Source organism: Malania oleifera, chromosome 3, assembly GCF_029873635.1.
Source record: "Malania oleifera isolate guangnan ecotype guangnan chromosome 3, ASM2987363v1, whole genome shotgun sequence".
Lineage (NCBI taxonomy): Eukaryota > Viridiplantae > Streptophyta > Magnoliopsida > Santalales > Ximeniaceae > Malania > Malania oleifera.
Genome location: NC_080419.1, coordinates 10,412,984 through 10,482,241, shown reverse-complemented (window position 1 = coordinate 10,482,241; position 69,258 = coordinate 10,412,984). Strand labels below are relative to the sequence as shown.

Sequence of the window (69,258 nt, the reverse complement as noted above, 5' to 3'; positions counted from 1 at the left end):
TTATGGTAATAGGAAAAACATAGCATGTTATAACACTGTATATATGTATATACCGTTCTGTAATAAACTGCAATATAAATCTATCTCTGTATAATCTCATATACTGGAAAACCATATCAAATATATATATACTATCTCTATATCTTTGTAGTTAGTATAGTATGATGTTTCATAACAACTGTATAAATTCATTCTTCACATGAAAAGTCCCACCCAAACATTTATGCTCATTTTCTATACAAATAGTATAATAAACTAACATAAAAATATGCTTATGAAATCTCTATTAAAACTCCTAGCATAGCATATTTCCCTTACATCAACTTTGAAAAGCCCCTATAAAAATATGGCTCTATGCCCACAGGATTCCTAACCCAATATCCTGAAAACACAATGTCCCAGAACAAAACTTCAGTATTTCTTAGTCTACATCATTTTCTATAACTGCTGGAAAATCAAAAACTCAATAAAAGACCTTACCCAGAATTTGGGATGAAATCCAACTTCGTTTTCTCGACGATCCGCTCCAGCAAACTTGTAGGGAATTTCACCAGGAGCGTCGTGGTAGCCTCGGATCGTCGATCCGACGACTGGTGGGGCCGGAAACGAAGAGAGAAGGGAAAGAAAGTCGTAGGGAGAGAGAGAAGAGAGAGAGACTTTTTAAAATGAAATGAATCCCGAATTCCGAATATATATATATATATATATATATATATATATATATAACAGGGGATTTCGTCGACGAGACCCTGTATTCGTCGGCGAGTCCTTCACAAATTTCGTCGACGAGGCCCTATATTCGTCAACGAAATTCAGGCTGCCTCACAACCCCTCTCGGTATTTTCTCATCGAAGAAGTCTTGTGTTCGTCAACGAAATTATGGAGGCCTTCGTCGACAAGACCCTGTGTTCATCGACGAAGTTTGGCAATTTTTTTGAGATTATTTTATTTAATATTATCTTCAAAATGCAATGTCGTCGACGAAGTCTACAGCCTCCTTCTGTTTCTGTATCTATTTTCCTCTCTCTTTAATATTTGAAAATGGATATTTTCTAGGTCGTTACAATAATTTCGTGACCTTAGCACACAAAACTAAAGTTTAGTAGTATTTAAATTTTTAGTTGGAATTTTGATGATTGCGAGTGCATTTTATCTTTGTTTATATTATTATAACCATATCAAATGCATAAGTTAGTATTCATTGCCATCACTAAGCAAGAATATAAAAATGATAATATTTTCAAAAAACTTTTACATAATATTTTCATATTCCATCATCTTAATAAATTAAGATCGAAGTTTAATGATGAATACTTGTCAATATATTATAAATAACTATTACTTGTCAGCACAAATGTTGCTCATGTAAAGATCAATGTTCTATACTTTGCTTTAATTAAACACCTATTTTTCCAATATGCCCACTACACAGCATGCAATGACCTACTATCATCATAAGAGTAACTTGAGCAAACTACTGACAATTGACAATTTTTGGAATAGGGCTCATGTCCAACCCTTAGAACCAATAATTTGTTGGATTTTGTATGTATGTGTACATGACTTTTCATGATCATATGAGAGTGTATGTGTAACGATCCAGAGAATTTTAATTATTTAAAATAGTAAGAAAGATAATAAAAAGAAAAAGGGGAGATAGAAGAAAGGAAAAAGAAACTATAAAAGGATATTAAACAGGTGTTCGTCGACGAGCAGGATTTTCTCATCAATGAGAGATCTTCAAGAACTCGTCGCCAAGTATGTATGTCTCGTCGATGAGGATTAACCGAGAGGGTTTGGGCTATTCTAAAACTCGTCAACAAGCTCACGACCTTATCGACGAGTGTTCTTTAGTGGTTTGTCGACGAGTCCTATCTTCTTGTCGATGAGTCCACGTGGCGAAGACGGGTATATAAAGGAATAGGGAAGCTTCTTGGCGAAGAAATTTAGTTTTTCTCTGTTTTTCTCTCTCCATTCTCTCTAAGAATAAGGTCCAGATTCAGCCCAAATCAATGATTGGAGCTCGCTATGGTGTTTTAGGGAAGATTCTTTACACATCTAGCGGATCAGTTTCTTAAACTGAGCCTTTCGGGAAACGCTCCTATTGACCTGATAGGTCATGCCTAGTTTTGATCATGACAAATATTATTGGTACCGATGGCTGTACTAAGACTTGCTTGCAAGTTCACTGTGCACGCGTACTCGGACTGAAAGACATACTATGATAGCGTACAGTGTTTATGCCAAAGAATGAAGTTTTCTGTGTTATATTTGTATTTATCTTTCATTTTTTTCATTATGGGATGTAATATTTATTATGGACTGTACACTTTATGGCCTGTAATATTTTGCATCATGCATAATAGGTAGGTATGCTCATATTGCCCCTAGTTGGACTTTAGGTACCTACATAGACCATAGAAAGACCTTAGGGGTCACCTTTCGGTCAACCGACGCCGAATATTTCCCGTAGGATAGAAAGTCCTTAGATCCCTAAACAAATGCACAAACAGCCCCCATATCACTTACATAATCATAAGAATTAAATAAGACAAAATTGGACTTTAATTGTAAATCTTAAGAGAGCTCGGGCGACCAATCCCATTGCGTTTAAAATGCTTCAAGCGACCGAACCCTAGTCAAGTCAACTTGTTGACTTTTGTTTGGGCACCCGAACCTTTTTGAACGTATCTTCCTCGGGCACCCGAATGTGTGTCAGAATTCTTTTCAACTACCCAGGCACCCGAACCTTCACGTTCATTATGGTCTCGGATGACCGAATTGGTCAGTTCGATTAACCGAATTTGGAACCGGGCACTCGAACCTCAAACATTAGCTACTAACTTTGGTTTAGCCAACCGATCCTCAATTCGGGCACCCAAACGATTAAATAATGGTTTTGTGACTGAGTCAGTTCGGGCACCCAAACCTCACGCCGGGCATCCGAACCTCTCGAGTTAAAACATTTTTACTGATTATTTTAAAGGGGAAAATGGTGTTAATTTTTGTAAACTTGTTTTAAACTTTTTTAATTATTCTCATTTAGTCCCTAACGGTCAAAAAATTCTCCTTGCCTATAAATACATGTTCATTTGTAATAATTAGTAAGGATTAGCAATTTGATTAAGGCCAAAATTCTCTCAATTTTAAAAATCTCTTTTTTAGCCTATACTACTCCCAAACACTCATACACTTCATTTTTCTTAATCTTTTAAGTGTTGTGAGTATTTCTAAAGTGATTGTGCTTAATCTTCCTAGTTAGTACTCTCATTTGCTATACTGTTTGGCTGATTTTATTTAAGAGTATAGCATTGAGTTCTTCCACCGATTTTATTTGATAAATCTTGTGTGGAAAGACTTAGAAGGTTGTGGTTCTTGCATCGTCATTGCAAGACACCTAAACCTATATTTTTTGTGTGCAAAAATCATTTTCAATATTTGCATTCAAACACTCCTTGTGCTTAGTACATTAAAATTATCTTGTTAAATTTGTTTAAATCAACTAGTTAGCATATTTGAAACTTTGATCTGATATTGTGATATTCAAATATAGTGTTTCAAATCTTGCTTAGATACACACTCTAGATCTTGATTGATTATCATATTTGATTTAGTGTTTAGCACGCATTAGAGCACTGGGCATATTTACATATCATTCGTGCTTGCAATATTGCTTGAATTATACTGGTGTACATATCTGCTTGTGAAGAAGCGCATTTGCGTGCACAAAAATTTTATACCATTTGTTGTATTCCAAGTGTGGACCTGAAGAGGGAGAATAGCCTTGTGGAATAGTTCCGGACTAGCTTAGACCCGATTAGGAAAGTTAGGTGCGCCACCCTGGTAAAGCGTGTTGTATTAGGTATCGCTCCACCCGTTTAAGTGAGTCATAGTGGAATCCTTGTGTTGGTGTAGCCAAGGCAGGGACGTAGGCAATTTGGTCGAACCTCATTAACATATTGCATGTACTGTTTACCTTTTCGCACTTTTTATTACTGCACGTGTATGCTTATTTATTTATTGCATAAATTGACCCTAGGCTTATGTAACACTAATGTTAGTGGATTTACCTAGGGGATAAAATTTTTGAATACCAATTCACCCCCCTATTGGGATTGCACCAAAGGTAACAGCTCCTAAGTTGAGGTAAGGGTTTGGATTCTCAGTTTTGGGTTTTAAAAGGTTATTTGAGGTTTATAGTTTGAGAAATTGCTGAAATAGTAGGTTATTTGGGGTTTATCTCATCTAACTAGGGTTTTTGAATCAGGTCCGGGTTGAGCATCACAGGCATCAGTTTGGGATACCTGTTGGTATAATTCAAGGATTCAGGTAAAGGGAAATTATATATTAAATTAGGTTTTCATGAATTAAATGAAAATGTAATATGTTATATGTATATATGTTTTCATGTGGGTCTAAAATGCCAACTATATAAATCATGTTTTCGGAACATAGGGCTGCTTATTTAGTTATGTATATGTGAAAATTAACTGATGAAAGTGGAGAATATATTTTTAGGATAAATATGTTAGAAATGGAAAGTATATTTTTCAGTATATAAAAGCAATGTATGAATTTTACTACAAAATTGTGTGGCATGAGTAGATGGTAATGCAGTGAAAACACATGTTATATGTATAAGATGCAGGTTATGTAAGAAATGCATTGATAATGAAATGTTATAAGGATTACGTTGTTTGTGTATGATAATGCAACCATGTATACAATGACAGCTAAAAGGAGCTGTAGACTAATTGATGACAGTTAAAAGGAGTTGTGTTAGCAAATTCTACTGCATATCTATGTTGACTAACTGATGTACAGCTAAAAGGAGCTGTTGTGTGAATGAATGAAATGAAAATGAAATGAAAAGGAAATGTGAATGAAATGGATGTGAAATGTGAAATGTGAACAATGTAAAATGTGAAAGGTTACATAAAGTGAAATGATATGAAATGCAAAAGTTATAAACATGAACAGTTATGGATGGTTGAATAACAACAGATAGAATAATGTATTATGGTATTATCAAGTATTTATGTTAGTAGAACATGTTACATTAGGCCGGGGCAAACTCTTTGCTTGAGGGCTTGTTGAGAAGGGTGAATGCACTAGTAATATTAGATGTGTCAGTAGGCCGCATAACGTGCTAGGGCAGAGGGAACCTACTTGTATGGGCGGGTAAATTTCTCTATTCTTGGGGGCCTTTGCTGGTAAACTTTTGTATGAATTATGTGAGTATGGGACTAATCTATCACTTGAGGGCATACTGAGGAAGGTGAGTGCCTTGGTATGCTTCAGTTGTGACCTTTGGGTTACCTAATGTGTCAGAGCAGAGGGGTGCTACTTGTATGGGCGGATAATCACCCCTATCCTTGGGTAATCTCGTGGGTGAATATTTTGCATGTGTTTGATTAGGTTCAGAATATGATTTCAGAATTATGTAAATGATTTTGAAAATAATATTAAAATGTTATTTATGATTCTCATGTTGACCACACGTTGTTTTAATATATATTATTTATTCCCTTACTAAGATGTGTCTTACCCGATTACAAATTTATCTTTTAAGGACCACCACCTAAACGAGCTTAGAGAAGCTCGAGGTCGATAGCATTTTTGGGGTTATAGAAAGAGAAAAGGGTATAAACATTTTGATGATATTTTGGGATGTATATAAGTTATGTTTTACGTTTTATGTCTTAAAATCTTCTGAGGTACGAATGGTTGTGGAGCATTCTGGTGTTTGTGAATACTGAATTATTTTTGGAGATATGTATATATATGATATTACAGGTGATGAATGGTTATTATGGATTATGGATAGAAATAGTAAACTCTGGTATATTGGTATGATTGAGGATCATAATTATGTTTTCCGCTACGTATGTATTTATTTATGGATTTAATCGGGTTTAACACACCGGACCGGGTTAAGGGTTCGGGGCGTTACAGTATGTGCATATATAAATAGTCACACTAACCAAAGTCAAGTTATACAATATACAATGACCAAAGTCATGCATCCTTAATGATTAGTAATTAATCTCTCAACAAACATTCAAAATAATAGAGATAGTCAAAGTCATGAATCTCCTCAATCAAGTATCATCAAGGATGTATGACATTAAATCAAATAAAAGGTACGTTCACCTTAGAGGAAAGAAAATGTCATGTGTACATATTTATAACTTTTTAATGGATTGAATCACGTGTGAAACTATAAAAAAGACTTTTGTTTCCTCTCACTACCCAACCGACTTAAATAAAATTTCTATCATAGAATCAAACATTAAATTGAATAAGGAGAGAGAAGATCAAATAATTTCCACACTATTGTTGCTTGATAAAAAAAGAAACAAAGGAAAATAAAAAGGAACTTGCATCAAAGTTCAATTGTTAGGGTGAAAATGGCGCAAGGTGTAACGACTCAAAAATTACACCATTTTTTTTATAAAATAAATTATTCTGATACCCCTGCTATAGCATCTCAGACCTCAAATGGGCACCGAGGTATCCTTGTACATAATAGACACACCTATGCAGCGGAAAACATGAAGTCATACATCTATATATATATATATATATATATATATATATATATATATACAATACCAAAATTCAGTGTTTCTAAACCATAGATACATTTTTACACCTCTCAATAGTACCATCTACTCAAAAACAAAAACCTCTTAATACACTTACCCTATAAACAGGGCAAACAAAAGGTCATTATATCTGCAAGCCTGATCTGCTCGCCTAATTGGTTCACCTGAAAAATGTTAGATTAATGGGATGAGACGACGCTCAGTAAGTGAAAATATACTATTACTAGTGTATGGCAACTAAGTTGCATAAATACTATAATAATATATGAAACGGTATAAGCTAGTAAATCAGTATAAAGTATAATTTACATTCATCGTAATTTAAAACATAACTGTATCACCTGAGTTTTCTACTCTTCATACTTCTAATATCATACTATACTTACTCTTCATACTTCTAATATCATACTATACTTATTAAATTTTGTAAATCTGTATACAATATACAAAACTAAGATTTTTCCCTGAAAAACTTTATGTCATGATTTAACTCCTCATAACAGGGTTGTGCGGCTCGTAGGCTGGACTTAACTCTGGTTGGCCTACCAAGTAAGTCAACTATACTCTACTCTTCCTCAATCCGGCCAAACTGCGTCCTCTCCTAAGCACAAAACTGGAAAACTACCTCGTCAAACTAGACCACCTCAACCTAGAGTTATGGGGAGATTGTAAGCTCTCCGAGCGCGGTTGACGGAATCTATATACTATCTGAGATATGTGGTTGCACTCTGATATGAAAATAGCAACGATACAGTGCTCTACTAACTAAATATGTTTAAAATATTTCATCAGGGATCTGATACTGTATATATATACTATTACTATAATTACCCTACTATTTTCATAATGTTCCCAAAATAACCATAACACTATAAATCTGCACTGAAATACTGTAACATCTGAATAACATAATTGTAGTATTTGACTATTATAATTGTATGTCTGATTGTAATATCTACCTATATAATCTCTAAAATCTGAGTGTTATGGTTTTAGGAAACATGACATTCTGTAATTACTGTAACATACTGGTTTGAAAAATATATATAATGCTTGTCTGATAAGTACCTGTCTGGTAAATATCTATCCATATCTGTATATACTGTAAATCATGATATTCTAGAAAAACTATATAAATTCTATATCAGGCAAATATCTTCTCAGACCACACAAATATTAAAACTCATATTCTGGAAAAACTAAATAATGAACTGATATTCTGGTAACCTTACTAAAATTCCTAACATAACATATTTCCCTTACTTGGATTCTAAAAACCCCCCCACAAAGTCTAGCCTTGCACCCGTAGGGTTCCACGTTCAATATCCTGAAAACAACATCTCCCTAAACAAGACTTCATTATTTCTTTAACTACTACATTTTCTACAATCATGAGAAAGGCAAATACTAAATAAAAAACATTACCCTGAATTTGGGATGAAGTTCAAGTCAGCCTCTCCAATGATCCACTTCGGCAGACTTGAAAAGAATTTTCTCGGGTGTGTAGTGGTGGCCTCAGATCGTCGAACCGGCAAGATACAGAGCCAGAATCGAAGAGAGAAGGGGAGAGGGTTGGTTTTTAGAGAGAGAAAGGGTTCCTGCGCAATTTTCTGTGAAAATTCCAGTTTTTGGCCTACTTATAGACCCAGATTGATCGACGAGACACGTCATCTCGTCGACGAGTTCATGAAGGAAATTCGTCGCCGAACATGAACCCCTTGTCGATGAATTTCAGACTGCCAAACCCCCCTCTCGGTATCTTCTTGTCGATGAGACACGTGTCTACGTTGACGATCCCTAGTAGAATACTCGTCGACGAAGTCCTACATTCGTCGACGAGACCCCCTTTTAAGCCCTTTTGAAAATTTCCTTTCCTTCTTCTTTTATTATTTAATTCCAATAATTTTTTGGGTTATTACACAAAGTATATCATGAATTACTTTGTTCGTATATTATTACTTGGTCATGATTTATAGAGTAAGCTAAAGTTCCTTTGTTATGGAAATTTCCTAAAACCTTCTTCTTCTTCTTTTTACGTGGTTACAAGTTTAGTGTTGTGACTTCCCATTGCCTTCATTGTTCCATCGATTGAAGGTTTTTTGCTTGGAGAATTGATGCAATTATGAATATGATTGGCATGGAAGGCACTCATCATTCGGATTTTAGAGTTGTCGAGGCCATAGTGGATACAACTTGAGATGTGATGCTATTGATTGAAAAATTACATTTTTTTATAAAAAAAATTTTATGGGGCAAAAGACATTGATCTTTCTTCTTGATGTTTGGTAAAAATAAGTAAACTTTCTTTAAGTTTTTAAAAATTCATATACATTCTATTGTGAGATAAAAATGGTTGGAACCTGCGACGTTGCTCTCCAACTTCCGATGACCTAAAAAGGGTGAAAACATAGTAAGTTTAGAGGACCCGGGATGTACTTCGAAGGATCACTTTGATGCCTAAGTAAGGGAACGTTTCAAAGAGGTTGAATGCAACAATAAAGTGAGTTAATAATGGCTTAACTTGGCCTCTCGCCCAAGTCCCTATTTATAGTGGCAAAAGTTGACCCGAGAGTGTCTGGCCATTTATTGGCGAGTTATGGTGCGAGCGTGAATCGCTCTGGCCATTATGGGGCAAACCACAGCTGTCTATGGTGCGGGCATGGATTGCTCTAGTTTATATGGGGTTGACCCCTTCAGGGCAGTTGTCCTTGAGCGATGGTGACCTTGATTATGGATGTGCTTTAATGCTGCAAATTGAATGTTTGACCCTGATATATTTAGGGTATACCACATTCCATGAGATTTGAAAAAAAAATAAAAAATATGCAAACCCTTCTCAAGGTTTAAACAATCTCACATATTGTCATCGTCATTTGATTTTTGCAACAATTATTATTATTATTATTATTATTGTAAAAAATATCATGTAGAGTTGGCATTTTTTACTAATTCTCAGGAGAGAAGCATCAGATTTTTGAAAACCTCTAGGTGGTCCACCTTTTTTTGCCAAACTTTTATTATGATAACCCCAAAAATGTATATAAGAGTAGAACATGATAATAAAAATAAAATAATAAAAATGGACATTTAGTTAGTGTCAATATGAAAATGTTTATCCGTTAGGATCCTTGATTCCATGTTTGATGCCTAAAAAAGACCTTGTGTTAAGCGAGTGCTCAGACATCATTGCGGCTCAATCGCTCCCTAGTGGTTGGCCTGGTCAAAATGAAATTTCATAGGATAAATGGAGTAGACGCGAAAGATGTAAAGATTTCAAAAAAAAATTTTAATTAATTAAAAACCAATTAAATGGGAGTGTCGGCAATCACTCCCAATTTTTTTTTCTCTCCCACACATATCCTCATCCCTATCCCATACCTAGCCCATCACATGCTCATTCCTTTATTTAAAAAAAAATTATAATTTCACCCCTCTCCCCACACTTTTATAAATTTCATTTTTTTCTCCAAAATTTTCTTATAAATAGGACGTTCTCAACCTTCATTTTTCACAAAAAATTTTCAAAGGAAGATAATGATTAGTGAGTGAAAAAATTAGTGGTGGAGGGAAAATTTTTATTATAATTAAAATTCTCACTTATCCACTATTTTCAATCTCATTTTCAGAGATATTCGTGGTGACCATTTCATAAGGTTAATAAATGGTAAGTAAATTTGATTATTTTAGATTTTTATTAAAATTTATACCCGAATTTATTTGTAAGTAAAATTGATTATGTTATATTTTTATTAAAATTTACACCCAAGTTTATTGGTGTCATGCCCCAAACCTCGAAATGGGACCCAAAGGTGAAAATGTAACTAACATGTCCCTGTATCTGATAAAACATCCAAAGATACAGTACAATGGATGAGGGTCTGACCCCGTGGGGTTCCCAGGCACCCTAAACACATCTAACCACAATCATATACGCAGCGAAAAAACCATACATATATATGCAGTACCATACCAGAGTCTATACAAGAGCAGACACAATGCTTTATCAAAACGTACAAACGGGTGCCTAACACATCCCAAAATGGCAACCCACCAAAATTACAGTCCTAGCACTTACCTAGCGCTAAACGCGGTACACCGGCCACTACGCTCCCTACACCAGGACGCTAGTTCTGGTTACCCAAACGACCTGTAAAACGTACAGCAGGAGTGAGACACCTCTCAGTAAGGAAGAACATAAGTTATATCGGTGTGTGGCATTTGAGTGTTATCATGATACAACATACACGCAGTTAAATGCAATCCAGTACTAGTTTCCACAGTGCATACACACACACATACACATACACATGATCAGCAATCCCGATGTCGTCACACCCTTCGGCCCAAAGCCGGCCCGTGACATACGACATTGGCTCGTAGCCAACCCGTGAACACGGCGCCACCGGCACATGGCTAGTCCTCGACTCCTATGGCATCGTACCAGCGCTAAACTGATGGATCCACACCCTTCGGCCTGATCTGCCGAAATAGGCTCACGCCCTCGGATATAAAGCCGGACACTCTCAGTACCTGAAACAATTTCAGAACCGTGTTCCTACTAGCATTTCAACATATCACACACACATGCATGCTCATATAACCAAACAAACCGTACCATTTGGTAATCAAAATCAAGGTTTTCCAAAAAAATACTATTTAAACAAGGTCAAGGCACGATCATCCCAATATCACAGTATAAATCAAACGTATACTCGATTTTCAACAAAACCCAGGATTCAGCCCGTCGCCCCCCTTTTTCTCAAAACTGTAAAATGAAAAACTCATAGTTTTCCCCGTTAGATCCCCCTAAATGAGTAGCCAAAACACACACAGGACCGTGGACCACAGTTCCACCGAGTCCGATTTCAAAAATAACCAATATAAACATAGTTCCCTTTACCTTTTCCCCGAATAACAAATCCTAAATTCCAAGGCCCTTAATCAGCGAACCGAGTTCCAAAACCTACAAATCACAGTACAGAATATACTCACAAGATTGATACTTACAAAACTACCGGATCATAATTGAAAACCGAGCCTTACCTCGATTTTTCACCAAAACCCAAAAATCTCTAAAACGAGATTCCGATCCGTAGAAATTGTAGAGAATCCTTCCACGATCCTCGTGGTAACTTCCAATTTTCAATTTCGTCAATGATCGGCGAAGAAATCTAGAGAGAGAGAGAGAATAGGGAGAGGTTTAGAGAGAGAGAGACAGATATTCTAAGTTTCTTAATGAAGAAGTAATGAAAATTTCCTTTTGTAGCCCCTTGACCCAACCCAATTTCATCGACGAAATGGTGCCTTCGTCGACGAATCTTCCACTATTTTCGTCGACGAATCGGTGGCCTCGTTGCCGAATCTCAGATCACCGGTTTTTCCGAGACTCCTCAGCTTCTCCTCGTTGATGAGTCTCTGAATTTCGTCAACGAGAAGAACAAAGGCTTCGTCGACAAAATCTGGCTTCGTCGACGAAATTTTCCAAATTCCATTTTGTCCCTCTCTTATTTATTTAACCCATTTATCACGGTTTGGGTTCTTACAATTGGTAAGTAAATTTTGATTATGATAGCTATTTTTCATAAAATTTTACCAAATTTATTTTTATGCATATTTAGTTATACCATTTTTATCTTTAATATACTTGTATTATTTTTTATTTAAGAAATGTTCTAAACCTCTCGCGTATTTTACAACATTAATTTTTATTCAAAAAAATATTTTTAATACGAAAATCGTGTGACATAAGTTTATTTTTACGTTACATATTTCACAAGAATATGAGTAAAAATGACATTAGTTTATTTTTACATTGCGTATTTCATTAATATATGAGTAAAAAATGAAATCTTCATGATATTATTTTAATTGCATAAATTATATAATAAAATATTTTCAAAACCTCTTATGACTTAGAGGATACAAAAAATTATGAATGCTCAGTACTGTAGCCTAAAGTTTAAATGGATTAGAGTGCACCCACACTGTTTACAGAGTGGTTACATATGGTAGTGGATTTCTCCTGAGTGCACACCTGATTCCGAGTCAAGACTTATTAGAGAAAATCTCACTTAATGATGATATACGTTGATTTAGTTTGGCCGGCCAGTCGGTTAAGTTCAGTTTTCAGACCGCACAACCCAGTTATGGGAGTAAACATGACTTACGATTAACAGACCTAAGGGTGGTTTTTATAAAATACGTATGTACATATATAATTACGTGTATAGGACTATTGATGATTTGAAGGAAAAGTATACGTTAATGTAAACATGACCATTTTTGTGTCTAAATGATGATCTGAAGGAAACGTATAAGGAAAAGTATACCTATATATAATTAAGTATTATAGTTAAATTTTTAAAGTTAAACAAGTTCGATTTAACAGTTGCAGTGTATATTTATTAAATCTTGACTGCTATAGTTTTACATAGAAGTTTTAAAATTTACATTTATTTTAAATGTAGTCTCGAAGTTTTAATATTAAATATTATTTGATAAAATTATAATATAATGAAAGCTCATTTTGGCCACACACTAATAATAATCTTATTTACTTATTGAGCGTCGTCTCACCCCAATCATTATTTTACATTTCAGATCACTTTGAGGAGTATACTAGCAATCAGGAGTAGCAAATGCATGGGCGGGGATTAGAAAGAGTTGTTAGAATAAATATTGATGTAATATTAAGTTTTAAATGTTTTTTTATTGATACCGAAGATATTTATGTAATGGGATCAATTAGTGTTTTGGTAATATTAAATAATAGTTAAGTTCTATTTGCTTCCGCTGAAAATTTATAATTAGGAACTCATTCGGGTTCAGGTCCTTACAATTGGTATTAGAGCATAGGTTATAGGTTCTGTAAACTTTAGGAAATAATTTTACCAGAGCATAGGCATAAACCATGATGTGGGTTGGATCGGGTAAACTATGATATTTTTCTTTTGCCTATGATTTTGATTAAACTTTAAAGATAAGGTTATGGTTATAAAATAACTTTGGTCATTTCCTTCATAATGGACCTGAAGAACAATAGCGTGAATGTTGAAGGAAATGAGAATAATATGGGGACTTGCAATGGAGAAGACATCAATGCTACTATGGTGTTGCATGATATGGCACAAGTCATGGCAAAAATTCTACGGAACTCCAGGGAATGGAATGGTCCACCAACCTATGAAGGGTTGTACTGTTGAACAGTTCAATCGAATGAACCCTTCGACTTTTGAGGGAAAAGATTATCCAATTATTGTAGAAAATTGGATCCAAGAAATGGAAGAAATACTATGAGTCCTTCACTGCACAGACGAACAAAATGTGCTATATTCTGCCTATAAAATGACTAAAGAGGCCAAATGCTGGTGGTACTCAAAGAAGTTACTCCAAGAGGAAGGACCAAATCCAACAATCCTTACGTGGGAATGTTTTAAGGAAGTTTTCTTTGAACGATTTTCCCCTACAACCACCAGAGATGCTAAAGCCATGGAGTTTGTGGAGTTAAAACAAAGAAATATGGATGTCCAAAAATATGCGGTAAAATTCATTGAATTATCCAGGTTTGCATCATATTTGGTTCTAGATGAATCAGAGAATACCTGAAAGTTTGAACGAGGCTTTAACTCAATGATTTATGAACTGGTAGCAATACTCCAGGTCAAAGATTTCTCCGAATTGGTAAACAAAGCAACAGTGGCAGAAGAAAGTCTACAAATGAGTGCAGGAATATTCAACTAGAGAAAGAGGCTCATGCCATAAGGGTTTCGAAAATTAGGGACCTTGGAAGAGAAACAACAACAATAATTTGGGGCAAAGGAAAATAATGAGAAATCCAAATAATGCACAAAGCACCCCTTGTCTAAAATGCAATAAAATGCATTGGGGTGAGTGTCGAGCCGGATATCGATGCGGCAAAGCTGGTCATTTGAAACAAGAATGCACATGAAACAACCCCTACAACCCAAATCAACAAATGGGAGGCAACTAGGCACCTCAAAACAATAAGCAACAGAACACCGCTCAAGTGCGTGTCTATGCCCTCATTCCAGGAGATGCAGAAAATACTAATGATGCGGTGACAAGTATTATTCTCATATTCTCCAAGAAAGTAGTAGTATTATTTGATTCTGGAGCCACACACTCCTTTATATCTACGGCTTATATTAAAATGTGTGGGGTAGAGACTCAGCCATTAGAAACTGAGTTATCTGTGGTTACACCAATGAGAACCTCGGTAGTATGTAGAAAAATACTTAAAGGTTACCCAATTTGTGTTGAAGAAAGAATACTACCGTGTAATGCCCCAAACCCGCCAAGTGGAGCCCAGGGTGTTATGTGTTTCATTCACCTATCTTTGATACCTTAATCATTAAACACGCGGCGGAATTAATAATACATCCTCAATTATAATATCAGAGTACTATACTATACAACCAAAAATGGCATATATATTCCACCATATTTACTTAACTAGAACTATAAAACATAACCAGAATACATCTGAGTTTCTACAGCCACTCATGCTATCTTATATTATCAACCCTGCTCTAGAGCTTTCTAAGATCGACCACTATAAGGTCCTGAAAAAAATGAGTTGTATATTGGGGTAAGATACTTCTCATAGGATGGAATAAATTAACGTCAGTGTGTAACCAATGAGTTTAGTGTATACAAAATATAACCATTTGTTAATCAACAACAATTGTAAAACCATTTATAGACCATACTTACACATACATCATTGTTATAAGCGAGAGTTCCCAAGGATTGGGGAGATTACACACCCATACATGTAATGCTCCTTTGCTTTGATACCTTATGTAACCTTACCCATTTAGTTTGGGCGTGACTTCAATTGATACCTATCAGGGCACTCGCCTTACTCAGTAAGCCCTCGGGCGGAGATTTTACCTCGCTTCAATCACATGTAATGTCATAGTATAAAATACATTTAATACTTTGTTATAAATAACTTTCACATGCAAACTATAACTCACACCTATATAAATACTATAAACTGTAAGCTGTTAATACTTTTGCAACCATAAGTTGTGTACTGTAAATACTTTGCAACTATACTCTGTTTTTATATGCTCTATTTTCATATACTTTAGTCTCGTCGACGAACGCCTATTCCACGTCGACGAGATTTAGGCCCTGAAAACGGTCCTCTCTGTAACTTCTCGTTGACGAGCCCATGAAGGATGCTCGTTGACGAGCACCCTGTGTTCATTGACGAGACCTTGCAGAAATCCTTTAGAATTTCCTTTTCTCTTATTATTTAATCACCAAAATTCTTCAGGTCTCTACATTCTCCCCTCCTTATAAAATTTCGCCCTCAAAATTTGCTATATGAATTGAACACTATTCTTTGCATAAAATGGGCTACTTATTTAATTACTAACCCTCACTTATGGCAGAGAAATACCGTGGTTAGGGGTGTACAAAAATTACCAAAAAATTGAAAGTCGTACCGAAACTGAATTGAAACCATAAACAGTTCGATTTTTTGGTTTTCAGTTTCGGTTGCGGTTTTCAAAAATAAAAATGTTCAATTTTGATTTTGGTTTCAGTTTTATGTTGAAATCGAACAAAAAAAACCAAAAAACTGATTTATATAAGATATATATATATATATATATATATATATATATATATATATATTGTAATAACCCCAAAAAGGGTTATAGAAGATTAGCAAAGTGATTTTCAAAAAAAATTAAAAATTAAAAATTAAAAATTAATTAATTAATTAATTAATAGGATTTAAAAAAATAATAATAATAATTAAAATTTATTATTATTTTTATTAATAAAATGTATTATTATTTTTATTAATTAAATATTATTATTATTATTATTATTATATCCTCCTGAACCTTGAAGCTTCGGGAGGCTTCTTCTTCTTCTTCTTTCTTTTCTTTTCTTTTCTTTTCTTTCCTTTACTTTACGCAGCACTAAATACTCTCTCTCTCTCTCTCTCTCTCTCTCTCTCTCTCTCCTCTCATTCTTTCTCCCTCTTTTATCGATTTCGTGACGGATTTTCGCCTGATCGAAATTCAAAGATACCACTGGACTCCATTCGCCGCTGCCGTCATTTCTATCGTAGCGGATCAATGGTAAGAGCGGCGTAGGCGTATTCCCTGAGGTAGGCCATTTTCCCTTTTTTCTTTAATTTCTTGCAAATTATAAGCCTAATTGAAGAACAAACACCACCACGAGAATCTAGGGATGATTCTCTACAAGTCTAGCGAGACGAAATTCTCATGGGGGTGTTGGGCCAAAACCCCAAATTTGGGGTGCGGGGGTATTTAAGGGGCTTATTTTTAATTAATTAGCATTAATTTAGAAATATTAAAATATTAAGCATCTGGGGCTGAAATAGGATTTTTGAAATTTAGGGCCCCGGTGAGCGCCGCTGGTGTAATTTTGGGACCCGTAGGTAAAATTCAGAAAATTAAGTGGGGTTCTTAAATATTAGTTTAAATATTAATTTGAGATATATGGAGCCTAGGGAAGGTTAGATGGGTATTATTTTGGAGAAATAGATTAATTAACCTGGGAAAAATGTAAATTGCAGGAGTTGAATTTCGAGCGCCAAGGGCGTAGAATTTGGGATTCTAGCGACTCTCAGTAAGCCAGGTAAGAGGAATAAATTATAACAGTATTTTTATGAAAATTATGGATTGAGAAATATGTGAAAATGGCGTATGTTATTTTATCTAAAATTTATTATGATATAAATATCAGATGAAATTTGTGTGGTATATGATTTATATTGAGAAATGTTTGAACTGAGTTAGATGATTTATTCAGTGAAATATGTGATATTAAAATGTGTTTTAATATGAGAATTGTAATGTGGGAAAATGATGAAATTGAAATGTGCAAAAAATGTATTTTCAGAGAAAATGAAGAAAGGTGAAATATGGAAATATGTTTTGAAAAATATTGAGTAATTGTGAAATAATATATGTATATGATAGTATGAGATAAGATGAATTATGAACTGAGAAAATATCATTTAAATGATGAAATGTGTTGAGAATATTGATATTGAAATGTGAATATGTGAAATGAAAATATTGCAATGTTAATTCTGCAATATGAAAATAAGAAATGTGGAAATACGTGAAATATGAATGATAAAATGTCAATACCGTATAATGATTGTAGGTATGTGGTGGTAAACCCTGTTGGATTGTTATGATATTGAGCGCGGTATCGTTGCTAGTGGTGTTAGTGCAACCACATAGACTCTTGGAGCGTGTGGCGTGATAGTCAATTGTGCCATTGTGTAGGGTTGTTGGGCCCCCTGAGTTTGGATCAGGGTTATAGGCCAGCCAGTTGTACTACAGACGCGATATGTGATTTGATATTTGATCTAACCGGGTCGGCCAACCGCGGTTAGATCCAGCTTTCGGGCCATACAACATTGACTATGGGGGGAAGCATGGCGTGTATAGAAAGATCCTCAGGGTGGCCATGAGTTATAGACACGATGTTGGTATTTGATACCAAGGATACTCATGAGCCGGAAAGTAAAGTGGAAATAAAAAGTAAAAAAATGATAAAATTGGATAAAATGAGAAATGAAATAAAGAATGGAAATTGAGAAATAAAGAATGATAAAATTGAGAAATGGAACCGTGTGAGTTAATAATATAAATAATTAAGGTGAAGTGAAACTCTCCGCCAGAGGGCTTACTGAGTAAGGTGGGTGCCCTGATAGGTATCAGATGTGGTCATACTCGACTGCATAACGTGTTAGGGCAGAGGGAAGCTACTTGTATGAGCGGGTAATCTTCCTTATTCTCAGGAACTTCGCAGATAATTATGTGTTGGATATCAGTGAATTTGATAAATGGTTTTAAAGCTTATAAAAGCTTGTGTTGTATATCTATATGATTATAAGACTATGTATATCAGTGTATTTTCTCAGATGAAATGGTGATTTGAAAAGTAAAGTGTATTATAATTGAACTCATATGGCAACACACTGTAAATAATTTATTCCTTCTTACTGAGATGTGTCTCACCCAAATTATCTAAATTTTTCAGGGGACAGAGATAGGCCAAGTGGTAGAGCTCCGTGATCATAGGGAGCTGGGACCCTGAAATACAGGGTGAGTTTGGACTAAGGAGGTGTGATTCCCTAGGGTTGTATTATTTTTGGGTACGAGATAGTATGGTGTATTTATGTGTATATTGATACTCTGGGTATTATATTGTAACTGATATGTATATACTATCTTCCGCTGTTAGGTTGTGTAATAAAATAAATTTTCACCTGGTACCTAATGTGGTCAGGTCGTATGAATGATAGTAGGATTATTGACGTGGCCGATTTGTAGGTGTTGTGGATGACGTGTAATTATTTATTATAAAAGAAAAAATGTATGAAAAATCGGGGTGTCACATATATATAATATGGCTAGTAAAAATATAGCATGCAATATAGCCATATAGTCACTATAGAAAATTAAAATCCTCAATAAATTTTTAAGAACTTTATGAAAAATAAATGTTATTTTTGTTAAAAGTGCCCAATAGATTTTATTTTGTTAAAATTATGAGTCCCTATAAAAAAAATGCTCAATAAATTTGTAACAACTTTATGAAAAATAAAGGTTATTTTCTTTTTTAAAAAAATCAGTTTAAAAATGAAAAACCGCAATCGAATCGCCACATTTTCGATTTTCAATTAAAGCATAATTTCGGTTCGGTTTCGATTTTGGTTCGAAAATCCCAAAACTGAAAATTTCGATTCGATTTTCAGTTATTGGCAAAACCGAACCGCACCGAAGCATGTACAGTCCTAACAGTGGTTACATAAGCAATTCTGAGATATTACAAATATACTCATAAAAGAAAATTCTCCCAAAACCAAAAACACTACCTATCCTATATTCTAAATTACAATTACATATTTGTCACTCTGTACTAAACAAAATAAAACTGTCATTATTTGAATGTACAGATCACTACCATACCCCACTAAACAGGTGTGGATATTTCTATTTTATTTTTTCCTTAAGCTCCCATGAAGCTTCTTCCATGGCATGATTTCTCCACGAGACTTTTACTAACTGAATTTTCTTACTGCGCAATTCCTATTCCTTTCTATCTAAGATCTGTACTGGAATTTTCTCATAAGCTAAAGCATCACTGAGTTCCAATTCTACATAACTGATGACATGAGAGAGATCTGTGACGTATTTCCTTAACATAGAAACGTGAAATACGTCATGTATTCTGAACAAAACTAGTGGTAAAGTTAGCAGATAGGCTACTGACCCAACCTTCTCAAGTATCTCAAACGGGCCAATAAACCTAGGGCTTAACTTACCCTTCCTCCCAAACCTCATGAATCCCTTCAGTGGCATTATTTTCAAAAACACATTGTCACCGACTTCAAATTCCAATTCTCGACGGTGATTATCTGCGTAGCTTTTTTGCCGACTCTGAGCTACACTGATTCTCTCTCGAATAAGTTGGACTTCATCGTACGCCTACTGCACTATTTTTGGTCCCAAAACATGCCTTTCACCTAACTCAGCCTAGTAAAGAGGAGAACGACACCTCCTACCATAAGGCACCTCATAAGGTGTCATGTCAATGCTGATCTGATAACTGTTATTGTAAGCAAATTCAACCAGTGGCAAATACTGAGTCTAACTACCCCCGAAATCTAATACACACGCTCGCAGCATATCCTTAAGTACCTAGATTTTCCTTTCTATCTTACCATCTGTCTGATGATGAAAAGCGGTGCTGAATACTAACTGAGACCCCAAAGCCTCCTACAAGCTCTTCCAAAATCGTGATGTAAAACGTGCACAGTCTGAGACTATAGATACCGACACTCCATGGGGTCGAACAATCTCCTGAATGTAGATCTCTGTCAATCTATTCATAGGGTAGCTAACTTTAATAGGTAGAAAGTGGGCTGTTTTCATCATTCGATCAATAACTACCTAGATGGCATTTTGACCATGCGACGTTGGCGATAGCCCAGTGACAAAATCCATGGATATGTGGTCCCACTTCCACTCCGGAATGAAAAGTGGTTGCAACTGACCCACTGGTCTCTAGTGTTCAGCCTTAACATATTGGCATATCAAGCACTGTGCTACAAACTCGGTAATCTCCCTCTTCATGCCACTCCACTAGAAATACTTTCGCAGATCCCTATACATTTTAGTACTGTCAGGATGAACCGTGTATAGAGATCTGTAAGCCTCCTCTAAAATTGTCCTCCTAATATCATCATCTGCAGGCACACACAATCTGGTGCGAAACCTCAGAACTCCATCATCTGAAATACTGAACTCCTCTCCCTGACCATCCTGTACTCTAACTATTACCTTTGCTAATTCTGGGTCCTCTTTCTGAGTAGCTTTAATTATTTCCTGTAATGTAGGCTGCACCACTAAGTTGGCAATAAATGTCTGATGATCACTCTCTACCAACTCTACATCGAGTCCCTCCAAATCCATTAGGATCAAATGTTGAACTTCCATAGCTGCTAGTGCAGGTCCCATTTATTTTCTGCTCAGAGCATCTGCTACCACGTTTGCTTTCCTTGGGTGGTAACTTATAGTGCAGTCATAATCTTTAAAAAGTTCCAACCACCACCTCTGTCTCATGTTCAGTTCCTTTTGAGTGAAAAAGTATTTCAAACTTTTGTGATCAGAGAATATCTCGCATCTCTCACCGTACAAGTAATGCTTCCAAATCTTTAATGCATGTACCATTGCAGCCAATTCTAGATCGTGGGTAAGGTATTTCTTTTCGTACTCTTTCAACTGTCCGGAGACATAAGCTACGATCCTACCATACTGCATCAACACACAACCAAACCCTTTCAAAGACGCGTCACTGTAAATTACATAGCAATCACCTCCAAATGGAATTGTCAGTATTGGTGCAATGACGAGCTGCTACTTTAATTCCTTGAAGCTCGGCTTACATATATCATACCATGCAAATATGACATTCTTCCTGGTCAGTTGTGTCAAAGGCCCTGACAGTCTTGAGAATCCCTCTACAAACCGACGGTAATATCCTTCCAGTCCCAAGAAACTCCTAATCTTTTGAACGTTCCTCGGCCTTTCTTGATTTACCACTGCCTCTATCTTACTGGGATCCACTGAAATTCCATCCGCTGATATAAAATGCCCCAAAAACGTAACTTTTTCTAGCTAGAATTCACATTTGCTAAACTTGGCATACAATTTCTTTTCCTTGAGCATCTGAAGTACCAGTCGTCATGCAAGTAAAAAATCCTCGAGTAGACTAGTATATCATCAATGAAAACCACAATGAACTGGTCTAGATATTGATGAAACACCCGATTCATTAAATCCGTAAATACTACTGGTGCATTAGTCAACCTGAATGGGATCACCAAAAACTCGTAGTGCCCGTATCTATTTCGAAATGTTGTCTTTATTATGTCCTTTGCCTTGACTTTTACCTGGTGATAACCTAATCTAAGATTGATCTTGGAATAGACTCTCATACCCTAAAGCTGATCAAATAAATATTCTATACGGGGTAGAGGATATTTGTTCTTAACAGTTACCTTGTTTATTTCTCTGTAATCTATGCACATCCTTATATACTTGTCTTTCTTTTTTATGAATAGCACTGGCACTCCACAGGGCGATACGCTAGGTCTGATAAACCTTTTATTCAATAGATCCTGCAATTGGTCCTTTAATTCTCCCAATTTAGCTGAAACCATACGGTAAAAAGCCCTAGAGATCGACGCTATCCTTGGAGGTAAATCTATAGCAAAATCTACTTTGCGATTGGGGGGCAACCCAGGTAGCTCTTATGGGAAAACATTTGAAAATTCCTTTACCACTAGTGTACTGTCAAGTTTCAATTCATTTTCTGACACCTCATTTACAAAGGCCACAAACCCCTGAAATCCATCTAGGAGCAGTCTTCTCGCTTGCATGGCTGACACTAACTGAGGTGGGGAACGTACCTGCGATCCCACAAATTTAAATTCTTGTTTACCTAGTAGTCTGAATATCACCTCTTTCAGTCGACGGTCAATATTAGCATAATTAGCTGCCAACCAATCCATACCCATTATTACATCGAATTCATACATATCTAGTATAATCAGGTCAGCTGGCAACACCCTCCTTTGAATCTCTATTGGATAACCCTTGAGCACTCTACGACACTTCATCACTGATCCTGACAGTGTAGCTACTGACAATTCCACATCTAATAACTGGGTATTGTTTCTAGACAATTTAACATAGGTCGCAGACACAAAGGAATGAGTAACACCTAAATCAAATAAAACAATAACTTGATATTGTAAAATAGTAAAGGTACCTGTCACTACATCTGCGATAGTCTTAACGTCTCCCGGAGTCAAAGCATAAACCCTCGTCAGGGCTACATTCCTCTACTAGCCTCCCTAGGGCGCCTGATAACCTACCCGATAGGGTCTGGAAGCTGGGACGTGGATCGGTGGTCCTGAGCATGCTCGTGCCATGTGGCCAGGTCTCCCACAATGATAGCAGACGTCTCTCTTTGCCTGACACTCTCCCAAATGTCTCCCCTTATGCACGTTTGACACACAAGGTAGGTATGCACACCCTAATTCTCACGAGGTCTCGTTATTTGCCTCTGACCTCCACTGTAACGATCTCCTCTCTATGGGCCCCGACTGGAACCCACCTGAAAACCCTGAGGGGTGGGCCTCTTTCTCTGACTCTGAGCTGCGATGCCTCTCTGTATGCCACTCTCAATAACCGCAGTTATGTCCACAACCTCCGCGAATGTTTGAGCTTCAAAACCAATAACCTACTCAAAAAAATTCTACCTTAGGCCTTCTTCAAACTTCCTTGTCTTCTTCTCCTCGTTCGGTGCAAAATATGGGGAAAATCGAGATAACTCAATAAATCGAGTTGCGTACTGTGATACTGTCATCTGCCCCTGAGTTAAGTGCATGAACTCTACTGCCTTTGCGCTCCGAACGATAGCAAGGAAATATCGCTCGAAGAATAGTTCTTTTAATTGACTCCACGTCACTGGCACAAGATTTGGTCTCTGCTCCTCAATCAACTTCGCTGATCTCCACCAGCGTTTTGCCTCTTCTATCAGTTTGAACGTCGTAAATACTACGTTCTATTCGTATGTACATGGAAGCACTACCAATGTTTTCTCAATTTCCTGGACCCAATTTTCAGCCACAATCGGGTCAGCTCCTCTAGCAAAAAATGGGGGCTTCATTCGCATAAACTGCTCGATCGTGCAGCTACGCTCCCTCGAGCTCCTGGACATCTCAGCCATCAGTTGCTGGGTGACGCTGTGCAATACCGCCTCAGTATCTCAACCTCCCATATTGGAAGGTCCTGCTCTATCACCCCCAGCATTCGTACCACTGCTCCCTGGGTCCATCCTGAAAAGACAAAGAAAATAATTTAAGGACCCTATCTCTCAATCAGATCTAATTTGTTTCATTCAACTGAAATCTAATATTCACTATTTACCATCCTCTCTGATTCAAATTCAAAATCCAATCCTGTAACCTAGACACATGACCGAACTATAGTTTGATATGACCGTCTTGACATCATCATCCCAGAAAAGACACAAAAACCACCACGGAAACCCTGTACCCATACCACAAAACAAACTTCAAATCCTTTCCTATACTTTGGAATTGCTTCCACTGCACTCTAAAGTCTACAGAACCTAGCAACCTAGGCTCTGATACCAAATTGTAATGACATGATTTTTCATGTCATTTTTTTCTACATAAATATAAAAACTATAAAATTTTACTGCTATGATACCTTCTAATAAAAACCAAACCATTATCATGGACCAGATAGGGACCATGGAATCTGGAACTCAATAAACTACCTATGTAGTGGAGAGCAAAATACATACAACCACATTAACATATATACAATACTAGAGTGTCAGAATTCTTCCCAAAATATGCATATATAACTATTCCCAAAATACCCTCATCTGAACATAGTGACTACTAAAAAATGACTTAACAAAATACTCACCCTATAGACAAGACAATATTGTAATCCCCTCTATCTGCGAGCCTGATCTGCTCGCCTAGTTGGATCACCTAAAAAATGTTAAATCACTGGGATGAGACAATGCTCAGTAAGATGAAATATGCTATTACCAGTGTGTGGCGGATGAGTTTACATAATTGTAAAATCTATTTTAAAAGTACCATAAATAACTGAGTCTGAGAAAACAAGTATAATTAATACACAGTATAACTTATACCTATGTTGCTTAACCTAAACTGTTTTTCTGAATATTTTATTCATAATACTTCTAATATTCATAGGTATGTCTATGGTTTTTGTAAATCTGGATACATATATAATAATTGAGAAAACTTCCTTGGATGGATAACTGAAAGTCATGATTTAACCCCTTATGACAGGATTGTGCGGCCCGCTGGCGGGACCTATCACTGGCTGGCTGACCAGGATAAGTCAACTAAACTCCAAAAGTCAGATTGGCCTCCTCAACCCTAATTGACGGGGAGCCTGTCCACAACATAGGCATGATCGACTACTGAAAATCCACATACTATCTGAGTTATGTGGTTGCACTCTGAATTAAAAATAGCTACGGTACCGTGCTCTACTGACTGAATCTAGTTCATTAGGGTCCGATACTATATATATATGTAATTGATATTTCTATATTACTGTTTTACCATGATTTTGAAATAACCATAACACTGTAAAACTGATCTAAATAATCTGAAAATCTGGATAGCTAACTGAATATTTAATTTCTGTATATCTGAATATCTGAGAATCTAGGTGTTATGGTTTGAAATCATGGTATTCTGAAAATGCTGAAAATATATGTTTTTGTACGTATACTGTAAATCATGGAATCTTGGAAATACTATAAATCATGTTTCTGAATATTCTGTAAAATTTATATTTGTATATATACTGAAAATTCATCATTCTATAGAATATGTATATTCCACGATATTATCTGTTAATATACTGTAAAACATGGTATTTGTAAACTATATAAATATTGTACTAATCTGTTACGAGCTTATGTCACACAATTAAATAATTAGATTTACATGCTCTAAAATCTGTATTTTCTATTATACTAATATTTTATGATTCGAATAATAATATGGTAAAACATATAATTTTTATTGATAACCATACTAAAATTTCCTAGCATAGCATATTTCCCTTATCTGACCATCTGAGCACTAAATGACATTTACAATCTCACGCATGCGACGTTCATAATATCAACATCCTGAGATAACACATGTATAATTTCCCAATCAAACAACTGAATTAACCTAGATAATTATCACATACATATTCTCCCCAAATCCTTGTGTGCATAATTTTTAAACTATAAACCATGTATCATTTTACCTAGGTTCCTGAAATATCACCCACTGGGGTCCCTAAAATACCCTATTCCTGAAAGCATAATACCCTGATTTTACTTCACAAAACTCTAGTATATTCTCATATAATACAAAATCTAGGCTCAAATAAACTTGGTAATATTGAAAAAACCCAAATAATCTACTTATCTTGGTTTTGGGATGGTTCCCAAACTTCTCAAATTAACATTTTGCTCTGACTATGTTGTAGAGAATTTCCTTAGGATCACCGTGGTAGCTTCTTGTAGTGACTCGAATAATAGCATGTTAATAATAATAAGAGGGAGAGAAAATAGATACTGAAACAGAAGGAGGTTGCAGCGTTCGTCGACGACATTGCATTTTGGAGATAATATTAAATAATAAAAAATACAGGAAATTGCCAAGCTTCATCGACGAACACAGGGTTTCGTCGACGAAGGCCTTCAGAATTTTGTCGACAAACACAGGGCTTCGTCAACGAGAAAGCATCGAGAGGGATTTTGGGATAGCCTGAATTTCGTCGACGAACACAGGGCTTCGTCGACGAATTTAATGAAGAACTCGTCGACAAGGTGACGTGTCCCATCGACGAGCCGGGCTGTATAAATAGTGGAAAGACGGGATTTTTATTCATTCTCTCTCTCCTCTCTCTCTCCTACGACTCTCTCTCCCTTCTCTCTTCATTTCCGGCCCCACCAGTCACCGGATCAACGATCTGAAGCTACCACGACGCTCCTGGCGGAGTTCTCTACGCATCTACCAGAGCAGATCGTTGGGAAATCATCCCAAATTCAGGGTAAGGCCTTTTAGTCTCCTTTTGGCCTTGTGGCAGTTAGAGAAAATGTTATAGATGGAAAAATACTGAAGTTTAGTTCTGACAAATATTGGTTTCAGGGTGTTTTGTAGGAGGCCCTGCTAGTATCGGGCTTGAGTACAGTAGGGGCTTTTCAGAGATAAGGTAAGGGATATATGCTATGCTAAGAAATTTCTAAAAATTATGCAGTGTATTTATTTACGAAAATTATGTATTACAATATGTTGTGGCTTGAGTATATGTATGTAATAAGGGAGTATGTTTTATGAATTGTAGTTTCATGATTTTATGTATTTTAGTGCTATGATTATGTGAATTATAGTACCATGATTTTACGGATTTTATTATCATGATTATACGAATTACGGATACAGTATTATGATTATGTAATTCCAGTACTATGATTTACAGAATTTAAAGCATGCAATGTTTTCTATTACCATAACATACAGAGTATACAGACAGAGCATTTACAGAGTATATATATATAGACAGTTATACAGAGGTAGCATCGAGATGCTATAGTTACAGTATCTACAATACAGAAAGAAAGCGTTATGGTAATTTTGAAAACATGATGAAAACAGTGAAAGAGTATATAGGATTATGTATATAGTATTAGACCCTGTTGGACCATACAGTTTATAGAGCACGGTACCGTAGCTACATGCAGTATACAGTTTACAGAGTGCAACTGCCTATTCAGATAATAGGCAGTAGGTCAATCGTATAGTACCCTTGACGTGGACAGGCTCCCCATCAAATATGGGTAGAGGTGGGCAGATCGACCGAGGGAGTATAGTGATTTACCTGGTCGGCCAGCCAGTGTAGATCCCACCTATGGGCCGCACAACCCTGTCATGAGGGCTTAAATCATGACATACGGATATCCACAGGGGAAGTTTTACAGTTATTATTATGTATATTATGATTTACAGAGACAAGGGAATTACTTATGTATGTTAGAAGTATTTTGAATATTAACTTAAATACAGATGTGTTAAATGACATGAAATTGGTAATGAATATCATGATTTATACTGTATTTATAGATCCAGATGTACATGATTATATGGAAACGGATTTTTATGATATGATGACTCACTTGCCACACACTAGTAATAGCATATATTGCCTTACTGAGCGTTGGCTCATCCCAGTTGATTTAACATTTTTCAGGTGATCCGGGTAGGCGAGCAGATCAGGCTCACAAATAGAGGGCGTCTGTAGTGCCCCAACAGAGAGTGAGTATCATTTTGGGAATGATTTTGTGTAGCCCTAGCTAGTTGAGGGCAATTTTGGGGATTTAGTAACTCATGTATATATTCTTTTGGGTAACATGATAGCACTCTGGTATTGTACAGTATGGTATATCATTATGTATGGAAATATTTATTTGTATTATGCTTCTCGCTGCTTAGGATAATGTTATGGTATCAGAGTATGATAATTATTACAGTGTTGATACAGTGAAAAAAAAAATCAGATAACTAGGCAGGTCGTTACACTTCTGATCGTCGAACCGGGGAGAGGCGAAGCCGAAAACCTAGAGAGAAGTGAGAGAAACTCATTTCTAGAGAGAGAAAATGAGAGAGAGAGAGAAATTCTTTCACTGAAAATCCGTTTTGGGCTTTATATAGAGTGTTGTCCACATGGCCTCGTCGACGGGCCTCGTCGACGAGCCACGTCTCCTTGTCGACGAGTCCAAGCAATAGTTTGGTCGACAAACGCCTACTTTTCGTCGACCGAGATTCAGACCCTAAAAACGGCCCTCTTGGTAACTTCTCATTGACGAGACGAATGTCCCCGTTAACGAGCTCAAGAAGGATGCTCGTCGACGAGACCCTGCAGGAATCCTTTAGAATTTCCTTTTCTCTTATTATTTAATTATCAAAATTCTTCGGGTCTCTACATTAATACTCTCAACATTGTGCTTGATTGTTTGTTGATTTTTGAGAGTTAAGCAAAGAGTTATCCCATAGATTTTATTTGATAAATCTAGGGTTGGGAAAAATTCATTAGCTTGTGGATCTTTGCATCGTCATTACAAGATTTGTAACGACCTGAAGAATAATGGTATTTAAATAATAAAGAGGGGGGGAAATGGAAATAGAAACAGAAGGAGGCAGCAGACTTCGTCGACGAACGCTTCGCTTTTTTTGACGACGTTGCACTTTGAATGTAATAACCCGGGAGATTTTTACACAGGGCCTCGTTGACGAACACAAGGAGTTCTTCGACGAGCGCATAAGTAGGCCTCGTCGACGAGAAGATACTGAGAGAGGTTCTTGGGCAGTTTGAATTTCATCGATGAGGAGGTAGGGTTCATCGACGAAATTACTTAAGGACTCATTGACGAGATGATGTGTCTCGTCGACGAATCCGGCCTTATAAATTGTTGAAACCCGGATTTTTTGATGAAAATTCAGCGCAAACTCTCTCTCTCTTTCTCCCTCTCTCTAAAACGCACCTCTCACCTTCTCTCTTCGATCCTAACCCCATTTCTCGCCGAATTGAAGATCTGAAGCCACCACGATGCTCCTGGCGAAGTTTTCTGCAAAACTGCTGGAGCTGATCGTTGGTGGAAGTGGTTTGGAATTCATCCTAAATCCAAGGTAAGGTATTTTATTTAAAATATGTTTTCCTTATAGTTATAAGAAATGTTGTAGGTAAAAAAATACTGATGTTTTGTTATGGGGAATGTTGTTTTTAGGGTGTTAAGTAGAGAACCCTGCGGGTGTAGGGCTAGAATTCAGTGAGAGGTTTTTTAGATTTAAAGTAAGGGAAATATGCTATACTAGAAGATTTGAATATGTTGATAGAAATTTTACGAACATGCATGTATACTAGTTATTATAATTTTACAGAATATGTATTTTTAAAGTATGTGTGGCTCGAGTACATATTACCTGAAATAGAGTTTTATGCAGTTTTCCAATATATTGAGTTATACAACATATATAGATATAGTCAGATATTACACATATAGATATATGTATATTCACAGTTTTAGTTAGATGATTACATAGATAAATGTATGTACAACTGTATACAAATTTTATTTAGAGCAGTATGAATAGTATTTACAGAATGCCATGTTTTTCCTAAATGCCATAACACTCAGAGTATACAGATAGTTTATAAAGACAGATTATACAGTTATAACATCAAGATGTTACAGTTATTCAGATATCACAGTATTTACAGTACAAAATTATGGTGTTATGGTTATTTTGGAAACATGATGAAAACAGTAAAGATATATATATATATATATATATATATATATATATATGTGTGTGTGTGTGTGTGTGTGTGTGTGTATTTATATAGTATCATATCCTTGTGGAAAGAATTACAGACATTTACAGTTTATAGAGCACAGTACCGTTGCTAATACAGATAGAGTGCAACCTCATATCTCAGATAGTGTGTGGGTACCGTCAACTGTGCTCGGAGAGTATGCAGCTCCCCAGTTCGTTGGGTTGAGGGGACCAGTTTGACGAGGTAGCAGCCAGTCCTGCGCCTAGGAGAGTATACAGTTTAGTCGGGATGAGGTAGTGTAGAGTGTAGTGACTTTCCTGAAGGGCCGACCTGGTTAAGTCCCGCCTACGGGCCGCACAACCCTGTCATGAGGGGTCAGATCATGACATACAAAGTCCCAGGGAAAGAGCACAGTTATGTATACGTATACAATTTTACAGCTTTTGTCATATATAGTATGATATAGCAGTATGAATGATAGAAAGTTCAGATGATACAAATGTTTTAAGTTATTATAAATGCGTTTTATAGATTTTCCAGATTATGCAAATTTATATATTAATGTTATAGTTTTACGAGTAGGTCGCCACACACTAGTAATAGCATATTTCCACTTACTGAGTGTCGACTGACCTTATTATTACTTTACCGTTTTTCAGGTGAGCCAGTTAGGCAAGCAAATCAGGCTCGCAGATAGAGATTTCTCAGTTACCCTAGTTTCAAGGTAAGTTGGTGCAGGGTTTTGTATTTTTGGGTAGATATTACTGGAAAGACATGTATTATATGGCTGTAGTTTGGAAATATAGATTTTTGGTATTGTATAGTGTATATGTGGTTGTATGACTCATGTTTCCGCTGTTTAGGTATGGTTATATAGATATTTAAAAAAAAAAAGTGGAGAAATTTTGAGGATGTTACAAGATTCCTATAGCTATAGTTTTTGTGTGCAAATATTTTACAAGTTATATTATTTTTCAAACAACTCTTGAGCTTATTTCATTAAAGAAAATATTTTTGAGTTGATTTGAATATTGTTGCAACATCTTTGAAACGTTGATTTATTATTGAGATTTGAATATCTTGTTTCAAAGAAATAGCTTGTTTATACACTTTTGAGCATACTTGTGATTATATCTTGTTGAGTGTTGCTTGCACAAAAATCACATCATAGAACTTACAATTCCCATACTATTGATGTGTGGTTGATTGATTACATTTGGTACATATTTGCTTGACTGAGAAGCATAATCACTATACCCTATTTGTATTATGAAAATACTGTTGTATTCCAGGTGTGGCCTAAGGGGGCGGTAATTCATCTCGGTAAGGATTGTATGTAAAGGTTAAGGTCAGCCATGTGCTAATTGACCTGGTTGTTTAGGTGTCGCTCCACCTGTTAAGCGAGTTTATAGTGTAGTCCTTGTGCGGGTCCGCCAAGGCGGGGACGTAGGTAAGATTGGCTGAACCCCGATATCATATTTGCTGTCAAGTTTACATTTCCTACTGAATATATTGCATATTTGATTGACACAAAATTACTTTTTGATTGAGAAATATTGAAATTGTGGTGCATGTTCTAAAAATTATTTAATATATCATATGTGCAATTTCATATACATTTACACTCCCCCTAGGTTGCATAATACTGTTGCTGGATTAGTTGAACCTAGTAGAAAATTTTTTAATCTTCAATTCACCCCCCTTTTGGGATTGCACCAAAACTAACACTCACATCATATGATGACTTTTGGAGAAGCAAAGGAAATGAAGACCAAATATTTTCAATTGTATTTGTTGTTTAATTAATTGCGGTCTGTAATAATTAATGCATCGCATGCATGATAGGTTGAATAAGCTCAAGAGGGCATAAATTGACTTTAGGTCCCCATAAACATTTCATGGAAAATCCCTTGTAACGTTACAGTTATACCATTATTAATAGGGGCGAATTCTAATAAAAATCAGGACCTAAAATGAACTTTGAAAGTGCTTCAGCCAACCAAACATAGGGCGTTAAAAATACCTCGATCGACCGAACTGGTAAAAAGTTAATGAAATTAGGATAGCTTCTCAAGAGGGGGGTGAATTGGGAATTTAAAAACTTTCTTTTTAATTCCTTTTAAGAATACTTAACTTCTTTTATTGTTTATCTAATTCTTTTACTTGTTTGTTTAATTTGTCAAACACACAATAACTTGGTTTCTTTTATACAATCAACAACACAAGCACTTAAACAACTAAATCATCAATCAACCTTTCAATTAACCACACTATCCAAACTAACCAAACACAATTTGAAGGCAAACAACCAAACCAAAATTAAGATATACAGTAGTAAGAAATTAGGATGGTTGTTTGTTTATGTATACCTTATAAATATGAATCAAGCCTTGTAGTTGAATAATATGCTTGTTAAAATAAATTTGCTTCTTTTATATGATTTACAACCACACATCCATACTCTTCCCAAAATTCAGAATTCAAATAAACTCTTAGTTAATTTTCTTTAGGTGTTTTAACCAAGTAACGTACTCCCGTATGGTTTCCGCAAAGTATGGTTTAACCAACGTACTCCCTTTCGGTTTCCGCAACCCAAATCAAAATTGAACTTTAAGTTTGTTTGATTTCCAAATAAACGTAGTGTATATGATTTCAAATTTAAATCATCCACGTAATATAAATATGCTGAAAATAAAGAGTAAGGGAAAGAGAGAGTGAGACACAGGATTTTACGAGGTTCGGCTTCAACACAGCCTACGTCCTCGCCTTTGGCAAAACCACCAAAGGATTCACTAAACCTGTTCCTTTACCGGGTGGAACAATACCTTTATACACTCCTTCAGAAGGCTAGAGCAACACCTCTCTAAGCGATAATCCCTCGCCTAGCCAACGATCCAGCAAACCTGGAATCGTCACAATCTACAGGAATATATTATAAGTTCAATGGTTCGTTTAAAAGAGAAATGGAATTGCAACCCGGAACCGAACTTTGATATTTTCAAACTACCAGAATTGTAGAATTCCTCTCCGGCAAAATATGTAAGCAAAGAAGAACTTCAGAAGATTTTCAACACAAGATGAATTTCAAATTTTGTCTGATTTCTCTCTTTTCTTGTGTTTTCTAGTATTGTATTTTTTCATTACCCAAAGAGGTATTTATAGGCAACTTAAAAGATCAACTTCCACATCAAATTAGGTAAACTTTGAAAAAACATTTAATTTGTTGACTAAATTTTGAATTTCAAAATTTTGAAAGATCAACATTCACATCAAATTTGGTAAACTTTGAAAAAAACATTAAAATTGTTGACTAAATTTTGAAATTCAAAATTTTGAAAGATATTGTCCATATCAAATTAGGTAAACTTTGAAAAAACATTAAATTGTTGATTTAATTTTGAAATTCAAAATTTTGAAAGATGTTGTCCATATCAAATTAGGTAAACTTTGAAAAAACATTAAATTGTTGATTAAATTTTGAAATTCAAAATTTTAACGAGAAGCTTCCCTTTGAGATCTAAAATTTGCTCCACGTGGCAGTCATCTGCCATGACATGGCAGTCATCTGTCATAATTAAAATTTAAACCCAGAATACTTTTATTAAACCCTTTAACTTGCCAGTCATCTGTCCATAGATAGACAGTCATCTGTCAGGTGCACTGCTTATCAGAAACTCATTTTTTATTTTGAACATTTTCCTTCCGTTAAGGCCTTTGTTACTTTAATTTCAAAAACATGTTTTAAACTCTTTAAAACAAAGTGTTTCTTAGTTTCTTTTGATTTTATAAGAGCTTCACATATCTAAATGACATTTGGTTTTGAAGTACTTACAACAGTTCTTCTAATTATGGTCTTCTTAAATCCTTCAGCCTCCTTCAACCTTTTGAGGTTTACTTTTGACTTTGGGTTTGCTTGCCCTTAAGCTTCTTCATTTGTTATTCATTGCCTTCAATATTCTGAGGTGCTTTCACTAGATTAACATTGAGCTTCAACTTATCAACCTTGAGAGTTCTTTTACCTAAAACACATCACTTAACATCATATGTTAAAGCATCCTTCATTTTGTTATCATCAAAATAGGATTGAAAACTCTAGTTAAGTCAACAGTTAATACTTTGACTTGGCTCGGGCGACCGGTCCGGATTTGAATTAAAATTCCATGGTCGTCCGAACCTTAATGCTGACACTTTTTACCAGCCCTGGCCGCCCGAACTTATAGTTCAAAATCACCCCGAGTGATCGAATTGTTAGGCATGACAAATCGAACCAATGAACCGGGTGCCCGAACCTACGAAGGTTGGGAAATTGCCTTGGTTTCAGCTAACCAGAATCACCCATAGTCACCCGAACCCAATACAGGCTTTGTGTCTGTTTGGGCGACTGACCCTAAGGACTGGGCGGCCGAATCTCTTGGGTTACCAAGAATTAACCGCGGTAATTTGGGTTAGAATTTAATTAAACATTTTCAAAAATATTAAATGAGTCCCCAATGATTATATTTTTCTAAAAGGCAATATATACCCTTTCATTTGGAGAAATTAGCAAGAAATTAACACTTTGATTAGCAAACAAAAACCTCTAAAATTTCTTGAGCTATTTTATTCTCTTTCATTCAAGCTTAAAAATTCCCACTCTTACACATTCCTCTTGCAAAAATTACTTTGGTAAGAGTATCTTGAGATCATCCATACTAGTGGTATAAGCTTACACTCTCATATTCTTTGATTGATATTGATTTTCATTGAGAGAAAGCTTAAGTTTTCCTTTGTGATTTTATTCATAAGTTTCTTTGGGAAAACTCTTCAGGGGTTGTGCATCTTTGCATTATTATTGCAAAGATTTAAGAGCTTGTATTGTGAATTGAAAAATAATTTTTATACAAGCTAGAGACTGAAATATCTCTTATACTTAACACTTCAAAAATTATTTTTGAGATATTTGATTGTGTTCTTAAAATTTTTGAAACCATATTTGTGATTGATATATATATATTGTTTCAAAGAATCTCTCATTACACACTCTCACATATTACTTGATATATTGACATTATCTTGAAAGTCGTTATATTATACTTCATTGAGCTTATAATACCTATCATATTGAAGTGTATTAATTATATTGGTACATACTTACTTATTGGAGAAGCATTGATATTGTACACAAAAATTTATATTATTTATCAATTGTATTCCACGCGTGGCCTGAAGGAGTGTTGATCTAGCCCGTAAGGATTGGTTATAAAGGTTGGGGTCAGCCCTGTTAATCTGACCAAGGGTTTCCCTTGCCGAGTAAGGAAAGGATGTTGTATTCGGTGTTGCTCCACCCGTAAGTGAACTTTAGTGGAATCCTCAGACTTGCGAGTTAGAGGCAGGGATGTAGGCACATTTGCGGAACCTCGATAACACATCCGGTGTCATCTTTACTTTATCTGCTCTACTATATTGTGCTTGTTTGTTTAAATTTATTTAGAGCAAATTAATTGCAATTGCATCTATTTGTTTATTTCATACATGCTCTAGATTGACTCTAGGTTTGTGAAATACTGCTGCTAGTTAGTTAACCTAGAATGAAAATTTTTAAATATCAAATTCACCCCCCTCTTGAGATTTCACTAAAGTCAATAATTTTGTAACTGGGTTACCTCTAGCACTCAATAATTTTGTAACTGGGTTACCTCCAGCACTCAATGGGTAAAACGCTATTTAGGTGGTGGTTGATCGTCTAACAAAGACTACTCATTTTATTCCGATCAAAGTTAACTACTCTATGACCAAGCTTGTAGAGTTGTATGTTCAAGAGATAGTTAGACTACATGATGTGCCCATGTCTATCGTATTAGATCGAGATCCACGATTCACATCATAATTTTGGTAGAGTTTGCAAAGAACCTTGGGATCCCGACTTACTTTCAGCACGACATTTCATCCTCAAACTAGTGGACAATCGGAGAGAACCATTCAGATATTGGAGGATATATTAAGAGCTTGTGTATTATATTTCAAAGGAAGTTGGATTCAGTATCTGTCGTTAGTTGAGTTTGCCTATAATAACAATTATTAGTCCAGTATGGAGATGACACTGTATGAAGCATTAAATGGTCGAAAGTTTCGATCCCTATTATATTGGGATGAGGTTGACGAACAACGACTTTTAGGTCCCGAGATTATTCAAAGGATCTTTGAGAAAATAAAGCTCATCCGAGACAAAATAAAAATCGCTCAAAGTCGGCAGAGGAGCTATCTGGATACTCGTTGGCATGAGTTGGAGTTTGAAGTGGGGGATAATATATTTTTAAAAGTTGCTCAAATGAAAAGAATTATAAGATTTGGGAAAAAGGAAAAACTAAACCCTAGGTATATTAGACCATTCGAGGTATTGGAGAAGATTGGTCTAGTCGCTTACAAAATTGCTCTACTTCTTGCACTGTCGAGAATTCATGATGTATTCCATGTTTCAATGTTAAACAAGTACGTTCCAGACCCTTCTCATGTGATAAGCTATAAGTCGTTGAAAGTTAGTGATACTATATCATATGGAGAAGAACCAATCTGGATTTTAGAAAAGAAGGATCAAGAATTACGCACAAAGAAGATTCCATTAGTAAAAGTGCTCTAGCGCAACTATAACACTGAGGACGCATCATGGGAACTAGAAGCAGAAATATGTAAAAAATACCCACATTTTTCGATGATAGCAGAATAGGATAAAAGCACAACATTATACAAGATACTCATTTTAATTTTAGCAAATTTCGAGGACGAAATTTTCATAAGGATGAGAGGATGTGATAATCCAAAAAATGTATATAAGAGTAGAACATGATAATAACAATAAAATAATAAAAATAGACATTTAGTTAGTATCAATACAAAAGTGTTTCTATGTTAGGATCTTTGATTCCATGTTTGATGCCTAAGAAGACCTTGTCTAAGTGAGTGCTTATAGATCATTGCGGCTTAGTCGCTCCCTAGAGGTCGACTTAGTCAAAATGAAATTTCATAAGATAAACAGAGTAGATGCAGAGAATGTAATGATTTAAATAAATAAATAAATAAATAAATAATTAATTAAGTAAATTAATTAAAAACTAATTAAATTGGAGTGTTGGCAATCACTTCCATTTTTTTTTCTCCACCACATGTATCCTCATTCCCATCCCATAGCTAACACATACGTAGCTCATCCCATGCTCATTCATTTATTTTTTTAAAAAATTATAATTTCACCAATATTCCCACACTTTTATAAATTTCATTTTCTTTCCCAAAATTTTCTTATAAATAGGATGCTTTCAACCTTCATTTTTCCCAAAAATTTTCCAAAGGAAAATAATGATTAGTGAGTGAAATAATTAGTGGTGGAGGGAGAATTTTTGTTATAATTAAAATTTTCACTCACCTACTCTTTTCAATCTCATTTTTAGACATATTCATTGTGATTGTTTCACAAGGTTAAGAAAGAGTAAGTGAATTTGATTATGTTAGATTTTTATTAAAATTTATGCCCGAGTGTATTGATAAGTAAATTTTGATTATGTTAGCTATTTTTCATAAAATTTTCTCGGTTTTATTTTTATGCATATTTAATTATACCATATTTATCTTTAATATATATGTGCTATTTTTTAATTAAGAAATGTTCTAAACCCTTCGGGCATTTCACAGTATTAATTTTTATTTAAGAAAATATTTTTAACATGAAAATCGTGTGACATAAGTTTATTTCTACATTACATATTTCACAAAAATATGAGTAAAGATGACATGAGTTTATTTTGACGTTGCGTATTTCATGAAAATATGAGTAAAAAAATGAGATTTTCATGATATTATTTTAATTGCATAAATTATATAATAAGATGTTTTCAAAACCCCTTATGACTTAGAAGATACAGAAAATTATGAATGTTTGGTATTGTAGCCTAAAGTTTAAACGGATCAGAGTGCACCCACACTTTTTACTGAGTTGTTATATATGGTAGTAGATTTCTCTTGAGTGCACACCTAGTTCCGAGTCAGGACTTAATAGGGAAAATCTCACTTAATGATAATGTACGTTGATTTAATTTGACCGGCTAGCCAGTTAAGTCCAGTTTTTGGGCCGCACAACTCAATCATGGGGGTAAACATGACTTACAATTAATTGACCTAAGGGTGATTTTTACAGAATACGTACATACATATTTAATTACGTGTACAGAGCTATTAATAATTTGAAGGAAAAATATATGTTGATGTGAACATAACCATTTTTGTGCATAAATGATGATCCGAAGGAAACATATAAGGAAAAGTATACATATATATAATTAAGTATTATAGTTACATTTTTAAAGTTAAACAAACTCGATTTAACAGTTACAGTGTATATTTATTAAAATTTTACTACTATAGTTTTATATAGAAAATTTTAAATTTACATTTATTTTAAACACAATCTCGAAGTTTCAACATTAAATATTATTTTACAAAATTATAATATTATGAAAGTTTATTTTGGCTACATACTAATAATAATTTTATTTACTTATTGAAAGTCGTCTCACCCCAATCATTATTTTACATTTTAGATAACTTTGAGAAACATACAAGAAATCAGGAGTAGCAAATGCATGGACGAAGATTTGAAAGAGTTGTTAGAATAAATATTGATGTAATGTTAAGTTTTAAATGTTTTTTTTTATTGATATGAAAGATATTGATGTAATGGGATCAATTAGTGCTCTGATAATATTAAATAATAATTGAGTTTTATTTGCTTTTGCTGAAAATTTATATATAGAAATCCTTTCGGATTCGAGTTTTTACATTTATGAAAAGTTTAGTGAAAATTTTGAAAGGATGTTTATGGTTTTTTTTTTTTACTAAGTTTTATGCAGTCTAATTGTCTTTTATCCAATTAACCATTGCATGAGTATAAATGTGACCTATTGTCCATCAAATTTTTTAAAGGTTACAAAGGACAATACCAAATGTCTAATGATATGTAATATTGTTCTAAACTTCTAGTTGCTGATCCTATATCTTAATGAGATATGGATTGCTAAACACATCAATGAGAACTTATTTGGTTATGAAAAATATTATTTATTTATTATTTTTAATTTTTTAAATAAATATGAAAATGTCCTTTTATTTTAATTTTTTTAGTTTTATATAAAATATAGAAAATAATAAAAAATATTTTTCAACTTTTTAATATAAACTCAAAAAATTTTGAAAGTTAAATGATTATAATTATTGCATGCATTGAACAAGATCTAACTCTTCTCAAGTCTATGATAATATAATTTTTCAAAAAAAAAGTTTAACTAAGTACTCATCATGCTTCCTTAATTCAATATGAAATAGAATATATATTTTTGTTAATTAAATAAAAAGGAAAAAAAATGTCATTTTATTAATCATGTAAATTATATTTTAATGTGAAGCTAACTATTGATTAAGAGTTTGTTTTGTAAACAAAATTATATTTTCACAATATTTTTTTATTAATAGTCAGAAATTATTCGAGTGTCTTTCAGTTTTACACTTTTTTCTAATTACAAAGACGTAATCTTTTTGTTCGTTCACCCCTGCGAACTGCACGCACATGCACAATGCACAATGACCCGCTAATCCTAGTTGGCCCATTGCAGTAGACGGCACGAAGCGTCGAGAATGAGTGTCGCAGTTCAAGTGGTTGCGGTGGCGGATTCGGGCTCCGAGTTTTCGATCCTCCGCTTGTTTTCCTCCGAATCTGGTCCTGCTTGCGTGATTCTTACTTTCGTTTTCAATGTTTTATTGTTTTTGTTTTAAGAATATCGGCTGCAATTTCTCAATACAAATATGGCCTCTTCGCTTCTGCTCCGGAGACTCTCGTCGTCCCCAGGCGGTTATCGCCCTCCCCAAGGTTTGCCCCTCAAGCCCTTGTTGCCTTTAGGTTTGACTCTTATTATGCTTATGCATTCATGAATTTCGTTGCTCGAATTAGTAAATTGCAATGGAAGGGAATGGGTTTCTCTCTCTCTCTCTCTCTCTTATATATATATATACCCTTTGACATTATATATATATATATCTCAAAGGGTCCGCAGGCGGCTATTATAAACTGTTTTCGGAGATGAAAGCTTGAACCAGTGGCTACTCGAAAGTACCCATATCAAAAGAGGAGGACTTAGTTAATAATTTATTTTTACTCAGAAGGTGAGTTAAAAGGAGGATACCGAGAGAGTGGTGGTGTGGACAAAAACGAGTATTGAGAGGAATGAATACTGTATAATATAGATAGCTGTTTCAACATATTATGGATATATTGCGTGTAGGTTTTGAGTGTAAATAAATTACACTTCAGTGATTTATCTTCTGTGTATCTTGAGGTGCGTGTGTGTGTTCTTTTTTTTTTTGTTCTCCATCATTTTTACGCTCTTGAGCTTTTAATTGATGCATGATAGTATTTTTTGTGTAGTAGAAGGTGAGGATGTCAATTATCATACGAATCTGAATGTGCATCGATGAAACAATAAATCTAAAATGCAAATGTTGCAGAAATTAGAATGTTAAGATGAATGAGAGATATAACTCTAGGAGATAAAGTAAGAAATGAGCATATTGTTGTAATAAGTTGGGTGTTGCACCTGAAAGAATATAAATGCAAGGAGGTTAAGAACTAGAGGTTTGAGCACTTGTGATGTAGACCATGTAGCACTCTAGGGAGACTGAGAGAGGAATTCAGTTGATGTTAAGAGGCTATAGGAGGGGAATGGGTACATGCAGAATAATTGTACTGAGATAGTAATAAGGATTTGACGGCACTCCAACTTAACTTTTGAGGAATGGCAAAGAAGGCTTCATATAGCTGACCCCATTAGGACCTAAGATTAGGTGGTGGCGGCGGTGGTGGTTGTTGTTCTTTGTTAGTGGGAGGCAACTTATTGCTTTTCTTTTGCATGGAAGTGTAAACATATTCTATTGTTGTTATAGGCTTATAGTTTTACAAGTCTGCATTAACCGAAACTAATGATTGATGTTAGGGGCCTTGTAGCCCTGAAGCATTTCTCCCTCATTGTTAGGGGGGTTAGAGGACTTAACTGTGGACGTCTTGGCTGCCCTTTGATGCAACTTAAACCCAGGATAAAGAAGAGACTAACTATTCATAATATATACAGGAGATTTTACTGTGCATTTTTTGTTTGGTGGAAGACATGAAGTTTTGACTAAGTTGGGGATAAATTTGGCTAAGCATATCTAGGTTTGAAAGTGTGAATCTAGGAAGGTGTCTATTTATATATGGACTAGTGCACCAACTCTTCATTCTTTATCGAAGTCATGAAAAAGAAAAGTTTGAAGCTTTTGGAGATGCACACTTTGTGTTTATTGGAGAAACCACTCAATCTAAAAGTTTAAGTTGTTAGATGAGGGTCCAATAGTTGTCTAACATGTACCCTCACGTGCAAGCTCCTTTGGCTTGTTAACTGTGGACAAAGTACTCGCTCGTCATTTTACCTTGTGCTGAAATTTAATTATAAGAATGGGGTTACGGGGGCACCCGTGAACCTAGGATTTAAACTCCTGACCTTTTTACTCGAGTATGCTCTAACATTGTAGTGAAAAATCATTTAACCTTAAAGCTTAAGCTATTAGATGAGGATTCGAGAATATTCTAACAATGCCTGGTGGAAAGGGGTTGGAGGGGGGGTAGTGGCTTGTTTTGGATTTTGGTCCTGGGTCCTATTCTGTGGCATTATTTTTTGATGTTCCATCTTAGATTTCGTGTCTAATTTTACTCTTATAGATTAGATAGGTTATCCCTGCTATTGTGTAAACAGGTGAGCCCACTTTCTAATTTCTACTCTCAGATGCTTCTGTTGCAGCAAATTCTTGGAGTTATGTTTTTCCTTTACCATTATTTGATACTTGGTTTTTCACAGAAAATAACAGAAGACTTAAATATAGTTAATAAAGTCAACCTTGGATGGACATGTTGGTGTGCACTTGTCTGAGTAGCATCAGTAAGTAGTTGTTTCATGTACATCTGACCTGTAGTTGCATGCTTGTTTTCTGTAATTGTATTATGAATTTGCATGAGAAATACCCCCGACACTTTTAGTGCATATCCTGTGAGAGTTGAGTGCTGTCAAGTCTTTCTTTATCACCTTAGTCCAAGTTCTCCAGGTTTACCCCTTCCCCTCATTAATCTCTAATTGTCAAGTCTTCATTTATTGCCTCAGTCCAAGTTATTTTAGGGCTACCCTTCCCCTCTTACTGTCTCACTCCAACTTTATCAAGCACAAATAGAAGAGGAGGGGTTGTGTCAGTTAGAGCATAAAAAACCTTGTTATATCCATATGATATGAATCCTTGGCTGTAACTTTGTCATGTCTTTATGTCCTTACTGATGTAAACAAAGATATAAATGGTTTAATTAGTAGTTTAGTGACTTTAAAGCCTATGCAAGCAATGTAATAAACTAGCCTGTATTTTGGTCGTTTTATTAAAATTTTGGTTGGACTTATTTTTTTTCTTATGTTGATCTCTCTCTCTCTCTGCAGATAAGATGAAGCCCCTTCAGCAGCACTTGGAATTGAAGTTGGGAACTTTAATTAAAATTTGTTATAGCTTAAGACGATTCAGTAGTTCCACTCGTGCTTCGAATTTTGATTTTACAGATCTAACGTAAGATAAGTTTCTGATTGAAGTTTGCAAATCATGCAATGGTTCAGAGTATGTTCAGTTCTGGTGCTTCGTTTTTTTATTGTTTCCAGCTTTCTCATCAAAAGTTGGAATTGCAAAATAAGGGGGCGTTCTTGTAATGTTTTATTAAAATGGAAATGGAAATTGAAAATGGTTTTTCATAACTGAACAGGTCCTTAGGGGCCGTTTGGCATCACTGTCAAAAATTATAAAAACGAAAATCAGAAGCAAAAACTAAAAACCAAAGACAAAAACTAAAAATCGAAAACTAGATTGAACAAATGTTCGTTTTTGTCCTTGAATCAAATAACAGTTACAAAATATTATTGAAATAATAAAAGTACAAAGTAATATACATTAAAAATGCTATAATAAAAATAAAAATTATTATAATTATTTCACTAAATTATTATATTTCAAAATTCACTTTAAAAGAACAATTTTATTGTTTGTGACAATTGAAATAAGGTAAAAATATTTTGTAAATTAATTTTAAATATTTTTTTTAAATTTATGGGCATTTTTATTTTAATTATATTTTAAGTTCGTACGATCATTTTATTTTAGTTTTAATTAAAAATATAGATAAAAAATAATGATTTAATCCAAAAATTTTAATTTTGGGCACGAAATTATTCTGCCAACAGGTCGCCAAAAACCATAAAATCTGGTTTTTTAGTTTTTTTTCACAAATAACAGAAAACTGTCAACAAAAATAGAAAACTGACAACGTAAAAACAAAAGCGTTTTATAATCTGTTTCTTACTGTACATAAACGAAAATAGAAAATTTAAAATAGAAATGATACCAAACACGCCCTAGTTTTCAATATGTTTGGATTGTGATGACGAGATATGTTTGAAAAAATGAGTCTTATTGCTTAATTTCCTTTGAATTGAGAAATTTTATGATGTGCTGGTTCATTTCCATGATTTAAAAAAATGGTGTTGTTTCTATGTTTTATTAGCATTACTTTGTGAAAAAAATGCCAATTTCTTTTTGTTTCATATTCCATTCTTAGAAATGTTTTTGTGCCTTCATAACTACATGGAAGATAAGATAGTGTTCATTTCAAGCTTTTTTATTATCCGTGGCTTTTTTTTTTTTTTTTTTGTTTTATTTATGGTGGTTTGTAAGAGGATTTGCGAGGTGAATGTTGCTTTATTTTTTGTTTGGCCTTAAACCTTCAATTTTGGGTGTTAACTCTTCTCAATTTGGATAATTGAATATCTGTTTTTATATTTTGTCTCCAACACCCGAACAAAAAAAAAAAGAATTCGTATTTTTGTATAATTTTTCATCTCCAGATGGAGTTGTTTATGCTAAATTTGGTAGTCATTTTCATGTTGCAATTGTAATCTAGAATATGTGCCATGATCTGGTTCTGTTCTTTATGATGATGTTTTTCTAATGCAGTTCTCCTCATACATGGTATCCAAATGCTCGAAGGAAGAATCGGAAAGTTATTCTCCATGTAGGTCCTACAAACAGTGGCAAAACATATCATGCTTTGAAGCAGCTAGAATCAAGTTCTTCTGGTACACTCTATATTGTTAATTCTTCTTTTTTCTTATTATTATATATAACTAATGTAGGAAAACAATTAAGGTGGAAGGCCTGGCAAAAATATTAAATATTTCCTTTGTTGTTTGACTCATAGGTATATATTGTGGCCCTCTAAGACTTTTAGCATGGGAGGTGGCAAAACGGTTGAACAGGGCAAAAGTTCCTTGTGATTTGATCACAGGACAAGAGAAAGAGGAAGTTGATGGTGCAAAGCACAAAGCTGTAACAGTTGAAATGGCAGATGTAACCTCTGATTATCAATGTGCTGTTATTGATGAAATTCAGGTGTGTCAATTTATCTAAAATTTTAATTTTTATCTGATAAGTTATATACATGTTTGCTTGGCATTCTATGTCAATGAGGTCATAAGAATTGTTCGCTTTATTACATTGAGCTTTATAAAATGCTTGAAAATGAGAAATTAGTACATATAAAAGACAATAGCATGGTCCTTAAGCATTTGGTTTAAAATGCTAAAATTTAAAGATATATTGTGAGAACAGTCAGATAAAAAACAATTGTATTTAAAATAAGTACGAACATGACAACAATTAAACCAGCAGCTAGGCCTCAAATCCCACTAAATAGGGTCAGGTATATGAATCCTTCTCTCCTTTTTTGGATGATTGAAGGCAATGTGCAGAGTGCATATATATATATACACGTGTGTATCACCATCACCAAACTTGACTTGATAATTTATATATATGTTTAGTAGCATGCCAATCAGAGGAAATATGTCCGTGTAATTTCCATTATATGGATTCAAAACAATACAAACGAGCTCTACAGTGGCTTGTCCCACTGCTTGCTACTACTGGCTCTGGGAACAAATCTGTCCCATGAGCAATATAACAAGATGGAATGGCTGGTGGAATTGGGTAGTCAGGCCTTATTTTGTGCATTGTTTCCTGTTTAAACTCAGCTTGATGTATGGATATATGGTATATACAGATATACAGGTTGTTTGTAGTCAAAATCCTTTTTCTTGAAGTTATGCCCACTTGTTAGTCATCATAAGATGTTTATGTTTAATTTTTCTTTTAGAAGCCTAAGTTTACAAAGAAGGAATTGTTAGCTGCTGATGAAATAAAAGCCTTGCACTACGAATTGATAGAAACACCTGTGGCTTTAAGGTGAAGTGAAGATTTATTTATTTACTTAATTTTTCTAAACAGGTTAATTCATAAGTCAGTCCCTATACTTTTAAGCATATCCTGTATGAGTCCCTATTTCATTTATGCAATTAGTGTTTTATTTACTAATTTTTTGCAATTAAGTTTACTATTCAAGTTATGCTAGATGATGTTAGCAGAAAATCTTCTCTCCTTGTTCATCTCATTAATGACTTCAAAATCAGTTGCTTACTACAATGCCAAGTCAGTACTCCATTTCTTCCACCTTTGCTAGAGCTAGAATATATCATTTAGGTAGCTGCTAGAAACCTAGGGTTTATGGGCATGGTTTTTACGTTCAGGATTTATAAAATTAGGGCAAACTGTAAGCAAATGAAGGCATTTAACATTTAGAGTGATGCCTAGTCTACAGAAATTATCAAACTAGAGCTCTCCAATCTTGTGAATGTCGACAAGAGCCAACCCTTTAATAGCCCCTCGACTAGAAACCCACAAAAAATATCAGAAAAACAACTTTATCCTGCAATAAATGCAGAGGTAGAAATTGATCCTAAAAAATTCTAGCTTCCCTCTCTAACTGTGCAACAGATGCACAGATCAAATAACTGCGAATGCACAGTACTGTAAACTTTGAGCCTCACCAAAACTTCCGAAACCTCATTTTTTCTTAAAAACAACTTCAAACTTTGATAGACAAATTCAATGCTATTCAAGAACTCCAATGGCTCGTTCCAAATTGACACAAGTCCAAGCAACGTAAGAAAAGATGAACATGAGACGCTTAGCTGTTAAAACATGATAGCAATGTAGAAAAGGATTAAGTAATGTGAAAAAGGACAGGATTCCATTGGCGCAAGAGTGGTATGCAACCCTTTTGGTGCTGTCTTGGATCATTTAGAGAGAGCGGCTTGAGGGCTTTCAAAGGGAATGAAGCATCTGTGGAGATCCTTAAAGAGAACTACTTTTACATCATTTTTGGCTGCTAGGAGATTTTATTAAATCATCATTCTTCTCTAAGCTTCGTTGACAAATTCCTACTTCATTCACTTCTGATCCTGTATATGACTAGTGTAATGGTTGCCTCCCTTTGGTGCTCTTCTAATGAATACTTTTCCTTTTGCTGATAAAAAACAACAATTATGCTAGGGCTGAGGTTGAGGGGCGTATGTTGGGGTGAGATTAGGGTTAGGAAGGTCAGGTATTTTTAGGGACATTGGTCTTTTGATGAATTGGATTATGTGATTTCTAAGGAAGTGAGGAGTTGGAGGCAAAATATTAAATTTGAGTGGATTAGGAAGGGTGATTTTAGTTGTAGATTCTTCAGTGGGTTAGCTAATGAGAAGATAAGATCAAATTTGATTAGGGTATTGATATCTTCCTTTTTTGTTTCGTTTGTTTTTATTTTATCTTTTTTTTTTTGGGGGAGGGGGTCATTAGAGATCCTCATTATTGATGGTGGAGGAAATTTCAATCTTTAATGATCTTTATACTAAGGAAGATTGCTTTAGGCATATATTCAAAGAGCTCTTTATTTCCTATTGTTTCCAAAACCCCAGAAGTTGACCAATAATGAGTCTCCCACTTTTCTCAGGATCACCCACTGTTCCCCTGCGGAGAGAACATTGTACTCCGGAGCTCCGATGCTACCCTGCAATGCACAAAAATATGGGCAAATTGTTCGTTGCTTGCGTAACACATGAAACACATTTTAGGACACAGTGCTTTATGGGGCCTCCTCCTCTGAAGCAATTCTGCCTGTTAATCCTTTCCAGGATCAGGGTCCAACCAAAAGCCTGGACCTTCCTGGGGACCCTAACCCTCCAAAGAATGTGGTTCCAAGGAAAAAATGTTGTGGGAGAGTGGTTTTAAAAGGTGGGATAGAAAGAATTTACAAGTGAATGTACCTGAGGGATCACCCTCCCATGCTCTTCTGTCATGAATGGTGGGAACATGATGGTCCAATAAAGAAAGAAGGCTTGTGAGCTCTTTGAATGAACTTTATTTGCATAATTTGATAACCACAAGTCTTTAAATCTACCAATTGAAAGTATAAGGACTAATATGTAATAAAGTTGTCGAGTCTTCAAGACTTAAAGTAGTCTGATTTTTCAGCACTCGGATAGGCAAAACACTTGGACAGTTGGACATTGCACCCACATTCATCCAGCCTTCTTCAATTCTTAAAATCTTACCAACTTCCAACTCCCAACCCCCAACCCCAACCCTTAACCACAATTTTTTTTTTTTAACTCCCATTGTCCAATCACAGTAATTTATATGCATAAACCTTATTATTATTGTATGTACTTGTTTATTACTATTACTATATATTATATATATTTATTATATATACGCATAGACATATTGTATATATACATATTGTTACTATTATTATTATATGATATATTTAAAGTTACATAAATATACACACACACTTACCCCTTATTTTAATGATTTATTTGATTAATTTATCTTTTGATATATATATATATATATATATGTATATAACAGAAAGTGTTATTATTTATTTAATTAGTGAGAGGAAGTACTTTTATTAAATAACTATCATCAATAACCCTGCATTTGTATTTAATTTCCATATAATTACTCTTTAAAAAGTAAAAATCCTCACATCCTACAAAGAAAACTTACATTATTTGATCACATTACTCCCTCCTCTTCTGCATTTTTGTGCACTTAGGCAGGGGTCCCGTGGGAGGGGGGGAGGGGGAGGCCAAGTCCCGTTTGTCATAAGTTATTGGACGGCATTTAATGTGTCTGCATCTTCATTTTTTTTGCATCTTGAAGCGACAACTCCACCATTGTTTGAAGAGCACCCTAATTTTGTGTTTTCTATTTCCTAAAATTCTATTTTGGTAAAAGCTCAAGAATTCTGTCCAAGATGTTTCCAAAGCAGCAAAAGAGACATTGAAAGGGGTCTTAGATTTCCAAAAGGCTTTCCAAGGAAAACTTTTGTTTCCTTCTACCTCCTTTCCATGGAGCAGAAAGTAGTAGGATTTTACTGTAAAATTGTCCTGATTTTGCATGAGACCAGACTGTTCTACCTCTACCGTCCCTTCTGCCCCATTTTTATGAAGAAATCCAATCAAATTCATTAACTGATTCATCTTCAAGTTACTGAAGTTTCTCCTTATAGCGGTTGTATTATGCCGGATCTTCCTTTCCAGCTGAAACTCTTAGAATAAAACTTAATTGGAATGATACCATTATTTTTTATTATTATTTTCAATCTCCATTGTGAAACTCCTCAGAGGCTGAAAGAGATAACAGGGATTTCTCCCCCTCCCTTTCTGTATTTTGAAAAATGGGAACCTACATTTTTCTGATTTTATTGACACTTACTAGTACTCCAAACAACCTTCCGTCAGTGTGTGTTGCCTTTTTCTTATAAGTTAAACTCAGCTATTGGCTTAAATCTTTAATAGTGCATGGACCCAAGCTTATATGCTGCTAAAAAAGATGGAGGAAAAAGTTCCTTTCATTTGCTTAAAAATAAAGTGAAAGGAGTGCATGTGAACTGGATTGAGGCTGTAGCCTTAAAAGAAATGAAAGATGAATGACTGTTGTGCCTCATCTGTTGAAATTTTATTACCATAAGACGATGCATTTCATTATCTTTCAAAAGTACAGAAGGATAGTGAGGATTCCTTTCCATTGCTTCTTTACAAGAGGTTTTTCATCCATGCCAGTTGAAGTGGTGGAATGCTGAGATAGGTTCTTACTCCATAAAAGACTTCATTTTAACTCTGTTGATGAAAAAATTTGTGCTCAATTGCGGGTGCAATCTAGTGTTAGGGCAAGCAAGGGGCTGCAAGAGATCGTAGGTTTGATTCCCACAGGAATAGCCAAGGATTACCCCATGCCGGTTGGCAGGTGCTTTTAGCTCATTCCAGGTTTGGTAAGGAGGTTAAGGGCCCCAGCCATCCCAGGTTTCCAATCATCAATTAAAACAAATTTTGCATTACTCCTATTAAAGAAGAGTAAAAATCAGAATTTTGCAAATTATTTTGTGCAGCTTATTTGAATATTTTCAACAGCGTGTGTCTAGCCTTTTCTGTTTCTTGTGAGCTTGTAGCAGTTGAACTGGTGTTGAAGAGAACAGACATGTCGGATGGTAGTATGGTTTGATAAGGTGCTCCTAATTAGAGTACTTAAAGCTTCTATTTCAAGGCGGATGAATTTCTGCCTTTTTACAATGTGCAAAATTCAACTTCTTTTCTTCTTTTAATGAATTTTACATTTATTCTCATTGTTAGTTTTGTCACATTCTTCTTTGTTCACTTTTTTCTGCTGCTTGACTTATTTGGAAACCATTTCTATGGGATTAACTTTTCATCATCATTCTTATGTGATGCTTATTGTGTTTCTATCTCTCTTCTTTTTTTCAGATGTTAGGCTGTAAGACAAGGGGTTTTTCATTTACACGTGCCTTATTAGGAATTTCTGCTGATGAACTTCACCTGTGTGGGGATCCAGCTTCTGTTCCTCTCATCCAGGAAATGCTTAAAGTGACCGGAGATTGTGTCAATGTAATGAGCTTCTTGTGATGTATGTTTGCTTAGGTTGCGTCTTATTTAATTTTGTGGAGGAACATTTAAAACTGCGGCACTTTTCCATCATGTTAATTTTATTGTAACATTTCTTTCCTATTTAGAAAGGGTATATTTAGTGTTTTTATATCTTGTTCATATGCCCATGCATGTTTGCCTTCAGTAATTTGCATCACATGCAATGACAGGAAGCATGGAAGGTGGGGGCCTGAATGTAATATATTGTTTGCTTGTTTCTTTTCTTATGAAGAATCTTAGGGGGAATCAAAGATTATTATGTTCTTATTGTAATTCTCATGCGTGTGAAGACTAATCCATCATCATTTTTCTTTGTGTCCAATATTTTCATTTTTGATCAAATTTCGTCTTTCTTTTTTTTAATACCTTCCTCGTGTATGCATTAGCACAAATTCATTTGGTTTCTAGAAAGGAATAATCCTTAAAATTTTGAGGTAGAGGAAAACTTCATGAGCGGTTGTGAATGTCTAAAACATTCAAGTTTTTCTTTTGCAATGCATTATAGTGACGACTTTTCTTCATTGCAATATATACATTAACCCATGTTTCCTTTTTGTTTCTCGATGTGGACTCTGCTTTTCATATCATAAAGATCTGTATTATTGGGAATGATGAAGAATCAAACCCATCCATTGCTTGTGTTATTAGGTCTCTGTATTTTTGGTTTGTAGAAGTTCACCTATTTTTTTTTTTATCATACTATTAGTCAATTGAGCAAAGACTTAGGAAATGTAAAATGTATAAAAAGTGAGGATGATATTGTCTTGGTTAAGGACGAAGATATTAAAGAAAGATGACGAAGTTACTTTAAGAAGTTGTTTAACGAAAACCAAATAGAAGACTTAAACTTAGAATTGTCAAATGAGGAAAAGACTAAAAATATAAGATTTATTCGTAAAATTAGAGTTAACGAAGTTAAGTTTGCACTAAAAAAGATAAAAAATGGGAAAGCTATGGGACCAGATAACATCCCAATTGAAGTTTGGAAATGCTTGGGTGATAACAGAATTATATGGTTAACTAATTTATTTAATACAATTGTAAAAACTACGAAAATGCCAGATGAATGGAGGAAAAGCACTTTAATACCTATATACAAAAATAAAGGAGATATTCAAAATTGTAATAACTATCGTGGAATTAAACTTATAAGTCATACGATGAAAGTATGGGAAAGAGTAGTTGAACAAAGATTAAGGTTAAAAACGAAGATCTCAGAAAATTAATTTGGTTTTATGCCTGGGAGATCTACCACAAAAGCTATTTATCTTTAAAGAAAATTAATGGAAAAGTTTAGGGAAAAGAAGAGGGACTTGCATATGATATTTATTGACCTTGAGAAAGCATATGATATAGGATACCTAGAGAAGTTCTATGGTGGGTTTTAGAAAAAAAAGGTGTATGTTGTAAGTATACCGATGTCATTAAGGATATGTACGATGGAGTAATGACTAGTGTAAGGACTATAGATGGAGAAACTAGAGAATTTCCAATTACCATAGGTGTACATCAAGGATCTGCTTTGAGTCCTTATCTTTTTGCTTTAGTGATGGACCAATTGACTAAGAGTATTCAAAAGGAGGTTCCATGGTGTATGTTGTCTGCAGATGATATTGTATTAATTGACGAAACTAGGGACGAAGTAGAGGCTGAGTTAGAATTATGGAGAGAAGTTTTGGAATCTAGAGGTTTTAGGATAAGTAGAAATAAAACGGAATATATGAAATGTAATTTTAGTAATGATAGGAGGAATATTGGAGACAAAGTTAAACTTGATGATGAAGAAATAATAGCACTTGTAGATTTCGATACCTTGGATCTATTATGCAAGTTGAAGGAGAAATTGAAGATGATGTAATGCATAGAGTTAAAGCAGGATGGGTAAAATGGAGAAGTGCTTCAAGTGTGCTATGTGATCATAGAATACACTTAAAATTGAAAGGGAAGTTTTATAAGACAGCTATAAGACCAGTTATGCTATATGGATTGGAATGTTGGGCGACGAAGAAACATAATATCCAAAAAGTAAAGGTTGCCGAGATGAGAATGCTTAGATGGATGAGTGGTATAATATTGAAAGATAAATTAAGGAATGAACATATTTGTAGTAAGTTAGGTGTAGCTCCTATAGAAGATAAGATAAGGGAGGGACGACTCAGATGGTATGGACACTTGCAACGTAAGCCTTATAGTGCACCTGTGAGGAAGAGTGACTTAGTTACTTCGGGGGGCAGTAGAAGGGGTAGGGGTAGACCTAAAATAACTTGGGAGGAAATAGTGAGTAAGAATTTAATATCCTTGAATCTATAAAAAGAAATGGTCTATGATCGCATAAATTGGCGGAAAAGGATTCGTATAGCCGACCCCACTTAGTGGGACTAAGGCTTGATTTTCTTGTTTGTTTTGTTGTTATACTATTAGTTCTTGCAAACTGTATCTAGTTTGCTCTAACACCGTGAATTTGCTGTTGGAAAATGGCAACAACGTGTCTCGTATATATATACACATACAAATATATATACAAATCTATATACGTATGTAAAAATAGTTTAACTTAACATTCCCAAACTCGGATGTTTTTGTTTTTTTTAAAAAATTCTTGGTTCTTTTAATTTTTATGACTGACTAAATGCTTTGCCATCAACATTGTATTTTTTTAGAACATTTTTGTAGATGAATCGATAAATATGAAAGTTGCTTTTTAGTAGTTAAATCTGAATATTCATTTTGTTTATAATTGACCAATAATTTGTCACATGGATGTTTTTGTGCTTGTTTGGTTGTGCTTATTATTTATTTATTTATTTATTATGGTTTATGATGTAAACATCTCCTTTGTTGCATTTTTTGTAGATCCAATCCTATGAAAGACTCTCACCTTTAGTTCCATTGAAGTTTCCTCTGGGATCCTTTTCTAATATTCGAAAAGGCGATTGCATTGTAACGTTTTCACGGCATGAGATATACAGATTAAAGGTGGGCATTTATTTCGAGGCTACTTTAATTTCTATTTCTGGTGTTCTTTTTCTTTTTCCCTCCCATTTTTAGAGGATATCACCAGTCACTCCTTCCATGATTTATCTTTTCTTGCTTGAAATTTCAAACGTTTTGATGTGTTTGCTGTGAGCCTGCAAACAAGGGGCTCTATCTAGACAAATCTTTAGTATGCATGGTTTAAAAACTTGGACCAATTGTCAACCCAACAAGGGCATTGGACCAGTTGGTAAACCTGGACCAATGATCAACCCAGTGAGGGCATTGGAGCATTCAGTGGTTGAAATTGGTGGTTGAACCAATGACGTGAACATTGTGTATATATATGTGTGTGTATGTCTGTATACGTGAATGCATGTACACATGTATGTATTTTACAATGGTAATTTACATTCATTAGAGTTTGGTAAAAAAAAATTACATTTGTTAGAGATAATACTATAAAGATGTTTGGCTCTGAATTTGAGGGGACAACAGTCGATTATTACCAACTCTGTTAGTGGGGAACTCTGGGCCTGGAGAGGGATTTGGGCAACAAAAGAGAAAAGAAAGGCTTTGTCTCTTGTTCCCCTCACAATTTTCTGGTGCTTCAGGAAAGAGAGGAGCAGGATAATGATTAATAACTCAACCTCAGTGCTTCGGATAAGCAAACAGCTGTGATTAACGGCAATTACTAGTTGGCATAGTGGATTGCTGTAAATGATTTTAATGTAATCTTTGATCTTTGTGACATCCTTCAGGGTGATTGATCTTTGTATCTCAGGCCGGCATCCCTTTGATGCCTTTTCCATAAATTCTATTTATTTATTAAAAAAACGAAATTATAATGATGTTGGTTATAATTATCTACTAGAAAAATAAAATGAATAATTACTAGAAATAATTTAGATAAAATATCTGTACTTTTTCTGTTTTTTTAAAATATTCTTGAATACTACTGCTACTGCTGCTGCTACCACTACTACTACTATTACTATTACTAATCAAACAAAAAAGTGAATTTAATTATTTTAAAAAATATGCTTAACCCATTTTTACATATTAGTAGTATCACTATTACTATTAGTCAAACAAAAAGAAAATTTTTACTTTAAAAAAAATTTTCTTTTTTACTTAATCCATTTACAGGTTAGTTGTTTGTTGTTGTTAAAGAGTCGAATAAAAATGATTTTCAATTAATAGCTTCTCACTTTGTATGAGATGGAGTCCTAGATTTGAGCTCCGCCTGCTGCAAGCTCTTGCTCTTATATGCTTTTTTTTTGTGAAGTGGTGGGTTTCACCTGCCAGTGAGCTGTAAGCCTGGTTCATGGCAGTTCTGACCAGGTCACCTGGGTCGACACCGTTTCAATCCGACTCTGATTTCTGGGTGGTGACCAGATTGGCTTGGTGTCCGCTGTTCAAGTCGAACCAGGTCGGACTGCCAGTCCTTTATAATTTTAAATTGATTTCAATTCTTTATGTTCCAACAAAGCAATTTTTAGAAGCTGGACCAGTTCAACTCTTTGGTTTGGTATTATGCCTCTCCAGAAAATTGGATAACATAACCTCTGTGCTATTGAGCTACCAATTTGGTTGGCATGATTTGAGTTGTATGACTTGTCTGATCTGTGGAGGCAGGAAAATTTTCTTGGTTTGGAATAGAAAGTTATTTGGAAGGGCACTCTTATTTTTTATATCAATAAGTACCTAAATTGAAGGGGGGGGGGGGGGGGAGGAGGAATGGTTGAATTAAATTCAACCTTATTCTATCTTGGCTACAGATTAACCAGGAGTTAAGTTTTACTTGGTTGGTTTAACAATTGAACCGTATTTGTCTGTTCTTTTGAATTCCTTACTTCAAAATAACATTAGTGTAGGTTTAATTTTTTAAATCTGTGATTTTGAGTAACAAAGCACATACATTGTGATTTATGGGAGCATTAATATAATGGTAGAGGGTGGGCCTTGGATCAGTGATAAGGTTGCTCCTTTGTGACCGGTTGCTCAAAAGTTCGAGTCCAAGGAAACAGCCTTTCCTCATAAAAAAGGTGTAAAGTTGCATACTCTCTGATGACCCTACCCCTAAACTTGCAAAGAGGGGAGCCTTGTGGCCCGGTGTCACGAGCTAAGCTTGTTCAGGGCATTATGTTTGCCTGTGACCGCTTATCTCGTGTACTTGGGATGAGTTTCCATCATGTAAATACTAGTGTAGGGTTATTTTCTGCTAGTAGAGTCTTTGTAAGCCAAATAAGGCAGTTTGACTCCTCGGTCACTTTGATGTTTCCTAGTGTCAGGATGATAATTACATAAAAACCCTCTTTAGGGGAGGGTGAGTGTTCATCAATCATTGTAAAACTTACTAGCAATTGTCAACGTGCTTAGCCTACTTGCCTCCCTCACTAAGTACACCATGTCAACGGAGGATTTGTTAATGAATTACGTTTGCTTCAATGTTTACTGCTTGCTTACCACGACTTTCATGAATTGATTACTGTTTCCGCTTCTATTTGAATGAATGTCAATGAAAGTGCTTCGTGGATGAATGTTGGTGAATGATAGGCTGGATAGTTAAACAAGAGTGTTTTAGCTAGTGCCCCACGGCCCTTCACAAGGGTGTGAAAATAGTCGGACTGTGACACCCGGGGACACCCTAACAAAACTATCGTAATGAGTCAATTGATTTTTCTTAATGTTCCAAACACAAATTGTGTCCATGATTACATAAATTGCGGAAAAGGAGTCATATAGTCGACCCCACCTAGTGGGACCAAGGCTTGGTTTTGTTGTTGTTGTTCCAAACACATATTGTCATGCAATTAAAAGTTTAGACCATGGTGTTGCGCTAAATTTGGCAATCTATAAAAACTTATTTTTTTGTTTATTTTTCTTTTAATTGGGTCAAAGTGTCAAAATGGGTGGAAACCTAATAATTTTTAGAAAGTTTTAGAAAAGAGATAATGTAATCAGGTTGCCAGTAAAATTATGTTTTGACATGGTAGCCCAATTAGTTGTCGTGTTCTAGCAAAAGTGTTGCACAGCATATCTACTCCCATTCCACCTATTCTGATTCATGATCCTTAGATGTTGGTACCATGGGCAGACACTTGTTTAAAACTGTGTATTAATGCCTATATGATGCAATATGATCATCATTAGTGGGTTAATTGGTCTAACTGTTTTTTATATTTGTTAAATTGTTAGAGGGAAATTGAAAATGGTGGAAAGCATCTTTGCTCTGTCGTTTATGGCTCACTGCCACCAGAGACTCGAACAAGACAGGTAGCAATTCCTCCTTTCTTTTAGGGAACCTGATTTCATTCTGCTATATTTATGCTAACTCTCTGAAAAGAAGTTGTTTGAACCAACATCTTTTAACTTTTTTGCCTTGGTTTGCAATGTCTCTTTACTCTGTCCATTTCTTCCAGTGGTTTTGATCATTCTTATTTAATCTCCCTCCCCACTAGGGCTATGTGGGAACATATGAAATATTTATCTATATTGCATGCCTTTAGATATCTTGGGAAGTGCCTGCCATTTTATTAGGGCCTGTTTGATATTGTTTCTGTTTTCATTTTTCTCTTTTCGTTTCTCTACAGTGAAGAAACAGATTATGAAAATGTGTTTGTTTATATTGTCTGTTTTCTATTTCCGTTGATGGTTTTTAGCTGTTTGTAAAAAAATTGAAAACTAAATTTTATAGTTTTCAGTTGTTTTGGCAAATTGTAGCTTGAAATTTTTTACTATCCAAAATTAACTTTTTTGGATTAAATCATTCATTTTATCCATACTATTTAATTAAAATAAAAATAAAATGATCATATGAATTTAAAATAAAATTAAAATAAAAAAATTCCTATAAATTTTCAAAAAATCTAAAAAATAATAAAAGTCATTTACAAAATATTTACTATATTTCAATTGTCATATACAATAAGATTGTTCTTGTACAATGGATTTCAAAATATATAATAATTAAGTAAAATAATTATAATTTTTTATAGTATTTTTACTAATTTTATTATTTTAATCATATTTTGTAATGTTTATTTGATTCAAGGAAAAAAAATGAGCATTTGTTTAATGAAGTTTTTAAATTTGTTTTAGTTCTACAAATATTAACCAAACAAGTTGCTAGTTTTTGGCTTTTAGTTTCTGTTTTTGGTTTTTAGTTTTCGTTTCTGGTTTTTGTTTTCATAATTTTTGACAGTGATACCAAACAGCCCCTTAGTCATTCTTGGTTCCCTTCATATTATTGTTGTTTTTTTAGCAAGGATTGGCTAAGTTAATTTGTAGTTTAGGATTACAGGCTACAATGTTCAATGATGTCAGCAGCGAGTTTGATGTTCTTGTAGCTAGTGATGCTATTGGGATGGGTCTCAATCTTAACATTTCCAGAATTATATTTTCTACACTGGAAAAATTTGATGGTACTGAGATGCGGGAGCTCGCTGTACCTGAGATCAAACAAATTGCAGGTGCCTTCTATTATTTGCATTGTTTAGGTTTTGCTTTCATTTTGTTGTACTTCCTCTTTTAAGTTTCTTCAAATCTTATAATTGGAGAATCTCCAATTGTTCTTGAGCTGAATTTCATTCTCCAATGTTGATCTTCTCTGTAACAGTTTTAAATTCAGTTTTTACCAATCGTATTTGCATACTTTGAAAATTGAGTTTTGTGAAGAGGCGGTTTAATTCTTCTTTCATCCAAGTCCTGAAAATAAGCATGTTTGTCTTTACCTTAGCAAAACAGGATTAATGTTGCAATGTCAGGAGAATTAAGGCTATTAGGATTTCTTACATGCTGCAGATAATTATGCTAGCAAAATGGGGTAAATTTTCAATATCCAGACTTAAGGAGGAATATAATCTCTTAAATGCTGTCCATACTCTGGATGTTCAATAATTGTTCTATGCTTATATTAGAAGCATGTTCTTTGTGCTGTTCTGCCATTCAAAAATTTAGTGTCTGGCACCTTGAAGTGAGCTATAAGATGAAAAGCCCGATGAGAGTGTTTTGTTTATATTAGGTTTTCAAACTCCTTTCATGTTTTATTGCAAATGTTTTCCCATAATTCTGAAAGGATTTGGAGCCACAAGCCTCTAAGATAGAGAAGTTCTTTTGAGCCCCCAAGTATCGGTGGTGCATGAATATGTTGGCACAAGACAAATGGCCTTTTTGGGTAGCTGTTTTGTCATCTAGAAACCTGTTCTTTTGTGTTCCCCCCTTTTATTTTATTTTTTTAGTGGGGTGGTGGAGGTTGCTTGTAGACCTTGTTTGAGGACATACAGTTGGCACAAGGTGTTGAAAAATAAACTGAAAAAAAGAGAGGGGGGGGGGGGGGACCAACTGTTGAAAGTAAAATTAGGCAGAAAATTCTGATTACTGTATTTTATTAGATGTAGGGAAGGACCATATATTTATATCCAAGGGTTTTATATTACAATTAATAAAAGTCATGAAACTATTGGGTGCTTGCTCCAAAAAGTTTTTGGTTTGTTAGTCTTCATGTTTTGTTGATGACAAAAAAAGGGTAATAGACGGAGCATATGCTTTTCATGTTAATTTGCTGCAATTCAAGAACACACTACTATGTTGTGTTATTGTCTGTCATGCAGCTGTTTTGCCTATCAACTCCTGTAAATTTTTTTTCAGATGAGTGGTTAATTATGAATTCCCCCCAGTAAGGTGTATGCATTTTGGCTTTATATAGATGATTAAGATGGCTTTGTTGGTTATGCATTCAGGGAGAGCTGGTAGATATGGATCTAAATTTCCTGTTGGAGAAGTGACTTGTATAGATGTGGAGGATCTACCCCTACTGCATTCATCTTTAAAATCCCCATCTCCCACTCTAGAGGTGATTTTCTTATCATCAAATTTGATGCTGTATATAATTTGCATTTTATCCTACTTGGTTCTTTCAAACCTGCACATAAATATCTCAAATTTTCACAACTGATGTGATAAGCTGCAGCAAACTCTAGATTTTGGTTTAAAAGCCATACTTATTCTTAGTAAGACAATGTACTTGTAATGCAGCGCGCTGGGTTATTCCCTACCTTTGATCTATTGTTCATGTATTCACGTTTACATCCAAAAAATGGCATCCATCAGATATTGGTGAGCCGCTTCCTTCCTATGTATCTTTTCTACTTCGATATGTGCTATCTGTTTATGTATCTATTTACATTTCTTGTTTTTATTCATTTGATGGCATTTATTATAAATGTTTATGTATCTTTTTACATGTCTTGTATGTGTATGTTTTAGGCTGTTTTTTAATGCACATATGCATTTGAATTGAATTATGCTAAACCGTCAAAGGGGGATCATTTTGGCTTAGTGTAAGAGGGTTGTTTAGAACAAATAGCCCAGTATTTGAGAAGTTGATGTCAGCATGAAGTGTGTAGACCACTCACCACAGGTGAGCAGGAGAAAGTGAATAACACTTTGTTAAGAATAATATTTTTTAAACCTCTTAATAACTTCATTTGAGACTAGACGGAGACTTCTTTGTGTTGTACTGAACCTGCTGCTGCTTAGAGCCTCAGACATGCCTTTTCACGCATCTTTCATATCGTGAAATTTAGGATATCATACGTTCATGACTCAATAGTTATTTTCTTAAAGAGATAAAAGTAGAATTCTAATTGGAGCATGTTGTGGATGGAACAATTTGAAAGCATTAATGAACTCCACAGTTCACTTATATTGCAGGAGACGAAAGGACATGTGAGGTTCTTAAGCATTGTAAGGGTAGCAATTCTTACATTGCTGAAGGTGTAATTCGTAGTTAAAAATTCTTGTACTTGGTGATTGACTATATATGTGTGTGCATGGGCAATTGTGTTGCATGCCTGCATCCCACTTTTGTGATGGATTCATGTTTGGAGCTACGGATCATAGCACATCTCCTTGTTTCTTTACAGTATTATTCGTTATAATTGGAATCTTATGATCACATATCATTCTATGTGCATATCTTCTTCTTAGCCACCAGACTTATATTGGAAGCAACATTATCCTTAATTTCTACCTGTGGCAGCTGAGGTGGACTAGCACAAATTCTGATGAATCTCATGTTACTCAACACTGATATTTAATGATTATTTTCAACTTTGTATTTCTAGAATTGGTTTTTAGTGTCACTGCATTTATTCCACTGACTAATGTCTGCTATTGCCGCCTTTTAAACCGTTTTTTAGGAGACATAGATTTAAGGAATTAAGGATTTTATATTAGCTTAGAGATATTTATTTCAGTAATTTTTAGTTACCTTGGGTTATTTTGCAATTTTCAATTTTTTGTGTGATTGTGTAATTTTATAATTTTATCTTTAGGGTTTCTTAGTTGTCTATAAATATAGGCAGTAGGGTTATGATGTAAGGTTAACGAGCTTTTGATGATTGATTGAGTTCCATGTTAATCTTTCTCTCTCACAGCAGCCTCTCTCCCTCTTTCCCTCGCATCTATTCTCCCTCTCTCCCCTTCATGTTTTTCTCTGCCCTATTTTCTGTTCTAATCTCCTCTTCCCATCTCTCTCTCCCTGTTATGTTTCTAATCCCCTGTTCTTCCCTGCAATAGTTTTTCTTCTCTCCTTCTTCTCTTCTGCTCTCTGTTTCTCTCACTCAGTTCTCTCTCCTATTCTTTTATAACTGTCCTTTCTAAGTTAATCTCTGCTACAGAATAATTGGAATGATTTCTCAAATCCTAGGATTTTCAGAATTTGTTAAGCGAATTTACACCCAACCAAGTTATATCAGATTTGGGTCCAATCAATTGTCCTGGAAGCCAAGTTAAGCCTGAGAGGAGTCAAATTATTGGGCATATGCATGAAGACATTTTTGCATGGTTGGGCTACTTTTATTGGAATAACTCATGTAAGAATATGGAGGAGGAATTGCTCACTGCACCTTCTGAACATGTGCCGCACAAAGCATGTTTAGGCCACCAAGTTAGGCTCTTAACTTGGAAATTTCAGTCACATTCCCAGATGAATGGATAATGACTAATGAGAGCCTTGGTTGGTTTTTCAATTACTCTACAGAGGCTTAGAGCCTCAAGGTGATTCCCATAATAATGTTAAAGAGGATTCTGCCAATAGATGTTTTGGAAAACCTCAGATGATCTGAGAAATCTATGTGGAGCGATGCTATTACCATCTGATTCAATCACTTCCACTGTAAGTATTTTTTTCTTGGGATCATTGAATGTTGGAGCGATCACACTTCTCCTTTTGTCTGCCTGGTTTATAGTTTTGTTAAACAGTAAGCTTTGGGAAATTCTCTGTATTATGATTTCTTGTTCTTTCTTGTTGTCCTTCTTAACATAAATTCATTATGCTCAAAATTTGATTTTTGAAATATGATAAATTTTCACAGAATAGGTTTTAGATGACCAAAATAGGCAAAATTTCCAAAACAATGTTGGAATACAGCCTTCATGTTTTATTTTAGATAGGAATGATTCTATTCACCAGCCGTTCCCTCCCGCCTATGTTTCAGTAACAATCTAAGAACCTTTTCCCTTCCTTTGCAGGAGCATTTCCTTGAGAATGCAAAGTTATCTGCTAACTATTTCATTGCTAATTGCGAAGAAGTGTTGGTATAATTTTTTATCCTTTCTTCATTATGCTTTCTTTCCTCATCAGTCTCAAGTATATCATTTCATTGTTCTGCTTTGTTGTACGAAGATTACCCTTATTGTTCATTTTATTTTTATATTCCTATGTTATCTATTGTGATTTTAAGGCTGATTACACTGTAATGACACTAGAAAGTTGCAGCTGTTATTGATGAGTTGCCCCTCAGATTGCAGGAGAAGTACCTTTTCTGTATTAGGTAAAATCTCCATTCTTCTTTTTGGTTGGGAGAAGTGTTCTATTTTTTTATTTTTTATTTTTGGGAGGGGAGAGGATGGGAGAAAAATATATTCTCCATCCCTAAATTATTGGCCAAATTTGGTGCACTTGAACTCAGGGATTCACATGTCTCGTGTCCATATTTTTGCTTCTTTCAAATGTTGATTGAAGAGAGGAAGTTTAAATAATCTCAATGCATGATATCAATGTGAGTACATGTTATTCTGGCTTATGCATCGATGCAACTTAATTATTTTTACTTTTTCCTTTGATTTTTTGTTTTTTGAGGGATCACTCAAAAAGCCTCAATCTTCTAAGCTAATTCCACCTTCTGTATTAACTGAATCAAAATTTGAATATGTACTTTAAAGTATTTGTACTTGTTCTGTTAGACTGTTTTCCAGGCATGGTCATGTTGCAGATGCCTTTTACAAGCTAGTAGTGTTCTTATTAGTATTGCCAATAGTCATTGTTTCTGTTAGATTGCCACTTCACCTAAAAGCTTAAGCTATTAGGTTGTGGACCAACAATGTATATCAAGCTTTTAACACTTCCTCACACGTGCAGCCGGACAACACATGGAGAGATAAATACGCAACGCACTAATATCACCTATTATAGGGAATATAATAATTTTTTAAATACCACATAATAAACACAGACAATAAGACTAGAACCCAGGACCTCCTGATAACCAGCTCCGATACCATGTTAGATTACCACTTCACCTAAAATCTTAAGCTATTAGGTTGTGGACTAACAATGTATATCAAACTTTAACAGTTTCCATCCCTGTTTAGGGTTCTTTTGGATTAAGGATTTTGTTTGGGGAAAGGAAAGGAAAATAAGAAGGAAATTCATTTTCCTTTATATTAACTACTATTAAAAATAAAACATTATTTTAATATGATTATTTTTTTTTTTTGAAAAATTAAGTGGTAGTGATGTGTATAATCAAATTTTTGTTGATTGACTTGGTATATTTTCAATTTCCTTTCTCATTTTCCTTGATGACTAAACATGAAAAAGTGGATTCCTTTGTATTTTCCTTTCCTTTCCTTTCCCTAATATTTTTCAAGTTCCCAACAGGGACTTAGTGTTTGATGTACACTTAGGGGCATTTTTTTTGTGATATCCCATTTGGTTATGACAGTTTTTCTATGTACATACATGCATACATAACATACATTGTGTGCACAGATACATATATCACTTAATTTTTAAGTGGTTATATTTGTTATGTGCAGTCCAGTTGACATGAATGATGACATTTCTTCTCAAGGTCTTACCCAGGTGAGATTTATATTTAGTTCTTGACTATGCATAGATATTTTTGTTTGTCATTGGGGAAAGTATTGACCAACCTGTTGTAATGTACAAGTTTGCACAAAATTATGCGAAGAGAGGCATTGTTCGGCTTCGGGAAATATTTACCCCAGGAACCCTTCAAGTGCCGAAAACACAAAAGGCCGTTAAGGAGCTTGAATCCATTCACAAGGTTAGATGTTGTCCTCATCATCCCCTTGGAGCAATATGAAGCAATTTTGACTAGTTATAGTCTTCCATTTCACGTTTACATGTATTTCTTAGTTTACCTCAACAGTGAAAAAAATGCATATTATTATATATTGATCTGAATGATACTCGTGGAAGATTAAACTAGTATATTGGAGTGGATAATGTTGGAGCAGATTGAATGACATCAATCCTTGCATGTTATTGCATTCTCCCCGTAAAGGCATCTGCAACATGACCATGCTGAGCTCATATCCCTAACAGAGGAATATGACATATACAGTGATCCTTGCATATTATGAAAAATCAAACTCTTTCCACTGCATCTCTTTTTTTCTGTTCTGGGAAAATCGCAAAACCTGTTTGTGTTGGATAGGCAACGCATGCTAGCAAATGAAAGGGCCAATATTTCTACCCCCCTCCCTTTTTCCCTCTGGCTGGACTGTTTTCTAGCTGGCAACTTTATATTCATTGTGAAAATAAAATAGAGGCTTAAATGAATGTGGTTTCTTTGAAACAGGGGTTAGTCTCTGTAGTTGTGCTTTGCCGCTAACATTTTTTTTTTTTTTTGCTTTCCCTATCATGGTACTACAATTTACTACTCAAGGTCTTGGATCTCTATGTTTGGTTGAGTTTTCGATTGGAGGATTCATTTCCAGACCGAGAGCTGGCATCTTCACAGAAAGCTATCTGCAGCATGTGAGTTCAAACTTTGCAATCTGTTGATTGTTCACCTCATATCCCCTCTTAACTGTTCTGCTTTTGATTTTACAGGTTGATTGAGGAGTTCCTGGAAAGACTAGGATGGCAGAAGCCGAGGGCAAGAAGATTGCAACAACCTCGTAGTAGCTTCAGTTCTTTCCATTACGTGTCTCCGTGAAATGTTTATACTTTCTTAGATGCTCTGTTTGATTGAAAGGAGGATAAGAAAGCATGGAAATACAAGCAGCCAGTTATGATTTTCCAAGTGTTCATTCCTTTACAATCTTGGCCATCATGGAGGCATTCAAGAAGAAGCTGGTAGATGCCGGCAAAGGACACCCAACGTTACTCAAAAAAGAAGAAGAAGCTGCTTTTAGTGAATTTTCTTGCTTCTGTCATTCTGTAGCAGTTTTCTTTTTTTGTAATTTATACTCTTATTGCTTAATGTAGATTTTTCATAAGATTTACTTTATATAAGCAATATCAAGTGCCAATTCTTGTACAACCAATTGATGGAAAAAGATATCATTAATTGTGTATTGCTCTTTTGAATTTCAAAAATTGGTCAAGTGGACTGCATTGAACAAAGTAGCCTGGTCGTATATGGAGCCGAACTGCAGAGGGAAATGATCTGCAGTAGCATCAAGTGTCAATTCTTGCACAACCAGTTGATGGAAAAAGATGAACTGGAGTTGGTTCATCCCACGGAGAGTAGTCCTTCTATGAGAGGTTTCAGGGGTTCAGGTTTTCGGGGGGAGTTTTCTCCAGAGAAAGATGATGTAAGAAGAAATAAATTAATTGCATCTCTTCTCAGTTTCAAAAAAACTGGTTAACTGGACGTAGCATTCGAACTAGCCTAGATTATTGGAACTAGACTGCAAAGAGAAATAGTTGTACTTGAAATTTTTGGTAAAGGGTTAATGAAATAGTTTATTTGATTCGGTTATGTCTATGATGTCCAACATCAAGGCTTGATATTCTCGTACATAACTTCTTATTGAGTCGATCTGTTGCAATTCCATTACTTTGCGTCGTACTATGTTCTCTACATTTTTTGGGTAGAATTGGGTCTTCTACTCGCACTCCCTTTTGAGTGCTTTTCTCATTCATTGAATCTTTGATCAAGGCCATGCCGGGGTATCAAGACCCCCATCCTACTATAGATTACATGTTAGCAAGCACTTTTCTATTTTGTTAAATGTTTCTTCTGTTTGTTTCAAATTGACATGAAAATATTTTCAAATTTCAAAATTACTTATTTGGACTCCTTCAATTGTGAAATTTTTTTTTTTTTTTTGACATTTTTAATGAATTATAAAAGTTACATCTTATTTTTTAGTATTTCAAATTTTGCATTGAAAGCATAAAATATAACAATTTTTTTAGTTGTATAAAAGAAACTTTTTATCTTTTTAATTTTATTTTTAAATATCTATAGCAAAATTTTGGCATCTTGAATTTAGATAAAATGTAATATAAAATTGTATTAAAATTTGTTGAAATTTACCCAAAACTAAATTTAAGGCCCAAAATTCATATTTCAAACACAATCAGAAAGCAATAAAAAAATTGTACACTCTTTATGAGTATAGAATAGTTATATTTTCTATTTTAGTTTCTCAAATAATTACAAAATACCACGCTCTTGTTTTTCAATTTTCAAAGTTTGTGCATCAAACTTAGAAAATATTTTTTAAGATCATCTTCTACATTTCTGATTTATAACATAATTTTTGAAAAATTTTAAAACAATGTGCAATTTTGTAATTATTTGAAAATATAAAAATAAAAAATAAAAAATATTTTTTGCAACTAAAAAAATTCTTTGTTTCTACCATTTTAATACAAACCTTGAACCTTTTTTTTTAAAAAAAAATTAGCATATTTATAATTCTTTGAAAATTTAAAATAATTTTTTTTCTCATACTCTAGTGACATGTTTGGTTCACAAAATGGAATTGAGAAAGGGAATGCTGTAGGAATGAAATAAAATGGTATGTGTAATTCCATTCTAATGTTTGGTCGAAGTATAGAATCAAATCCATTCTGTTGTTTTTTATGTGCAATAAAACTAGAGGCTTGAAAATAAATTTATATAAAATTTATCATAACACAATTGTCTGCAAAAATATAATAATAATAATATTATTATTATTATTATTAAGAATCCCTAATACATACTTATTTAATTTTACATTATTATTTTATTTTATAATAGTGATTTTTATACTTTTAATATTGTTTTTCCTTTTTACTGCTATTATTTTTATTTTATACGTTGACTGAAATATTTTAATTATTATTATTTTTATCATTTTTGTAATAATTATTATCCTTAAAATAGTAATAATTATAATATTTCACTTTGTATTATTACTTTCCTTGTTGTCATTGTTATTTTATAGTAATAAACATTATTCTCAGTTTTTATTATTGTCATTGTAATTATTATTAATTGTTGTTTTTGTTTGATTATTATTATTTTTATTATTTTCTAATAGTAATTATTATTAGTGCAATTATTATTATTTTTTTATTGTTGTTACTATTGTTTTACTACCTAATTTTTCCTTTTTTTTTTTATTGTTATTGTTCTTGTTATTATTTTATAATAATAAATATTATTTTTATCATAGTTATTCTTAGTTTTATTATTTTTATAATAATTATTATCTTTAAAATAACTATTATTATTTTGGCCTTTTTTATTATTATTTATGATGTTCCTCCTATTGTTATTATTTTAGTAGTAATAAATATTATTGTTAGTCGTTATTGTATGATTATTTTTATTATTTTCATAATAATGATTATTATTAGTGTCATTGTTATTTTTTATTGTTGTAATTACTATTTTTATTATTTTATAATAGTTATTATCCTTAAAATAATATAATTATTTTTCCTTTTTTTATTAGTATTTTTCTTGTTGTTACTATTATTTTTACAACAATAAATATTATTTTTATTGTGGTTATTATTAGCTGTTATTATTTTTTACTATTTTTATAACAATTATTTTCCTTAAAATAATAATAATTATTAGTTTTTTTATTATTAATAATTTTTTCTTGTTATTATTATTTTATAATAATAAATATTATTTATTTTTATTGCAATTATCATTAGTTGTCTTTATTTTTATCGTAATAGTAATTAGTATTATTAGTATTTATTGTAACTTTTATAATTTTTTTTATTATAAAATGAATCTGATTTCATGGAATGAAGATCCATTCCAACCTAGTTGGACTAGAATCATAATTTCCCCATTCGCAGAAAGTTGGAATATGATTAAATTCTTAATTTTGCAAATCAATGCAAGAATGCAATTCCATTCTTAGATTTCATTCCACTTCATTCCTGATTCCGCAAAGGGGATTAGGCATTGGCCCTTGAGTAAATGCTATTGTCACTGCAATGTCATCCATGTTGTCATGCTCAATCTCTTCTCAACAGCTTTACTTGAAATAGAGTAAGTGCAACAGCCCAAATAGTGCTATACAAGAATAGTGGAGTAATTCTAAAAATATATATAAAATTAAAAAAACACAATAAAAAGATAAAAAATAAATAAATAAAATAAATAAATAATTAATTAATTAATTACTTAAATTTAATAATAGTTATTATTAATTAAATAATAATAATATAATATACATTAGATATATATGTATGTATATATATATATATATATATATATATATATATATATATATATAAGCAAAAGTTATAATCTCCTCTCATTCTCTCTCCCTCTTTCTTTGATTTCGTGAAAGATTTTCGCCCGATCGAAAATCGAAACATACCGCTGGACTCCATTCTCCGCTGCTGTCATTTCTACCAGAGCAGATCGGTGGTAGGAGCGGTGTAGACGTATCTCCTGAGGTAAGCCAATTTCCCTTTTTTTTCTTTAATTTCTTACAAATTATAAGCCCGATTGACGAATGGATACCACCACGACAATCTAGAGATGATTTTCTACAAGTCTAGCAGGACAGAATTCTCATGGGGTCGTCGTGGGCAAAACCCCAAATTTGAGGTAGAAGAGACTTATTTTTAATTAATTAGGATTAATTTAGAAATGCTAAAATGTTGAGTATCTGGGGTTGAAGTAGGATTTTTGAAATATAGGGTCCAGGTGAGCGCCGTGGGCGTAATTTTGAAACCCACATGCAAAATTCAGAAAATTAAGTGGGCTGTTAAATGTTAGTTTAAATATTAATTTGAAATATATGGAGCCTAGGGAAGGTTAGATGGGCATTATTTTGAAAAAATAGATTAATTAATCTGAGAAAAATGTAAATTGCAGGAGTTGAATTTCTGACGCCAAGGGTGTAGGAGTTGGGGTGTTAACAAGACTCCCAGTAAGTCAGGTAAGAGGAATAAATTATAGCAGTATTTTTAGAATTACTATTTGAAATAATATGTGAAAATGAACATATGATATTTTGTCTGAAAATTATTATGATATAAATATCAGATAAATTGTGTGGCATTTGAGTATTTTTAAATTATAATATTTTGGAGTGTGAAATTAATATTTTATGAATAATAGATGAAAATTGTGTGGCATACAATGTATGTTGAAAAATATGAAATATAATGATGTGTATTTTTTTAGAAAATAGTGAAATGAGAATGATTGATGTAATACTTATACGCGAGTAGAAATTATTTGCATGAAAAATAAGTTTGTACAAATTACTGATATGAGTATTTTAGGAAATATAGAAATATGATATATATTATTATGAGATGATGAAATGTGCACAGAAAATGATGAAAATATTTATATTAAATTGAATTGAGATATACTGAAATATGATCGATGATATGTCAATACCGCACAATAATTGTGGGTGGATGGTATTCCTTTCCTACTGATGCCGTTAGGGAGGTATGCTCGGTATGGAGACTGTGTGTGTGTGTGTGTGCGTGCGAAGTTCCTACTGATGCCATTGGAGAGGTATGCTCAGTATAGAGACTGTGTGTATGTTCGAAGTTCCTATTGATGCCGTTGGGGAGGTATGCTCAGTATGGAGACTGTGTGTGTGTGTGAAGTTCCTGCTGATGCCGTTGGGGAGGTATGCTCAGTATGGAGACTGTGTGCGAAGTTCCTACTG

General features: G+C 34.4%; 1 protein-coding gene across 2 annotated transcripts; it reads left to right on the top strand.

Moving 5' to 3' along the window:
• The first annotated feature begins 39,640 nt into the window (after positions 1-39,640).
• Positions 39,641-64,693, top strand: LOC131152077 (ATP-dependent RNA helicase SUV3, mitochondrial). 2 transcript variants are annotated; one of them, XM_058103694.1, is made up of 16 exons: positions 39,641-40,010; positions 42,649-42,772; positions 44,207-44,328; positions 44,451-44,641; positions 49,903-50,043; positions 52,936-53,058; positions 56,257-56,334; positions 57,362-57,530; positions 58,800-58,912; positions 59,095-59,175; positions 61,594-61,659; positions 61,831-61,895; positions 63,163-63,208; positions 63,297-63,413; positions 64,038-64,129; positions 64,205-64,693. In XM_058103694.1, the coding sequence occupies exons 1-16, from the start codon at positions 39,947-39,949 to the stop codon at positions 64,308-64,310; spliced, it is 1,698 nt and encodes a 565-aa protein (XP_057959677.1). In that variant the 5' UTR covers positions 39,641-39,946; the 3' UTR covers positions 64,311-64,693. The 2 variants fall into 2 exon arrangements, with proteins under 2 accessions (XP_057959677.1, XP_057959678.1); XM_058103695.1 differs by lacking the exon at positions 39,641-40,010 and adding an exon at positions 42,028-42,108.
• The last annotated feature ends 4,565 nt before the right edge of the window (positions 64,694-69,258 follow it).

Excerpts from the sequence above, each read along its gene's own strand:
- LOC131152077 (XM_058103694.1), top strand. The coding sequence starts at position 39,947 with ATGGCCTCTTCGCTTCTGCTCCGGAGACTCTCGTCGTCCCCAGGCGGT. Across the intron at positions 61,896-63,162 it reads AAGTACCTTTTCTGTATTAG|TCCAGTTGACATGAATGATG; the intron begins GTAAAATCTCCA and ends TGTTATGTGCAG. Across the intron at positions 63,414-64,037 it reads AGCTTGAATCCATTCACAAG|GTCTTGGATCTCTATGTTTG; the intron begins GTTAGATGTTGT and ends TTACTACTCAAG.